The sequence below is a fragment of the Chenopodium album genome, chromosome 3 (genome assembly GCF_948465745.1).
Source record: "Chenopodium album chromosome 3, dcCheAlbu1.1, whole genome shotgun sequence".
NCBI classification, from domain to species: domain Eukaryota; kingdom Viridiplantae; phylum Streptophyta; class Magnoliopsida; order Caryophyllales; family Amaranthaceae; genus Chenopodium; species Chenopodium album.
In genome coordinates, this window is record NC_137836.1 from 62,468,027 (window position 1) to 62,540,115 (window position 72,089).

Sequence of the window (72,089 nt, forward strand, 5' to 3'; positions counted from 1 at the left end):
CAAGGCAAACAATTGTCCCTTCAAACTCAAGGTTGAGTATGTCAGAGTAGTAAATGGTTGGAAGCTTAGTTGCTTGAACGGAACTCACAATCATTCTTTGGTTGTTTATCCCGAGGGACATCGACAAATTAGTGGTCTTAGTATTGCTGCTAAGCAGGTAGTGCGTGACATGACTCAGGCACAGGTGCCACCTCGACATATCATGAGAACTCTTGTAGAAAAGTTTCCCGGAGACCATCCTAACATCAGGCATGTCTACAACTGCAGAAGTAAAATAAGAATGGAGCAATTTGAAGGAAGAGAAGTAGTTCACCAGGTGCTTCATTTGGCCAGACAGAGCAAATACCTCACTTGGGTTTTTACTGATTCCAACAATGTGTTGCAACATGCTTTCATGGCACACCCGATCATGACAAATTTGCTTCGCACATACCCGTACGTGATAGGTATGGATTCCACTTACAAGATGAATCGATACGGCATGCCATTCTTTGAGATTGTTGGGGTTACACCGACTAATCAAAACTTTCTTGTTGCATACGCATTCATGAGGTCAGAGTCTCAGGAAAGTTATCGGTGGGTGCTTGAGTGCTTGAGGTTGTTGATCGGTTATCATAGAGAGCCATCGGTACTACTGACAGATAGGGAGCTTGGCCTTTGTGCAGCGTTGAAGAGCGTGTTTCCAAACACAAGACACATGTTGTGTGTGTGGCATATTAACAAAGATGTTGAGGCGAAGGTTACTTCCATGTTTGAAAAAAAAAAGGAGATTGGTGCCAAGTTCAAAAATGGGAGGTGGAGGCTTGTGATTAATGCTACATCTGAAGAGGCATATAACAGAGAACTTGCAGTGCTGAAAACCAAGTGGAGTCGATGGCCGAAAGTGATTGAATATGTTATGGACACTTGGCTCGTACACAAGGAGAAGTTTGTATTGTTTTGGACAAACCAGGTACTACACTTTGGCAATGTTAACAACTGCAGGGTTAAGAGCCAGCATTCAGCATTGAAGTGTTGGATTGACAGTTCAACAGGCTCTTTGGACACGGTTTGGGCTCAAGTGCACTGCTTGATTGAGAACAAGATCATAGCCATTCGTAATGGATTCGAGGCATGTAGAACAAGTCATGGTCAGAAGTACAAGCATAAGCCTTTACATCAGCTGAACGGAAAGGTATCCCACTATTGTCTGTCTATTCTTCTCGGTGAGACAAACAGAATGCGAGGGTTGAGTACGGATATTCATCGACGCTGTGGGTGTGCTCTACGTACTACCCACGACTTACCTTGTGCGTGCCAAATATATGACTCGATTGCTGCAGGGAAGGGGTTGTATTCTAAGAATATTCATCCATTTTGGAGGACCCTTGTCATTGGAGATGGTGTCGACATTCCTAATATAGTTGATGAAAATGATGAGGATCGAGCTCATTTCCGCACCCTTGTTGATCAGGTTATTGCCAGTGATCCTGTGATGCTTAGGCACATGTCACGAGTTATTGAGGGTGAGATGGATCCTAACTACGATGACCTTCAGGAGCCTAGAGTCAACCCCCGTGTAAGGGGACGACCACCCGAGAATCGTAATAGGCGGGATCCTTCATTTTTTGAGCATGTTGAACGTAGTGGGCGAGAGAATCGATCTAGAAGTAGACCGCCCCCATCTAATACAGGTGATCATCGATTTAAATAATATGTTTATTCATCCTAAATTTTAATTTAACTATATGTCATATTATGTTTTTAATTTTGTAGGTACTGGGTTCGACATGCGCCAATGCAGATACAGCTACGCTATTCCCAACATCATTTGGCCTTACGTCGTAGGTGTTAAGGATGTAATTGGTGATGGGAACTGCGGATTTCGTTGCGTAGCAGATTTATTGTACGGAACTCAGGAGGAGTGGCGATTGGTTCGGCATCAAATGGCAAATGAGGTTGGTTCTCACCCTTGGCTGTACAGCATGATTTACTACGACATATGGGGCCAAGGGGTTGGTTCAGGACTGCAAAGGGAGATAGACCGGATTAGATGGGATGGTGGTGCGTGTGGAGAGGAGCACTGGATGGTAGCACAACAAGATTTTTTTGCTATTGCCACATTATGGAATGTGGTGGTGATTTGTTATGGAGTAGGAAATAGACCGTCGAGCTACTATCCATCTACTACTGTTTTGCCGTTGAACAATCGTGGACCTTTAGATAGGCCTTCTGGGGAGTTTGTGATTGGAACTGTTGGTGGATCGCATTTCATTCGGTTGCATATGGAACATGACCACCCACTACCTCCAATTTCACCAATGTGGTTTAACGCTCGACAGACAAGTGTAAACGGGTGGGAGAGAAGGTACGATAGAAGGCTTCAATTGTGGCAGACATTAATCAACTCTTGAGTACCGTTGAGTATTGTTGTGGATTTTGATTCAACTTTATTTTAACTTTATTAATAAACATGGTTATTTTTTTAATTTATTTTAAGCATTTCTTTTGTGAAGCAAGTACACAGTCTATTAGAAAATAAAAAATAAATAAAAAAAAACTCAAACATAAATGTCAACTTGATTATTTCCAACAAATGTGTAAAACTTAAATGGCCACTAACAACATCCAAAACATAGTCAACATCCAAAACATATTCTAATAAAAAAAATAAAGTCCAAGCTACAAATAAATATTACAACTAATCAGCAAGTCCATTTATTGCATTCCAATCAGAAATCACTTGCTCCAACATTGCTCTGGTGTCTCTCGATAGTGTAGGGTACTCACTAAGTGATCGCTGTGCTGTAACCATGAATCGTCCTACCCACTGCATAAACAATTATAATTATATTAATAATAATAGGAAAAATAAATTAAATAAAAAAAAACAAGTAATAAAAAACTTACGTAATCAACGTTGGTCCTCTCAGGAAGACCGTGATCATCCTCAATATTAGGAGTGACGATAGGATGACTAACTCTCCTAAACCATGATAGGTAGTCAGGTGCACAAGTATGTCCGCCAGGCGGAACTCTAGTATATCCACCAAGCAGAAGACTGAACGCAGCACCGGGAACAAAACCATTCCACATGCGAGTAGTCATCTGAGCTGAAAAACTGACCCTATAAGACTTAACACTAACTGGTCTATGAGCATCATCAGGCCTAATCATGTCACCGGGAACCTCCTGTATAAACCCCAACTGTCGAACAACTCGACCGGGCATATATGGCTCTATGATGCCTCGATATCAAATACATCCAGTAAACGCAGTCCTAGGCACCTGTAATGCAGGAAAAGCTCCGTACGGCAACCAGCATACCTACAAATTAATACAAGAGTAAATCAACTGTAAATTAAAGCATCGTAAAACAAATAGTATTACGTATCTATTTATACCTCATGGTCACCCAGCTGGTCAAGTCGAGTACGAAAGGACACGAGACGCTGTTGATGCTTCCGCGCCATACCAACATCCCATAACCCTGCACGTGCATATGGAACGTCTCGCGTCAACACACCCTGGTGAGGCCGAAAACATGGAAAGTACTCATATATCCAAGACTGGAGAAGAGTTACACAACCCGCGATAGAATCACATCCATTTCGGGTGGCATGCCCGAGCTGACGATACAAGTACGCTAGTGTGGCTGAACCCCAGGAGTATCTCGTCAACCTCTCCAGGTTATGCTCCACAAACAACTCAGTGAGAAAAGAAGGGTGGGTACGACAACCGCTTTTGTCAGTAAAGAGCGTGTTACCCAAAAGGACCCACATGTAACCAATGACCTGAACCTCCTCTGTAGTCTCTACAGTACGACACCTATCAAAAATCTGGTCAGTATGGACGCCACCATTCCTATATATGGCAGTCTGAGTCTTGACCTGTAGCTCCTCTGTAGTCAACTGTAACAACTCAGCTGCAAATGTCTTATACCGGTCACTAGATAGATCCTCGGCAACCATATCACCTTCAACCCGAATACCAAGTATGTGGTAAACGTCATGCAACATGATGGTCATCTCACCAAAAGGTAGGTGGAAGGTGTTTGTATCTGGCTGCCATCTCTCCACAAAAGCAGAAATCAGCGGAAAATCAAGGTGGTCGTGCATAATGCTCGGCAGGTGCGACAACCCAGTCTGTCGTATCCGCGTAGCAGTGTCTGCCGTAAATCCCTCCATCCATTCACTCAACAATCTACACACACTAGCTCTAGTATGACACCGCAAAAACCGTCGATCATGCCCGTCCCAAATATATCGAGCAACATGGGCCCCAAAACTAGAAATAACGGTCCCAACATCGGGTCCACCGTCCATCGGCCCCTGAACAAGCCAAGGCGCTACAGATCGAGGTGGTCGTGAACTCGTAAATCTCCCATCAGGACCTCTCGTCACGACAGTCGGCTGCTCCTCAGCATCAGCATCAGCATCATCGTCCTCAGGTCCATCATCATCGTATCTCGAACCTGAACCCGAAACCGAGCTAGTAGTCCTCAACAAAGGATTAGGACCGGCTCCCTCCCGCTCATCCAAATAAGTCCCAGAACTACCCACTTCTCTATCGCGCTCCGGTAAAGAACTACCTTCCCGTATACTAATCCCCGACCCCCTATCTCTCCTAACCGACGCGTTAATGCCGCGTGATCTAGCATGTCGTGGACCAGAACCCTCGACTACATTCTAAATTTAGAATAAAATGGCATTAATACTAACAAAATCAACCAACTAATATTTTTAATAACTAACAACTAAATATTCAAACTTTCAACCAAATAATAAACTAGTACACATATCATCCAATTAATTATAACAAAATCCAACAAATTTCTAATAATTAACAACTAAATATTCAAAATTTTAACCAAATAATAAACTAGTACACATATCATCCAATTATATATAACAAAATCCAACAAATTTCTAATAATTAACAACTAAATATTCAAACTTTTAACCAAATAATAAACTAGTACACATATCATCCAATTATTTATAACAAAATCCAACAAACAATATTTCTACATTATTCCTTAGTTAATCTTGCATTAGCCGACATAAAGTAATGATATAATACTAGTATCACCATCAACTATAAGAAATAAGAAATAATGACCGAAACCAAACTATCATTACACATTCACGTTAATTCGAGAAATCTAAGGAACTTGCACATAGACTAATCAAATTGCCGATTTTAAAATTTCTATCAGTAAAAAAAAGCTATCTTTCTAGTCAATTTTGGAGTAGGGTAAAGTCAAGACAATCTTGAAGTAACGGAGCAAGCAACATTTAAAATCTAATCAAAACCCATTTTCCTACTCACATCTTTATAGTAGATAAAAAAAAAAGGATCAACAAGTATAGGAATATAAAAATCAGCCAATAACCATTGCTTATAGTATGAAAATCTGAAAAATGAAAAAGAATCAAGAATGCTCAACAAGTATTTTCATATAGATGAATTCGAAATCATATTTAATCCTCATCAACTATATATCAACACAAACCACCCAAAATATCAACAAAACTTCAAACTAAACATCACGAAAATTCTCAAAAAAAACTTCCAAGAAATTCTATACGGGCATCGAGATAGATAGTAATGGTTGGAACATCTACGAGGCTAATATCTAAAACAATAATAACTCTTAATCAATCCAACAGCACTTAAAGAAAATCCATTATATACAGAGTACAAATATTGCCAACAACGTCATTTCTCAAACACAATACAACTAACTACTACATATTTATAATCCGATTGTAAAGTCATATTAAAATGTATAGGATGTGAATATATGAGCACAAAGCATAGATATCTCACTACTTTGTTACACGAGATGCTAAAACCATTTATGATTGAATTAAAATTAAAGCATTACAAAAATTAAATCTACACTAACAAATCCCAAAATCAACAACTAAAAACCAAGCAATTGAAGTCCTTCACTTTAGTTGATTAAAACCCAAAAATCTTGAACTTTAGTTGATTATTTAATTTCCAATTTCCAAACAGTTCTTAATAATAATAACAACAACGAATTTACAAATTCAAAGCCAAGCAATTAAAACCCAATACCAAAAAAAAAAAAAAAAAACGAATTTAAAAAAATAAAATAAAAACCCAGGCAAACGCCCAGTTTTTTCGAACAGCCATGGCTGAAACGCCTGGTTCGTGCGTACAACCGTGTGGTTGTACGAAAAAACTGGGCGTTTCACCTCAACCGCCCAGATTTTTCGTACAACCACACGGCTGTACGCACGAACTAGGCGTTTCAGCCATGGTTGTGCGAAAAAATCAGGCGTTTGCCTGGATTTCAGAAAATAAAAAAAATAAAAAAACACAAACCTCTTCTCCGCCGGCGATTGACTTGCCTTTGTCCTTCCGCGGCATTATCACGGTGTAGATCGGCGCTCAACCACTGCTCCGGCGCTTTTATCTGCGGTGATAGTGGTGGCGGCGGTGGATGTTGTGGTGGTGGAGGTGGATGTGGTGGTGGTGGTTTGTTTAGAGAGAGAATGAGAGTGAGTAAGGAATGAGGGTTTTGTTGGGGGAGGGAGGTAATTTTGTTTGAGGGTTATTTTTTTTTTTATAAAAAGGGTAAGAATGTAATTTTAATTTATTTTGCGGGCGTTAGTTAGATATTCGAGGGCGACGTTTAGCTTTCCACAAAAATAAAGAACGAAATATAACAAATCAAAAGCAAATAAAATACGAAAATAAACTAAAAACTACGAAAAGAATTAAAACACGACAAAATTACCAAAATAAACTAGAAACTTTATTAAAGAGAAAACAAGAGAAAGAAATGAAAATAAGATAAAATAAATACGAAAATGACTCTAAAACTACTCCCTAAGAGTGACATAAATGTCACTCATCACAGAGAGAACAGCGGTGCTAAGGAGTGCTATTCAGAACTTCGCTCAAGAGGCCGACGAAATGTTATATGAGGCTTGGGAGGGGTTCAAGGATCTACAGAGAGAGTGTCCTCATCACAATCTAGCACAATGGCAATTGATCCAAGCATTCTATAATGGACTTGGAAATTCTTTTAGATCAGTGCTAGATTCGGCAGCTAGTGGGAGGTTCATGAATTTAAATGTGGACGATGCAGGACAGGTTATCAAAGACATGGCAATACACAATTCCCAATATGGGAATCTGAGAGGGTTTGCAAATAAAGGAAAACATAATGTCGATTCCGTATCCTTTTTGCAAGCTCAATTAACGTCTATTTGTCAAAAATTAGATAATATCACTGCTGCTCCTAACTCTGTAGCTAATGTTTCTGCTGTTGCTAACAATGAAGCTTTTTGTGAAAATTGTGGAATTGTAGGTCATTGGGAGCAAGATTGTAGGAGCTCTATGGAACAAGTTAATGCCTTTCAAACCTATAGGCAGAATAACCCCTATTCCAATTCCTACAATGTCGGTTATAAAAATCATCCTTATCTTTCGTACTGGAGCACCAATGTACAAAACCCTCCACCTCCACAACAACCACAACAGCAAAAATATTATCATCCTAATTCCGGCCAGAAAAGCCAAGCATCACCCTCATCATCTTCCGACCCTGCCATGACAGAAATTAGAGCAATACTTGCCAATATGCAAAAGCACATGGAGAGTAGGGACGCTCAAATTGATTCTATCCTAGCCCATAATAAAATCATGGACAATCAAATTGCACAACTTTCATCTACCCTACAATCCCGTCAGTAGGGAGCTCTACCATCTCAACCTATCCATCCTACAGATCATGCCAATGCAATCACTCTAAGGAGTGGTTCACATTATGATGGACCTCCTATGCCAAAGGAAGATAGACCAGTTCCTGATCTAGATTCCTCTATACCAAACGCTAATCCTGCTAGCCCTGCAGGGCTACAAATAGATACTAACTCTACTAATGTTTCTGTGCAGGGTAAATCGCAAGATAAGTCCTATTTCTGACTCCAAATGGGTAAGTCCTGTGCAGGTAGTGCCAAAGAAAGGTGGGATGACTGTGATAACAAATGAAAAGAATGAATTAATTCCCACTAGAACTGTAACAGGGTGGCGTATGTGCATGGACTATAGTAGATTAAATATCGCCACTAAAAAGGACCACTTCCCTCTTCCCTTTATAGATCAAATGCTTGAGAGGTTAGCCAATCATAAATTCTTTTGCTATTTGGATGGGTATTCGGGATTTTTCCAAATTCCGATTCACCCTGAAGATCAGGAAAAGACTACTTTTACATGCCCTTATGGCACTTTTGCATATCGTAGAATGCCCTTTGGTTTATGTAATGCACCCGCTACCTTTCAACGTTGTATGATGAGAATTTTTTCTGATTTCATAGAGTCTATTATGGAGGTCTTTATGGATGATTTTAGCGTATATGGTTCTTCATTTGATTCATGTTTAATTAATCTCGCTAAAATTTTGAAAAGATGTGAAGAGTGCAACTTAGTTCTTAATTGGGAAAAATGTCACTTTATGGTGATAGAGGGAGTAGTCCTAGGTCATATTGTATCAGATAAGGGCATACAAGTAGACAAAGCTAAAATATCAGTGATTGAGCAATTACCTCCCCCAGTTAATGTTAAGGGAGTTAGAAGTTTTTTGGGTCATGCGGGGTTTTATCGCCGCTTTTTCAAAGATTTTTCTAAAATTGCTAAACCACTGACACAGGTTTTGCTCAAGGATGCCCCATTTATTTTTACTGACAAGTGTCTTGAGGCTTTCAACAGGATTAAGCAGGCTTTGATATCGGCACCCATCATATGTGCTCCCGATTGGAACCTTCCTTTCGAGATCATGTGTGATGCAAGTGACTTTGCGCTAGGAGCCGTGCTCGGACAGAGGAAGGACAAGGTTTTGCATGCTATTTATTATGCTAGCAAAACTTTGGATGAAGCCCAAGTCAACTATGCCACTACGAAGAAGGAGTTTCTTGCTGTTATTTATGCTTTAGAAAAATTTAGATCATATCTTGTTGGTTCTAAAGTTATTATTTTTACTGATCATGCAGCATTGAAATATTTGATAGCTAAGGCGGAATCAAAGCCAAGGCTACTCCGGTGGGTTCTCTTGCTCCAAGATTTCAACATAGAAATAAAAGATAAAAAGGGAGCAGAGAATGTAGTGGCAGACCACTTGTCACGTATCAGGTATGATAAGGGTAAGGATTCTCTACCTATAGATGATTCTTTCTCTGATGACAACCTTTATGCAGTTGTAGAGCAACACCCATGGTATGCGGATTTTGCTAATTATTTAGTGGGTGGTACTCTACCTCTTGACTTGTCCTACCAACAAAAAAGAAATTCCTTTCTGATGTTAACATTATTTTTGGGATGATCCTTTTTTGTTTCGTGAGTGTGCAGATGGATTATTTCGCAGGTGTGTTCCCGAATGGGAAGTCCACAGCGTGCTTACTAGTTGCCACACCTCACCATATGGAGGACATCATGGCCCCACTAAAACGGTGGCCAAGTGTAGGGAATAGATTTCAAGCTTTAATCCCACTAGCTTGAACCCCACTGTGATCATACACTAAAGTACGGTGGCGTCCAAAAGGGAAGAAGATAGAGCAAAAGAGTCGCCAACAAGTTTTAGGAACTTGTAAACCGTTCACAGGGTGAAGGTTACACCCCTTAACGATCCAAGAGATCGTCAACTCCATAAGGTTTAGAACCAAATAAGGGTTCGGGGATGAAGGTACAAATCAAACCTAAAAGAGATTGAACCTGCCCTAATAATAGGTCTCTACTTTATTCAGATCGTATTCATGTGCGTTTTTTAATTAACATGCAATCAATAGGATTAACCCTAAACCTGTTTAATCTATGTTGGTTGAATATTAATGCACAAATAAATCTATTATTGGCGATCACTTGAATTATAATCACATTAACCCTAAATAAGATTATTAATTATCTTATTAAGCGTGATTACAAGTACCAAAATTCCCTTTAAACATGCATAAAAGGCGTGATCAAGCAATAAATATAAATAATGTATCAAGCAACATAATAATAATAAATCATTAGAATAAACATGAATAATAATAATAATAATAATAATAATAATAATAATAATAATAATAATAATAATAATAATAATAATAATAATAATAATAATAATAATATGACATTGTTGGTCATGGTCGAGCTTTTGAAGACGCCTTGGGTTTGTTTAATGGCGTGGTGGAGTCTGATTTTTTAAGTAATCCTAGTGAGGTCGCTGCCCCAAAACTTATGAAGAAATTGGCAGATATATATTTCACGAAGGTTACCGAATCTGCAGAATCCACCTTTTCATTATCCCCTCGTCTATCAGCATTGTGGAAATCTCAGCAGGGAGATCACACGTCTGCTTGGCTTCGGGCCGTTCCTATTTCAGGATTGGGTCAGATTATGAATGCAAAGACTTATCGATGTGTATTATGCTACCGATTGGGTGTTCCGTTGTTCTCTGCCTCGACACCGTGCTCTGCTTGTTCAAGGGTTTTTCCAGGGGATATTTTTGGCGATCACGCGGTGTCGTGTGCTGGTATCGTGGGTATTAAACATAGACATAATGTTGTTCGGGATACCCTAGTTGATGTTTGCTATCGTTCTGGGATTTCAGCAAGGAAAGAGGTTGATATTGGGTTGTCTGGAGGGAACGGTGATGCCCTCAGACCTGCTGATGTGTTACTTTATTCTTGGGATCGTGGTCGCGATGTCTGTGTTGATTTGACAGGATCTTCTCCTTTGACACAGTCAAGGTTATCTGACTTTATTCCTGGACGGGTTGTGGCTGATGCAGCTCAGCGGAAGCGGGATAAGTATGAGGCTCGTTGTCAGGCGATTGGATATGGGTTCATTCCCTTCTCCTTTTCTTCGTTTGGTGAATTAGAGAAGGAGGCTATTGCGTTGCTTAAGCGAATTCAGAGGTTCTCGACGACGCAAGACATTGGAGCACGTGCTGCAGCTCATATTTTTACTAGGGTAGGCTTTGCTATAGCTAGAGGAGTGGGGGCCCAGATTGTATCTCGGCTTCCCACTAATTTATTGTAGGTTGTATGACTTTTTGTTTTTGAGATAATAATAATAATAATAATAATAATAATAATAATAATAATAATAATAATAATAATAATAATAATAATAATAATAATAATAATAATAATAATGTATTTCACAAAGATTACTGCTTCTGCAGAATCTGCTTATTCTTTAACTCCTCGACAATCAGCATTATGGAAATCACAGCAGGGTGATCATACCTCAGCTTGGCTTCGGGCGGTTCCTATTTCGGGGTTGGGTCAGACGATGAACGCTAAGACTTATCGATGTGTGTTGTCCTATCGGTTGGGTGTTCCTTTATTCTCTGTCTCGACGTCGTGCTCTGCTTGTTCGAGGGTTTTTGCTGGAGATATTTTCGGTGATCACGCGGTGTCTTGTGCTGGTATTGTGGGTATTAAACATCGGCATAATGTCGTTCGGGATACCCTTGTTGATGTTTGCTATCGTTCTGGGATTTCGGCGAGAAAGGAGGTTGACATTGGGTTGGCTGGAGGGAACGACGAGGCCCTCAGACCTGCGGATGTGTTACTTTATTCATGGGATCGTGGTCGCGATGTCTGTGTTGATTTGACAGGGTCTTCTCCTTTGACACAGTCGGGGCTATCTGACTTTATTCCTGGGCGCGTTGTGACTGATGCTGCTCATCGGAAGCGGGTTAAGTATGAAGCTCGATGTCAGGTGATTGGATATGGTTTCATTCCCTTCTCCTTTTCTTCGCTTGGGGAATTAGAGAAGGAGGCTGTTGCGTTACTGAAGCGGATTCAGAGGTTCTCGTCGACGCACGACATTGGGGCTCGTGCTGCAGCTCATATCTTCACTAGGGTAGGATTTGCTATAGCTAGAGGAGTGGGGGCCCAGATTGTATCTCGGCTTCCCACTAATTTATTGTAGGTTGTATGATTTTGTTTTTGAGATAATAATAATAATAATAATAATAATAATAATAATAATAATAATAATAATAATAATATTCATAAGTTAATATTAAAGCATAAAAATAATAGCAAGATCCTAGGCATGATACTAAAAAGATTAATAGCAAACCCTAGCATGTCACTAAACATTAAAAATCAAATCTTTAACCCTAACATGATACTAACAACCATAAATATTAGGAAGAACATAAAAGGCATCGTAACAATCATATTTAATATTAAAATTACCCTAGACATGATACTAGGAATATCATAATAACAATTTAAACATGATTTCTACATCATAATATCAATAAATCAATTAAAGCACTTACTTAGATGCTTCGTACCTCTTTCTAATAACAAAATACACACGTTAGTAACTTCAAGGAAAATAATAAAACAAACAATTAAATTAAATAATTGAAATAGAGATTTGGGACCAAACCCTCAGAAATTAAACCTTTCACGTCTAAGGCGAAGGCAACTTCGAATATGGCTAGGTGTTTCTAGATCTTGCGAATGCGGAATTTTGTATATGAAAACAAGGTTTAGAAGAAAAAGAAAAAGATGAATGATTTGAAAGATTAAAGAGTGCTAATAATTGTAGATGAGAACTTGTGAATGAGGAGAATTGGTGAAAATTGGTCAATGAAAACGAAGTTTTCAATACGATATTTATAGAGAAAATTAGCCAAAGAGATAAAATAAACAAAACAGAGTCTGACGCACAAAAAACAGAGTTGGCGCCAACCCTGGCTAACTGGCGCCAGGCACCAACACTAGCGCCAGGCCTGGTTCCAGGCGCCAAAGCCTGGGGTCAGGCGCCAAGCCTATTTTCAACGCGTTTTCGAGAATTAGATAAGTTTGCCGTACTGGAGGATAAAATCATATAATTCCCTCAAAAATGCTATTTGATTTTAATTAAAACTCTGAAAAGTCAAAAGTCAATTCATCAATGCTAATTGAATTAGGAATGAAAAGAACCTTCTAGAAGATTCTAGAAGACTAAAACCATTCCTAATTGCATTAGGAATGAGAAATCCGTATTAGGCCCTCCCCTAGATCATTGGGCCGTATATAAAGCTCAAATCGGGCCTAGTTTAGTAAATTGGCCATAACTTCCTTAATATTCATCGGAATTGGGCTTAAAATATATCGTTGGAAAGCTCTTGTCAAGCCCCATCCAACTACACTATTATTGGACCCATATCATGGACCAAACAAACTGGATTTTCTATTTTCTTAAAATAAGTTTTCAAAAACAGAGAGAAGAGAAAAGAAAACTTTCCGCAACACTAAACTTTCCACACTTTCGCTTTATTCGATTATGATTCGACATGAAAGGTACTCATCACTGGGTTTGGTTTTGGGGAGACACAAATGGGTGTCTACACCAAGATTAATTATTCAGGTTTTTATTGGCCTACGATTTTTAAGGATGCTAATATTTTTGTGCAGGCTTGTGACTCTTGCCAGAGGACTGGCAACATCTCGCGGAGGCATGAGATGCCCCAAACAGGAATTTTAGAAGTTGAAATTTTTGACGTTTGGGGTGTTGATTACATGGGACCATTCCCTTCTTCAAAAGGGAACCGTTATATTCTTGTCGCCGTAGATTATGTATCCAAGTGGGTCGAGGCCGTCGCCACTCCTACCAATGACGCCAAGGTCGTCCACAAGCTTTTCAAGAAGACCATCTTTCCAAGATTTGGTGTACCCAGAGCTATAATAAGTGACGGAGGATCTCACTTTCATGAACGAAAGTTGGACACCCTCCTCAAAAAGTATGGTATCTACCATAGGAAAGGTTTAGCCTACCACCCCCAAACTAGTGGCCAAGTTGAGGTTTCCAACCGTGAGATCAAGGCCATTCTAGAGAAGGTGGTGGCAAAGTCAAGGAAAGATTGGAGCGATGAGTTGGACGACACTCTTTGGGCATACAGAACTGCATTCAAGACCCCTATAGGTACTACTCCGTATAGACTCGTGTACAGAAAAGCATGTCATCTCCCGGTCGAATTGGAATATAAGGCATATTGGGCTATTAAGGAGCTCAATCTAGATGCCAAACTAGCGGGAGAAAAGAGGTTACTTCAACTTTATCAACTCGATGAGTTTAGGTTGACGGCCTATGATAGTGCTCGAGTCTACAAAGAGAAGACGAAGAAGTGGCACGACAAGATGATCCTTCCGAGAGAATTCAAGGAGGGTGATAAGGTGTTACTATTCAACTCACGACTTAAACTTTTCCCAGGAAAGTTAAGGTCAAGGTGGTCGGGTCCTTTTATCTTAAAAAAGGCCAACAAATTCGGTTCTGTGGAAGTTTTCGACGAACATGGTAACGAGTTCAAGGTTAATGGCCAAAGACTCAAGCTATATCATGAGGGGGCTACAATTGGTGCAGTTGATATACTCCACCTAAGTAGTTCCGATTCACTCTGAGTTTCACTGTGGTAAGAGGGTCGTGCGGGACCTAGATAAACCAGCGCTTTGCGGGAGGCAACCCGTATTTCTTGCTTTCTAGACTAGTTTTCCTTTTTCTTTATTTTTATTTTTTATTTTAGAGAGGCGAGGAGAGTGAAATTTTACCGTTTATAAGTGTTTTTGTAAAGGTATAGGTTTAAGAGGTCAAAAGACTTAGAAAAATTTGAAGACGAAGAAAAAGCTAAGGACATCTGACTGGGCACGGGCCCGATCGGGCGAAGCTCGCCTGATCAGGCGCGCAACCAAGGGAAAATTTCAGCTTTAATTTCGCCCGATCGGGCGCGCAAGGAGAGCTGGAAATCGAGCAAATTTTGCCCGATCGGGGCGAGCAAGTGAAGTGAAAAACTCGAGCAAATTTCGCCCGATCGAGCGCAAATCGAGTGTAGGAAAAGAAATGTCGGGTGAAGCTCGCCCGATTGGGAGAGTGAAAGGGCGAAAATTTTGTCCGTATTCGCGCCCGATCGGGCGGAGCTCGCCCGATCGGGCGCGCAACTAAGGTTCTGGAAATCAGCATAATTCGCCCAATCGGGCGCGCCTATTTGGTCGTCCTCTTTATTCTTTTCCTCTTCTTTCTTTCCTCACTTTCTTCTTCTTTCATCTTTCTCACCATTACTTTCTCTCTCTAAAACCTCCATTTTTTACACCTTCAAACTCACTTATTTTCAAGATCTTCTCCAATCCTTCCATCATAACTCAAAAATTTTTGCATATTTTTAATCTTTTCATCTTTCTCTACAATCTACATCCAATTTCTACCACTTTCTGTCAATTTTCTCTAAACCCTAAGAGAGAGAAACTCTTCAATTCCTATATTTTCTAATCACAATGGCTTTCAAGAGATCAAGAACTATAAGGGGGGAAAGCTCAAGGCAACAAGAGGCCAAAATTGACCCGGATTTGCAAGTTCCGGGATGGGAGAGGGTGGTCATCACCACCCAAGAGCAAAAACAAAGGATGATCAACCTCACTTCGAGGCAGGTAATTCCCACTCGTTTTATTCATCATCCTACCCTTATTAGATTAGGAATTGATAAGAATGTAGAAAAGTTGTTCAAGGGAGTTGGCATGATTGGTTTCTTTAACATGCATTATGATACTTATGATTACTTAACCTTAGAATTCGTTTCTAGTTTTAATGTCATAAAATCAAATGCTTTAATTTCTCATGTTCAATTTAGATTATTTAATAATGATATTAGATTGACATTGAAAGAATTTGGCAAACTTTTTGAGTTAAAATCGGATAGGCCAATAGAACCTCCCCAAGACAACATTTCCGTTGTCTATCAATCCCTTACGGGGGATCCTAATTTGAATCTCCAACATGCCAAGGGCACTTGGATACAACATCCCATGCCAAAGATTTGGCAACGGTTTGTTGGCCTTACCATTTTTGGAAGGCATGAACCAGCCAATGTTAGGCGGGATGAGCTTGAATTGCCAAGGTCATACATGATCCCTAGAAGTAAAAAGCTCAATATAGTCCACAAAATGGCCAACCACTTCCAACGGGTGGCCAATGCGGCCGAGGCGGGTAGGTCTAGGGTACCCATTTATTTTGGTGGCCTAGTTACACATATAGCGGTCAAACACCTTAGCTTTGTCCCTAACGATGACGGTAAGGTAGCCGGCCCAACTATTATGGACCTACCCTATTTAGGTGGCCTTAATTGGATTAATGTCATGGGAGGGGAGACTTGGTGGGTGATTCAACGGGAATCGGGTAGGAGGGATAATGCTTTCACTTTACCCAACCCCACCTTGACCAAATTTGAGAAGGGGAAGCCTTCTTACACTTTCGAGCTTAACGGTCAAGGTGAGGTTCAACCACCTCACCCTTCACCTCAACCCCACCAATCTCCCATAGACCACTCACCTCATCACCATTCACCACACTACCCACCACCTCCACCCTTTACATATGACATTCCCACTTCCTCAACCAACTACAACATTGACCCCAACGCCCCTTATGACTTCTCGGCTTTTAGGAGCCAATTAGATAGGATTGAGATGGGGCAAGGGAGAGTTGAGGGTATGGTTAGGGATTTGGACACTAGAGTAGGGTCTCTAGATAGAAGGGTGGGGTATGTGGAGAGGAACCTAGGGAGGGGTTTATACCCCATGTATGATGACTACGCCCGTCGGGGGGCTATTCCCCCCGATTCACTTGTCCCCGATTGGTTCCAATATCCACAAGGTGGATATATGAACCCAAGTGCCTTTGGTACCTACGTCGACTACTCATCGGTCCATGGTTATGGGACCGATGTACCTTTTGGTGGGCTTGGGGGGAATGTGGACCCTAACTACTTTGCAGGTGGTTCGGGTTATGGAGGTGGTGGCTCTAGCCATGGAGGAGCCGGTTCTAGCCACGGAGGGGGCTATTCGAGGATGGATGAGGATGAGGAGTAGACTACACTCCCAAGTCAATGAGGGCATTGCTTAATTTGGCTTGGGGGGTGTTCTTTCGCTTGGTAATTCTCTTCCTTTTCTCTTTTTATTTGCTTTCTAGTATAGTTGTTATTGCTTTCCTAGTGTAGTTTTTTATTTGATAATGAGCATTGTGGATTTGTTGGTCATGATTTGAAGTTTAATTGCTTGGATTCCTAAACATGAGTCAATTTTGCCCAACTACTTGTGAATATAGTGCTTGACTAGTTGATTTGGTTAGAAAATGTGTGATAGTTCCATAATTCCTGGTATGTCAATGAATTTGAGTATTGATTTGCAACTATAAGTAGTGTTTCATGACTTATTATTATGCACATGAGGAGGACGAAGGCGTTCATTCTTTTAGGTAGCCTTCAGAGTATTAGATACATTTGTTCCCTTCTTGTTACCCATGTTGTTGCTTGTGCCCTTTTATTGTTTATTTAGCCATATTACAAGCCTATATGAGCCCCATTGGTTACTAGTCCCAAGCTTGGCTTGGGGGAGCTATTAGTTGGTGAGGTGAGGGAGTTGTGGTGTGCACATTATTTGCACAATGTGGGAATAAAAGAAGAGTTATTGTTCTTTGATTTTTGATTGGAAAATATTGATATTGTGTTTCAAAATTGAAATTTCCAATATGAGTTAAAAAGAAAAAAAAAAGCAAAAGAAAAAAATTTAATGCTCAAATGTTCTATTTGAAGGTTGTTCAAAGAAAAAAAAGAGAGAGAAAAAATTCAAGTTGAAAAAGAAAGAAAAAGAATGAGTTCAAGTTTGTTTTTTCACTCAAAGTTCAACATTATCATATTTTTATGAGTGATTATTGTAAGTGTTGGGATTGTTTATGATGATTAGAGTTGTATTTGGTGGTTTTTGTTGGAATTAGTTATGTTGATGGAGATGTATGATCATCATTTATTTTGATCATGGGTTTATTAGGATTTGGCTCCCTTAATGCATAGCTTTTCTCTCACATAATCCCAAATTTATCCTACCCTTTACCCTAGCCTTACATTACAAGCTTTAAAGATCTTCCGACCTTGTGCATAGAAGTTATGTAAATGTGAAAGTGTTGTTTATCAATGCAAGTTATGACTTGGCATATTTCGAGTCGACTAGTAGGATTGAGCGTTCATTGTTTTTATACACACGAGAGTGTGAGTTGGGAGGGCATTGTTCACATTAAAGGGGTTGGTTGGAGAGCGATCGAGTACATCTTTTACTCGCCACATAAATGAGCGTTGAGTGTGTGAGCACTAGTCTTGAATTCTATATGCTCTTGTGATTTGCTCTACTTGACAATTGTTGGGGAGGAAGGGTGATTAGATGAATAAGATTAATTGATGTTGAAGCATGTTCATTAGATTTGCCTTGAATCATTGGTACTTGATTTGATTATTGGGGTGAAGTATGTTTTATATGTTCATTGATGAGCTCTTTGCTTAGGGACAAGCAAAGGTTTGGCTTGGGGGAGTTTGATGTATCCATTTTATATAGTAATTTACCCCCATCCCTTGGTCATAATTAGTAGTGTTTTTGGCTCTTTCGAGCCACTTTTATTACTAATTTGTGTTTTCTAGTGTTTTCGTAGTCTTTGTTGAGTTTTGTAGGAAATTGCACCTTTGGAGCATTTTCTCGGGTTTTTTCATGAAGCGACTACAGAAATTAGAAGTGCACGACCATCTTTGAAGCCCAAGGCCGGTTAGAGTCATCGAGCCGGTGATTAAGGGCTCGGTAATTGGGATCCCCAGGTATTTGGACCGAGTATTCAAGACCCGAAGAGGAAATCCGGATTGGGCCGAGAAATCAAGCCCAATCGAAGTCCGAGCCTCAAAATGAAGCAAGGGCCCGATCGGGCAACCTCTAGCACGATCGGGCGCGGCGCTGCTAGTGTTGTGCGTGGCTTATAGCGTGCCCGATCGTGCGAGCGTCTAGCACGATCGGGCGATGCTGCTGGGAAGGAACGCGAAGAAAAAGGCGGGCCCAATCAGGCGGCCCTTCGCCCGATCGGGCGCGCGTTTTTATAGAACCTAATTAGTTTAGTTTTAATTTTTGTTTTCGAAAACGTTTAAGTATGATTTTTGTACGGATTTGAGATTACCTTCTTTCTTAGACTTTCTCTCTCTACTTAGAATATTTCTCTCTCTTAATTCTTCTCTCAACTTTTGTTCTTAATTATTTCCATTAATTCCTGATTTTTTTTTGGTAACAATTTCTTCTCTTATAATTTCAGCTATTTTACTTACTTCTTTGATTATGCTTTTAATCATTTATTTGATTAGTTTAGTTATGATGATGCGTGAGTAGTTTTATTTCTAGGGTTTATGGGGATCTAATAAATGATATGAATGGGTAGTTTTGTGATTGTTAATTATCAATGCTTGGTTGATTTCCTATTGATTGATTTAATGTTATGCAATTAGGTTTGGCCAGATTTAATTGTATGAGTTTAGCAATATTAATTCGAGATTCGACAGATGAGAATTGATGTTTAGGCTTAGTTTCAATAGGCGGATTAATTTATAAATGGTTAAGTCGAGATTCGACAGATGAGATTTAATACCGGTAAATTAACTCTGTGATTATCATACGTAGCGAAAGCCCTTTATAATCTGATTAACCAATGCTTGATGATTGCTTATTATGATTTGCCCTGAAATATTGTTTATTAGTGAACCTATGCCCTAGGCCTGTTAATATTTGATTTTCTCCCTACTTTATTTCTTTCGACCTTATTCTCTGTAGTTTAGATTTTATTCACAAAAATATTGGTTACTTAGATAATTTAGACTATATTAATTAATTAGGAATAGAAAGACCTGCTTCCCTGTGGAGTTCGACCCTACTTCCCTATCTACTTTAGTTAGAGGACTTAGGTAATTATTTTTGATTAGGGGATATGACTTTATCCTGTCACCTGGTGCTATTCTGGTCACCATATGGAGCATATGTATATATAGAAATGAGATCATATTTAGGGGAAGGACTAGCTCGCCTACCAGACTGATGGAAATGCATGTGTAGTGAGGCATTTGCTAAAACTTGCAGAGATTAGAAGAAAGGAAAGGGTGTTAAACAAGAGCAGAGTTCTATTTGTCACATAAGAGGAGCTTAACTACTGGAAGAGAGGAACCCATGATTCGCAACTAGTAGCAATAGTAACTGTGGATGGGACGTGGAAAAGAACGAAAGGGAAATTAGACGCGGCAGCTGTTGGATATGGGTGATCGATAAGGATGGAATCCTGATCAAGAGAGTCATAGGATCTTCAGCACTGCAATGCGGGCTTTTGGCCATAAGGGAAGGGATCACACAACCATGTACAAGTGTTACCTAGCCGGAGGTCGGGACAGATAGCAAGCTGGGAGTTATAGCCATTAAATGCCCGCAACAAGCACGGAAGAACCTGAAAAACCTGATCCTAGATGTCCTTTCTTCGGGTACTTCACTTTCATATTTTGTTGTTGTTATGTACCTAGGAGTATGGTTTAGCGATGAAAGCCATGAGTGGGGTGTAGAGGTCACTTTTGAGTATTTATTTTGTTTACCAGCTGTAAAAAAAAAATAAAATAAAATAAAATAAAAGTGGGGTGAAGTTGTCCCCCTTGTCCTCTGCTGGTTCCGCCAGCTGCAGACTAGATATGCCATAACAATCTTAAAATTCAAGTTTCAAATTCTGAACTAGTAAAAGAAAAAATGTCATGAGAACATCGCCAAATCTATCAAGATAGATTAGATCATTAGATATCAGATTGGATGTAAACAACTTAACATCATGTTATTTATATTAAACCATTGACTTTTCCTTAGTGTATACGTTGGATGGTATCATGTTGACATCAATTTATTGATGAGGTTGGAAAAGATAAACAAAAATATGCAATTTTACACATGATTATATATGATCATGAACCCTTATTGTTATTGAAATAAACAAGTAATAAAATATGTAAACATAAGTTATATCATTATGATTATGATAATTAAAAATGTACTTTAATTAGTTAACCAAACTGCAGTGCTTCCTAATTTGGCCTTGATTTCCTGTAAGCACACCAATAGCTCCCATTTTCTCCATAGACTTAGCAAACTCATCAAAGAATTTTTTCGGGTTAATAAGTTTTAAGGCAAATTTTCGAGCATCATAATTGGTGAGGAGAGCAGCATCGGATACAAAAAGACCCTTACGATCCTTTAAGATCTTAAAGTAATGGTTGTCAAATGAGAGCGAGCTTCCGGGATCCATCTCAACAGTGGTTATGCGATCAGTTGAGTTTTTACATTGAGTCCTTAAGAAATCTGCATAATCTGGGTCTAATGATAGGTCTTGATCTCCTTTTCCAGTGAAGTTGAATAATCTTCTGCTAAAAAAGTTGCAATGACCAACTCCGATGGTATGTGCACCTTCATTAATAAATAACGTATAAAATGTAAGGAACTAAGAAAATAATGTACTTGAAAGAATTAAAGTAAATAAACTCTTTTCTTTTTTTTTTTTTTTTTTTTTTTGGAGATTAGAAGTTTTTTTTTTTTTTTTGAATCATTGGAGATTAGAAGTTAATAAACTATAGGCGCAACAAAATTAAATTCAATTTTATCAAACGTTCCCTAATATTTTTATTATTGTTGATTTTTCGTTGGAAAATTCCAATATAATAAAAGAAAAGTGGAACATTTCATAATGTCTCAATTGATATTATAATTATTAAAATTAAGTACGTATTGATCAGTGTGAAATGAGAATTGAGGCATGGGGCAAATAATTACGGACAAAGATAATAATAAATTTTTATGATCCAGTGTCCATGAGCACTTAGTAATGTAACAACAATCCTTTGAATATGAATACCAAGAGGTTTTTATATACACTCGAGTATATTGTACACCCATAAATATTAAAAACAATTATCAAGTAAAAACTAACTTTAGGTTAGTTGGTTGCATATATGGCCGGTATACCTGAATGTATATAACAAATTCTAATGAATACCTGATAAAGCGACGAGATCATGAACCGAGAGACTTTTATTGGCGAAGATGTTTGAGAGGACAGTGAAGTTAGAGGCACCAGAAGGTATATTAGTTGTAGTCTCTGAAGCCAATGATATTGTTCCATCCCTTCTTCCGGTTGGCACCTTCCACAATGGCCTCCCATACTAATAGCAAAAATTAGTATACTTATGTTATATATCAACCAATCATCTATTATCCATTTTATTTTTATGAGTAGTTGTATTACTTTCTTCGTTTCTAAATAATTAACATAGTCAAACTTAACACACATGTCAATGTACTAAAAAAAAAACACTTTGTACCAAAAGTTGATATACTGTGAAACTTTATATTAAATGTATGTCTAACAATATATTTAAAGATAAAATGGTCAAAGCTACTATATAAATAGTGAAAAAGTCAAATGTGTGAATTATTTAGAAATGGAGGGAACAATTTAAGTTTTAAGCATGTGTAGCGATCTAATATCAAGTATGGGATGGTATTTTCAATTCGTAACTACTAATAAATTGAAAGTAACTTACTTGGAGAGAAACAGCGTCCCGAGTGGCTAGAGCCAAAATATCGGCACAAGACACAGTTCCTTGGCACTCTTTCTCGACTTCTGCTTTAATATTGTCAATAACATCAAATCCAGCTAAGTTTCGATTGGCATTTGCATCTTTTTCCGCTTGGGTATTACCCGTCGAGTTTAATAACACTGAAGCATCACACCCCTACATACAACATATAAATTTTTTTTTACCGCATAAGGTAGCCTATTTAGCCAAAAGGAGAAAAAATAATCCAAAATTGTAATCCAACTTTTATATACTCAGTTTATATGTGCATGAAATTTATAATATACTCCATACGTCTTTTATTTTAAAATTTAGATGATCTCCGAGCATTTTTTTTAAGCAATAAGTCGTGTGTAAGGCGGGTGTATGTACATAAATTTTATTATAAAACGATCAGTTTAAGGGTAACTTTAAGTGCTTTTATATCAACTTTAACCCTTTAAAGAGTAACTACTTTTAATTTGTCGTTGGTTTGAATTTTATTTTAATGTGCAATTTCTTATACATTTATAATCATATACTATACTAAAAGAGAAGCGGATCAATGTGGAGCTGCCAAATGTTTGTCTCTGATTTGCTTCTCTTAAAATAGTAAAACAATAAAAAAAATATATATGAAGCACAAAAGATAAAGTAACTAAATTCAATTATGGTAAATAATTGAAAATAAAAATATTACTCTATTTATATCTGTATTTTGTATATGACTTAATGCATATCATCTATTCATATTTCAGAGTATTATTAATGTATGATATTCTTCTTAATTCTTTACTAAGTAGTTGCGTTAAACGACTGTTTAAGGAATCGAGCTGAGTGTTTTTTTTTTTCCTCCAAACATTATGAGATAAATAATGATCGATTAAATATATGACTTTGGATATTTTGAGATTATATGATAAATAAATGCTAAATACTTATTAATCATTTTGCAAAGAAGAAAAGTTAATTGTTAGCAAAAATTGTGCCAAAAAATTATGACAAGCGAATCAATGTGGATCTTAGAGGTGTCAATTTTGAGTGTTTGAGTCGCATTCGGCAAGGTCGGGTAATTTTGAGTGTTCGATTTATATCTTATATTTGTAGTACTATATACGAAGTATTAAATAAGAAAAATTTATGCAAAAATTTATGACAAGTGGATCAATGAGAGCTAACAAATGTCATTTTATGTCTCGCTTATCTTATATCTGTAATATGATATGTAAAATTTTCATAATATATTACATAATATTTTTGGTTAGTTTTTAATATATAAATTTTATAGATTTAAAAATAAATTTGATTGAATTTGATTGATTCTAAATATTGAAAATGAATTCCAAATATTTATGCATACATGATAACTATTAAATATTCCATACAATTCTATAATTAATAATTAAATATTACTCCGTATCTAATATATGAAGATTATTCTCATTTTTGTAATCATTGAATTTTCATCATATTTTAAATTTATATAATTTATTCATACCTATATGCTATAATTTTTTTATTCATTCATATTTATAAGAATACAGGTCATAAAAAAATACATTACCAACATGATTGATTAGTTGATGATGAATTATGTCTTTCATTCATATAAATCTTACAAGTAATAAATACTCCGTATCTTTTATTCAAATGTTAGTTTTCAATATTGATCTACATCTATATATTTATGTTGTATATTCAATCAATTGGTTATCGTACGACTACTATGTAAAAGTTTTTGGCACAATGCTTAGGAAAGTATATATGTAGGTAAGATATAAGGTTCTTATTGTGTCAATAAAGGTTTAGTATTCTTCAAAAAAAAAAAAAAAGATTTAGTAAATATGATGGGTAAAATAGATATTAGGTTGTACAGCTATCAGGGTCTGTTTTGTTCACTTTATTTTCACTTATTTCAAGCGTAATAAGTTGAATTAAGTTCAGATAAATTCAATTTAGTTTTAATAAGTTTTAATAAAGGTTACCCAAGTACAAATTACAACTAGAATAAGTTTTGATAAGATGTTAAGGTCTAATAATTAAAAGAGAAAAGTTCAAATTAGGTGAATAAAACACACCCTAAATCGGTTAATATGACAAGAAAATTTTAGTTTTAATTCCCTCCACAGGAGATAGAAAAAAACTTTTCTTTGATAGAACATAATAATTTATTCGATTTTTCTTTTCACAAGTTATTGGTTTTTCAATTAATTAAATAACAATATAATAAATAAAAAAGAAGTAAAATATAAGAAATACAAATGACAAAGTACTATTCATATCACATTCCTTAATATTTGTATTAGCCATTATTGTTAGTGAATACTTTAATAATTAATTTGTTAATGTAAATAAGTCCATTATTACTATAGCAATTTTTGGTGCAACAAGCCACACCATGCGGTAGGAGTTTCTCGAGTTTTTTTGTTTTTTTTTTGTTTTAGGGGTTACTTAAGTTTTTCAGTCAGGGTTACTCGATCAGGGGTTACTTGAGTTTTTAAGTCAAGGGTTACTTGAGTTACTCGGTTAGGACTTACTTGAGTTTTTCAGTTAGGAGTTACTCGAGTTACTCGGTCAGAGGTTACTTGAGTTACTCGATTAGTAATGACTTGAGAGGTTCGGACAAGGGTTACTCGAGGGATTTTCTCAGTTAAAGTTTACTCAGTCAGGGGTTACACAAGTTTCTCAATCAGGGCTTACTCGAGTTTCTCGGTCAGGCCACATTCAAAAAATTGTGACTCAAGTAACCCCTGACCGAGAAACTCGAGTAACCCCTGACCAAGAAACTCAAGTAACCCCGAAAACTTAAGTAACCCCTAACCGAGAAACTCAAGTAACCCCTGTCGCATGGTATTACAGGCCGCATATAAAAAATTGTGTTATTACTAGCTAATTCATATATTATTTATCAATATCGATCTATACATACATATTTGTGTTGTATATTCACTCAGTTTTAGGTTGTGCGACTGTTATGTGATTTTTTTAGCACAATGCTTAGACAAAATATGTACAGGTAGATAAGATATAAGGGTACTTAGCTTGTATACTGCATAATGATAAAATTATGTCTATAGATTTGGTGATTATAATGGGTAAATAGATATTATATTGCATAACTATTGAACCGATTAATATGACGATAAAATTTTAGTTTTGAATCCCTCTATAGACTACGGGTAACAGGAAACGACTTTCCTTAGCTTGTGTAGTGCATATTTTATCATTTTTAATCAATAAAATAACAATATAAAAAATGAAAAGAAATAAAATAACAGCAATAAAATATTTTCATATCACATTCCGTAAAAAATATATTGACCATTATTGTGGTGATTCGTGAATAGAATTTTAATAATTAATTTGTTAATGTAAATATGTCGATTTTTACTAATTGAATTATATTTGTTTCGTTTTTATGAAATTAAAATTTTGATTTTTAAACCGTGCATCGCACGGGAACTATACTAGTTACATACTATAAAGGCTAATAGGATAAATCTAAAACAATATAAGTTTTGTTTGTTTTTTAATAAAATTTATTATTAGAAAAATAATAACTTTAATAATATAAAGGGTAACTTTAAATATTTTAAAGATAACTTTACCCCGTGTCACTATAAATTAACGTACACCCGTATTTATGGAAAATATGTTTTCTAAGTTATTATATGCAAATAAAGAAATTTTGGTATATTTTACTTGAGATAATTGATTGTGGTAAAAGTTTACTTAGATAATCAAAGATAATTTGGTATAGTTTTACTAAAACAAAACAAAAAAAAAAAATAATTAATGTTATAAAATACATTGACAAGCGAGAAGTATTAAATGTTACTGCTACAAAAGAACATAATAGGTACATAAAAAATTAAATACATACCCGAACAAAACAATCGTGGAAGAGCACCCTTATGAGCTTTGCAGGCAAGTTTGGGTTACTAGAGACATGTCTTTCTGTAACACTTTGCACAATCTCTTCGGCTCGAGGGCAGCTCTTATGGTAAAAATCATCCTTAAGACCACCATTGTCATATTTTGGCTCATAAGAATCATAACCACCACCATTTTTCCAACCTTCTTTGTGTTTGTTATGAAAATTCTTCTTCGAACCACCTGCATTACAAATCACAAAAGTGCTACAAATTGCTAAGATTAGCAACATAAACAAAACCTTACTAGCCATTTTTTTTGATAACACGCTTTTGCTTAATTATTAGTTTATTAATCGTAATTATTTATATTATTAAGGTTTGTTAATAACCTCGGATGACAAAGTTGGATCTTGTGTTTTGCCTTATATAACAATTGGATGACATTTTCCTCAATAAAAAATTTGCATTAAAAAATTGTATTTCTATCAATATCAAAATTAATCATGTCTTGATGCACGCATCCACCACAAACTTCATTCTTTACAACTTGTAACTTGAACATGAATTATGCAAGATTAATCCAGAATGTTAGTTGACTTTTAGCCTTTTGAAACTTATTAAAACAATGATAATCAAAATAAAAAAAAAAAAAAATAATAATGTTTGTGCATATTATTTTTATTCTTTGATTGATATGATTTTAATTATTTAGGTCAATGCATGCTGTTTCATCGTTACCCCCTCTAGCTAGTTTCGTTTATAATTTCACATGGCCTTAAGTTTGCAACTCGTACAATAACTAATTTTATTTTTATTTTAAAAATTATGGATAATTGATGAGAATTATTGTTAAACGATTGATTTCTAAGAGCCTACCCAATATTATGGGGAATTCATTAATTTATTTTCCTTATCCCTTAGCTTAGCTTGTTAACTTATTTTTGTTTGTATGAATTGCCGGAAAAAACTTGTGTGGACCTAATATTATTATAGACTCGGGCTTATTATACACAAGCAAATGACATTATATTGAAACTAGTGATTCTAATTTTAACATAATAACCATATTTTTAACATAGTAAGCTATATTAAAAGTTGTGTGACCTTTTATTGTGACCTAAAATACGACGTTATATTGAACATATTGACCTTAATTTTAACATAGTGACTTTTATTATTCATATTGACCTGTATATAAAAAATGTAATTTAAAAAAACTTAACCTCTTATAGCCTTTATAATACTAAAACGACTTTTATTTCAACATAAAAAGCTTTATTTTAATATAGTGACCTTTTTTTATTAATAAAACAACCATACTGTCTCTAATACTAGTGGTCTACGATAAATTAATGTGAACCAAGTATATTTAAAAGTTTAGGAAAATTTGCAAATTGCAGCCATTTAAAGTTCATATTTTGCAAATTGCAGTCCAATTAAACTTTTACATCGATTTACATGTCGAAAAATTTTCGGTTAAGGTTTTAGGGGCCATTTTAGTCCTTAAGACTCCAAATTGAGCTCGAAATTAGCAAAAAAATAACATGAGTGCCTCGTTTTGCGTAACAAAACTATATTGATTTGTGGGGAACTGTAAAAATGAGAAACTTACATTTTTTTTTGCTAATTCCGAGCTCAATTCGGCTCCTTAAGCACTAAAATGGCCCCTAAAACCTTAAACGAAGATTTTTTGACATGTTAACCGATGAAAAAGTTGAATTGTGCTGCAATTTACAATTTATATGAACTTTTGGGCTTCAATTTGCCAAAAAAAAATAAAATAAAAATTAAATGACTGCAATTTGCAAAATACAAACTTTAAATATCTGTAATTTGTAAATTTTCCAAAACTTTATATGAATTGAGAAAATGCTGGGCATAATCACCAACCTTTTGGGGCTGGGTAATGTATTGCCAACCTTTTGAGGGTTCAGGCCCAAATAATATCCCCTATTCTGGGCTAGCACTATAGATTGTAACAATTACTCCATGAAAGATTCAAGCCCATTACCATTAATCAAGGGTATTTTTGTTTTGAATAAATCATTTGGCTTATTTAGGTGCTTTTTTAAAAAAATGTTTCACTTTTATGTTTGGTGATTTTATACTGAAATATTTTAATCTTTCTCTCTTTTCCTAAAACTCTATCGGGATTAATTTATCATATCTTTCTCTTTTTATGATTTTCATAGGGGGTTGTTAAATATCGCCCTGGAATATCTAATTAACACCCGCAAAATAAATTAAAATTATGTATTTATCCTTATAATAACGAATATAAAAATAATTAATTTACCTCAATTTAACACTTTTATAGTACACAAAATTTTTTACCGTTCTCTCTAGTGGTCAACGGCCACTAACGCTCATTGAACAACCACTCGAACCACCGTGAGTTTCAAAATCAAAAAAAAAATTTAAATTTTGCAAAATCAAATTTGGTAGATCTTATGGACAACGAAGAAATGCCAAAAAACAACCTTAGACGCTCGGCAAAGGCTCGTCGAACCGTACGGAATCGATACGTCGCAATAATTTTTTTAAAAAAATTTGAAACCCAAGAAACGCCTAGAATTTTCGAATACCCTAGAATCCTTTCACGTGTAGCCTTCGAATTACCTCGAATCCCTAAGCTAAAGCCCCCGCTTTGCAATAGGTAGCGGGCTGAAACGCCTAGTTTTTTCAAATAGCCTAGGATGCTTCGAAAAAACTAGGCGTAGTTTCAGCCTAGGGTATTATAAAAAACTAGGCGTTTCACCTCAAACGCCCAGATTTTTCATACAACCACACGGTTGTTCGCACGAACTAGGCGTTTGAGCCTAGGACGTGCGAAAAATCTAGGCGTTTGTCGCGAATTCAAAAAATTAAAAAAAAAACAAACATTTTCTCCGCCGGTGACCGACCCGACTACCCTTTGTCCTTAATTACTCGTCATTACCGCGGCTGTGTAGATCGTGAAACCAAAGGTAAGGAGTTGGTGGTTAAAAGAGGAGGAGGAGGTGGTGGTGGTGGCGGTGGTGGTGGTGGTGGTAGTGGTGGTGAGTATGAAGAGGTGGTAGTGGTGGCTAGTATGAATAGGGGGTAAATTAAGGGGGTAATTTTTTTATTAAAAAAGGGTAAATTTGTAATTTTAGTTTATTTTGCGAGTATTAGTTAGTTATTCGAGGGCGACGTTTAGCTTTTCACTTTCCATTTAAGTGATTTTAAAAAACTATTTTCACTTATATTATTATATATCAATCTCTATCATGTTTCACATTGTAATTTTATAGTTTTATCAGTATAAATTAATCATACACTTGTTTAATTACACATTTAATTTTAGGGCAAATAACTCTCTTGAAACTATATATACAAGTGATGCATTTGAAAAAAATAAAAATAAAGGGATTACAATATTTCCTTTTCATCTTCTTTTTATTACCTTTTTTATTACATTCTTCAGTTTAAACAACAACAAAAACAATAGGAAAAAAAAAATAGTTGTGGACTTCACAATAATATTATTGTGGACATGTGGTCCACGTGTGTCAGTTGATGTTATATATGTCGAATATAGTCACTCTATTATTTTAATATAACAATCTTTATTGAATTTTGTGTGGACTTAGTTCAGAATAACATTATTTTAGAATGTGATAAACACATACCAGCTGCGCTGCCGTTATATTTAACATAGTAACCTTATTTTTAACATAAAACCTTTAATTAATTATTATTCATACTAAATTACTAACTAGTATAATGATATTAAAACTCTCATTACAAAATATATTAATCGCTTATGACCTTTTTTACAATACAATGACAATTTAATATTAACATAATAACCTTTATTTGAACCTAGTGGTGACCTTGGTATAAATATATCAACTTTTATTTTAAAATAGCAATATTTAAACTGTTAAACACAGCGACCTTAATATTAAGGATTAAATGTGACAAGTTCAATTTAAGAATTTAGCTAAGCTACAGTTGGAGGGATAAAGGGGATTAACGAACTCTTTTACCCCACAAATAATCCATGTTATTCTTTCAAAACTAACCATGGGATAAGGGATGGTTATTACTTACACCCCTTATCCCTCATACCCGAAAAGGCCTGGCGCTAATGCTTGGCGTCTGGCGCTAGCCTTAGTGCCTGACGCTAAGTTGTTTTATTCTTTTCGAAACTCTGATTCGTTTTTCTATCCATCCGGCTGATTTTCTCTATAAATAGCCTCTTAAAACCTCCATTTTCCATCAACAATTATCATCAACAACTATTAATTTTCTTATTCTCTCACTACTACAAAAAGCGTGTTTTCTGGACGCTTTTTAGGCCTTTTTTCGACGCTAAAAAGCGTCGAAAAATTATTTCTCGACGCTGCAAAAAAGCGTCGAAAATCCGTGAGTCAAAAATTTTTCAGGGACACAAAAAAACGTCGAGATTCTCGACGCTTTTTAGTGTCCAAACTAATATACGAAGCGTCGAAAATTACGTATTTCGCGCATTATCTCAAATGTGTGTAGTTTTTTAGCGACGCTTTTTCCTGTCCACATAATCAAATTTAGCGACGCTTTTTGTTGTCTTGCGTTTATTCGTGTCAGCCTATGGTATGGCGGGAAGCTCTTTGAAATTTGAAAATGTGCAAATATGTAGACATTAAAAAGCGTCTAGAATATTTTTTAAGCTTTTTTTTTTCCTTTTATTAAAATATTACCATCATATATACATTATAGTTATTTAAATATAATTTATCATAAATTAAATTTATAACATTAAAATTAAAATAAACAAATATTCTATATAACTAGATGAGATTAATAAAAAACAATAATTAATCAATAATAATAAGAGTGCATAGTTAATTACCAAATTTATAAAAGAAAACATCAACACAATTAATAAAAATAATAATAAAAAAGTCGCATATTATAGTAGCTTGTCCGATCCCTAAATAAATACATCACTAATATAAATAAGACTAAAAACCAAAATAGATAGATGACGGCGTTATAGACGATTTAGTCGCTTGTTTTGATGCTCAAGTGTCCCGGCCTATTCTCTTGTTGCACCTACATTGCCTTTTCCAATCTTAAAAAAAAAATACAAATTATAAATTAGTACATTACACAATATAGGTTTATACACACACACTCACACACACACACACACACACACACACACACACAAGCTCTAAATTTCACACACACGAGCATTTTTGAATTTCACACACAAGCATTACACAAACGTCTTTGAGAATGCCAACACTTACAACAGGAATCTTATAAACGTCAGGCTGGCAGTCTTGTAACAGCAATCTTACACACACACACACACACACACACACAAGCATTACCCAAACATCAGGCTGGCAGTCTAAGGGGGATGCCAAAGGATGGGGCCACTTCATAAAAGAATTGGGGATTATTTGATGCAAATGGGATGCCAGTCTATATCAGTATGGGTCTGTTTTGTCTAATAATACAACAAACCAGACTTATTGTAGTGCAAGAGATGGAGTTGACAAGAGGATTGTTCCCCTTTATTATTGTAGGCGAGCCTTGCTATGAGCCTGATAATGTATTTGCTCATGCTACTTATGCTTTCAACACTTATTATCAGAACACAGGAAAAGCACTCAACATTTTAAGTGAATTTCACATTTTTGCTTAGTAATTATACTAGTGCCTGAAGAAATATAAGAAGAGAATCCTAATCATCTATCGAGATAAGATATTATCAAATAACATGTGCACAAAGATGACCTTATAGGACTTGAAAATGCTAATCATTCATATCATAACAGTATAATCAATCATTAATTAAAAACCATATGTGTGTTTTATTTTTAAAAAATCAAACTGCCAAGAAAGAAACATCAATGATTTCCCCCTGAAGACAAGTTAGCTGACATGTTAGCTAAACAAAGGGAAACCAGATTGGAAGTTGACATGTTAGCTAGTAAGTGTTGAGAAAAAACAGGACAAAACCATTCTGTTGGATTCAGGTTCATTAGGTAAAGTATTCATTCTCCCTTAAAAACTCAAGAGCTATTTCTTATGTAGTAAATGAATCCCCAAATCTCATTATATTGCTAATCTATTCTACGAACATTAAATTATCAGAGTGGCTCACAATATCTAAAGCAACCTCAATCTTTACTCAACCTTAGCAAAGAAATCCCACACATTCATTATTATAGAACCACAGATAAAATAATATTCCATTCCATCATGCTTTATATCATGGTTTTAGGCTCAAATATAGCAGCATGATATAGCAGCAAAAGATGGAAGATAAGTCTAGACATCTCAGGCATTCAGCTTAGGTAGGGGAACGGACATCAAGCAACAGGGGAGAAGGACAGCAAGCAGCAGGGGAGCAGGGCAGACAAGCAGTATAAATGGATTCAGTTCTGAATTCAGTTCCGGATTCAGTTATGAATTTAGTTCTGAATTCAAACTTCCAAAAAATCAGGTCTGAATTCAGTTCTGAATTCAATTCTAGATTCAGTTCTGAATTCACAGTTCTGGATTCAGTTCTGAACTTCATATCTGAATTCAGTTCTGGATTTCAGCTCTGATTTTAGTTATAAAGAAAAATGTGACTTTGTTACCTAATGTTTTGCCTTTCCTAAGAATTCGGATGCTTTGTTTAAAAGACCCGGAGATGTATTCCCTTGGCGAACTACACCTACAATCTGAGAAAATTGTCCAACAAGCGCTTTAAGAAGAAGATTGTTGTGTCCGACCAATCATTGTTGTCCTAGGAATACTGACAACATCATCGGGAATAAAAAACAACAGCAACAACATTGCGCAGCAACAGTAGCAAGGTCGACAACAGTGTGGTCAACGTTCTGCTACAAGAACAACATCCATCATTTCAACTAATGAAAGAAATTGAATTAGTAATATATACGAATACCAATTATAATGATTTAAAAAGAAACCACACCTATGACTTTAAAAGGAATAACTAGAAACCACCCTTTTCTTTCAAATCCTCACCATTCATGAATCAACCCAAAAATTCAAATTTCATCGCAACAAAAGCAAAACACAACCCAAAATTAATAAAAGTTCACAATAATAGGAACATAGGGAGCGACAACAATGGACCAAGCAAGCACTCCAAATCAAAATCAATTATTACTCAATTATTACTGAAAGAATTGGAGTACAAAATCAATTGAAACAATAATAATGTAACACTTACCCAAAATCCTAGGATACCTTGATCCCTTAAAAAAAAGGAATACCTTGATCCATGCACTATCAAAGCAACCCTGCTAAAAAAACTCAGTCATGCAATCTAGCATCAGATTTCTCTCTCCATTACCCTTTTCTTTGTCTTCACAATTAACAAGTCACTAAAAAAATTCCGCAAACACCACAATGAAAGGCTCATCAACAACTATTCTTCAAAATCCCAAAATACTTTGACTGATTAATATGGTAATATGATTATCAGATAGAAATTAAAAGCTTCATGGCTCACATGGAAACTCTGGTTTTCGCATTCTTAGATGCCTAGGCTCAAAATCTGTCTTCAGCAAGTAATGTTATATTGCTATGTAACTCTCATAGCTATGAATATGGATTTGCAGTTCTGTATTTATTCCATAATGACAGGATCCTGTTACATAATAACTTGAACACTAAATCAGGTTTCTATCTACATGGAACTTTAAAGAATGTTACAGCTCCTCTGAGTGGTACATAATCTCTTTGTAAGATATAATAAAGCTCATGGAATTATTCAAAGAGACAGTATTCTATACAATCATTAGGATTCTATAACTTTATTAATTAAGTAATTTTTTTTTTTTTTTTTTTTTTTTTTTTTTTTTTGCAAAGTGAGCAGAGAGCTAGAGGGTACAAATAAGACAACAAATTACTAACTCGTAATTTTATGCTACAATTTAGTTGAAGAAAAATATATTACAATTCAGTTAAAGAGAGTCGATTTTAACTGAAGTTCATCTTTTGCCAACTCATAATTTCAGAGTATAATTTCTATAATTAAATTATTACTCTCTTATATTAATAAGATATACAAACATGGACAAAACTTTACCAAAAAAAGGATAAATATGTATACAAAAACCTAGCACATAAAATGGCTCTTTCACCTATAAATAAGTATGAAAAAGTTCTTAAATAAATAAACATATCTCCATACAAGCTTGTGAATATCATTCTCTGTAGTTTTTGAAGCAATTGCTGACCTCCTTGGAAAAAAAATGTAAGCTTAGATTTATTAAACTTGAGTCCTAGAGTCCTATAGGTAAGTTATTAGTACACAAATAGTATTTCTTTTATTGATTTCAGTCAAAGTACATAACAAGATGGGACTACCCACAGGCAAGTGAGGTTGAGCCATAGGTGAGCTTAGCTTTGTCAAAGTAGAATCCTAGTAGTTTTATAAGCTCACAAAAATGATTTCTTTTATTGATTTAAGTCTGAATAACACAAGATAGGACACAATCACAACAACGAACACACACACACACACACACACACACACACGTACACACACACACATACACACACACACACAAGATAGGACATAAACACATCCATGAAGATAGCTGGGGCAGCATCTCAGTCAACAAAGAAAGGTAGTAGCGAGTTTGCAACAACACCTCAATGCGTGCATCAGCAACATCAAACAATAACAGCAGCAACATCAAACAAGACCAAAATCAGAACAACAATTAATAATAAAAGCAACAACCTGCAACACCCAACCTGTTGCCAAGCCACCAGTCATGACGCTGCCAATGTGGCTGCTATATTATGTCAGGAAGACAAGAGCATCAGGGAGATCAAGTGAAGAAAAAACTTCTTCAAAACCTCTTAATCACAGTCCCTAGTACGCCTTTAAAAAAAAGAATGGAAGAAAGCAAACCAAAAGAACTTTAACATTATATTTGATGCATAGATCTAGAGGAGGAATTAATTATTAAATTGTAAAATCATATTAAAACCAACAAAATTACAAGTAACATTTGCTAGGTAAAAGCAACAACCAAAGATGAATTGAATTTGATTAAAACTAACTAATAAAAAATATCTATCAAACATCCAATTAAAAGGAACAAGAAACTGTCATTCCGATTTGGTTCTCTTTGCTTCATTACTTATTACTTCTCAAAATCACAACTTTTCTTTAGGAATTTACTTCAAAATCTCCAATTCAATTGATTGTATATAAACGTCTTTTAAATTCGCACATGAAATCTACAATTCAATCGATTGAATATAAACTTCTTTTAAATCGCAAGCATATATTCAAAAATCAAACAACATCAGATCATAATTTTGTGATAATATTGAAAAAAAAAAAGTTGCTAAAAACAATTTAATAGACTTCAATCAAAAGAGAAATTCGAATTCGTTCTAAAATGAAAGATGTACCTTATAATCAACGGCGACATAGAGAGTGAATAAATCGATCACAGTTCAAAGTGAGTAGAGAAATTTCACCAAGCATAATTTGGGGAATTGCAAGAAGATCTAGATTTAGATCGAATTCATGAATCTCGTGAAGGAGGGAGGAATAATTAGGGTTGAGAACTGAGTAGTATGAGTTTTCTTTTTTTTTTTTTTGGTTTATTTTCCCCTTAAAATTGAAATGTGGGCTGAGTTGTGAGGTACTAACAATTCACGTGCGTGACATGTGCTTGTCTTCGACGCTTTTTAGCGACAAAAATTGCTTTCGTCACCTAAAAGAGTCGAAAAAACGCGGATACTAAATTTACCCACTGACACCCCTTACCCAGCGTCGAAAAAACACTCATTTTGTAGTAGTGTCTCTAGTTTTCAAAATATTCTCTCTCTAGCTTTTTGCATACAAAATTCCGCGTTCACAAGATCTAGAAACACCTAGCCAAATTCGAAATTGCATTCGCCCTAGACGTGAAAGGTTTTAATTTCTGAGGGCTTGGTCCCAAATCTCTCTTTCAATTATTTAATTTAATTCTTTGTTTTTATTATTTTCTTTGAAGTTACTAACGCGTGAATTTTGTTATTAGAAAGAGGTACGATGCATCCAAGTAAGTGCTTTAATTGATTTATTGATATTATGATATAGAAATCATGTCTAGGTTGTTATTATGATTCCTAGTATCATGTTAGGATGCTTGATGTTTTGAATGACAACAATGATTCCTAGTATCATGTTTAGGCTAATAACTATAATTTCTAATATCAAATATGACGATTGTGATTCCTGCGATGCTTCCTATTTTCTTCCTAATATTTTTGTTAGTATCATGTTAGGGCTAAATATTTAATAATCTTTGATGTTTAGTGACATGCTAGGGTTTGTTATTAATCTTGTTAGTATCATGCCTAGGATCTTGCTATTAATATTATGCTTTAATATGATTATGATTATTATTGTTATAATTGTTATGATTTATGATTATTATTATGTTGCTTGATATATATTTTTATTTGTTATTGCTTAATCATGCCTTTTATGCATGTTTAAAGAAATTGGTAGTTGTAATCATGCTTAATAAGATAATTAATAATCTTGTTTAGGGTTAATTTGATTATAATTCAAGTAATCGCCAATAATAATTTTGTTTGTGCATTAATATTCAACCAACATAGATTAAACAGGTTTTGGGTATTCCTATTGTTTGCATGTTAGTCAGAAAGCGCACATGAATACGATCAGAATAAAGTAGAGACCTATTTATTAGGGCAGGTTCAATCTCTTTTAGGTTTGATTTGTACCTTCATCCCCGAACTACCAGTCATGGTTCCAGACCTTTTGGAGTTGACGATCTCATGAATCGTTAAGGGGTGTAACCTTCACCTCGTGAACGGTTTACAAGTTCCTAAAACTTGTTGGCGACTCTTTTGCTCTATCTTCTTTTCCTTTGGACGCAACCGTACTTTAGTGTATGATCATAGTGGGGTTCAAGCTAGGGATAATGCTTGAAATATTCCCTACAAACACGAACATAGATATGCTCGTTCAGATAAGTTCATGAACAACTCGTTTATTTATATTCATGAATCATTGGTTTATTTACAATTGTTAATTTAATTAGTTATTAAATTTATAATTAAGATTCAATTTAAGTCCATTCATGAAAGACTCATTAAATAAACGTCACAAACCATTCTTGAACATATAGTGTACTAAATGAGCCGAGTTTGAACAGAAATTTGAGCTCGCTTGAAAGCTCGGGATCGTGCTCGAACTTGCCTAAATTAAATGAACTTGAACATGAACAAGGTAATACTCAGCTCGACTCGGCTCATTTACACCCCTAGTAGCGTAGTAGCAAGAAATTTTTTATAAATTGCAACACAAGTCCAAACCCTTAATAAATTCTGAAATCTGTTGCCGAACAACTTTATAAATGTTTGTCTTTTATAATATGTAATTGAAATTAGGAAAAATTATTGTTATTTGAAGATGTCCATGTAAAAATATGCATATAAAGCCAAAGAATAAAAATTTGAGGAGTAATACTTATCAATCACCTCTTATATCATACTTAGTTGCAAGTGAATATATATAGTTGGGAACTTGAGAATTGGGATACCCCTTGTTGATTCTTATGAAATTATATAATTGAAACATATTGCCTTATTATTGACAATCATTAGAATTTTTGGGCATACAACAAATTTGAAGACCCTTATTACTTGTCATAAAAATAATAAACAAGGAATGAAACATACATTCTTTGAAATGTCCATTCCCTTATTGAGCATGCATAGAAAACACTAAGCAATATTTTTTCATAATTACTTAGTTAGCCACACTACATTGTTTCCTAATCTGCCCTTTACCTCCGGTAAGCACATCAATGGCTCCCATCTTTTCCATAGACCTAGCAAACTCATCAAGGAAGCTTTCAGGACTAAGAAGTTCATCCACAATTTTTTCAGCTTTTTTATCGGTGAGGAGGGCAGCATCGGACACGAATAGACCCTTATGTTCTTTTAGGATCTGGAAGAAGTGGTTGTCGAAGGAGAGCGAGCTTTTAGGGTCGAGTTCAACCGTGGTTGTAGAATCACTTGGACCTTTGCATTGAGTCTTTAAGAAACTAGCATAAGTTGGGTCTAATGAAGGATCTTGGTCTCCTTTTCCGGTGAAGTTGAATAGCCTATGGTTGAAAAAGTTGCAGTGACCAACTCCAATTGTATGTGCACCTTTTATCCCACGAAAACATACAAGTTTTTAAACACACAATGGAAAATATAAAAGTTGATATTGTGAAAGTATTTTATGAGACGAATCCAACAAGATCCCACTAGACTATATTTTGCTTAACGTATAAATCATATTATATGGTCAAACAAGAGTGATGAATAGTGCAAAAAGTCTATTGTTGCAATATTAATAGAACGGAGGAAGTAGTACTTTTAATTGTTATCTGAAACTTTAGAATTTTTTTTTTTTTTTGTTTTTTTTTTTATTTCATTAATGATACCCTAAAGTTGCAGATAACAATTAACGGAAGTAATATTTTTTTTTTTTTTTTTTTTTTTTTTTTTTTTTGAAAAAGAGGCAGTGTTGTTTTTTATTTATTATTAGTTGAAATGGAATAAATATATGCTTATTCATAATATCCCTTTTATCTATATTTCTCTAAAGAGTAATAAAAATTCTTCATCTTATGTCAAACAATCAATGTCTAAATAGAAAGAACAACATTAAGAGACCGAGAGAGTATTATAACATTTTTAATCAGTCAAATATACGATGTTGTATTATTTACTTTATGAAAGGTATAGAGAAAGAATCAAAAATTATGTAGAGTTTTGACGTACGTACCTGATAAAACCACAAGATCACGAACAGAAAGGCCTTTTTTGGCAAAATTCTTTTTGAGAACAGGGAGGTTAGAGAAGGAAGAAGGGAGATTAGATTCAGCCTCCGAAGCCAAAGATATAGTTCCATCTCTTCTGCCTGTGAGTACATCCCACAAGGGCCTCCCGTACTAGAAAATCATACGTATAGAAAACAAAAGTACGATGAACAATTAGTTACAATGCTTAAATTAAACAAAAAATTGAAATATAAAACATTAGTAATGGTGGGAATAATAGATTAAACCAAAAACAGTATAATACTATGTTGTGGGGTATTATTTGTGAGATATAAAATATTTCAAAAGTTGCACGTAACATTTAAAGAAAGAAATGGGCATAGATCAGTAGTATTACGTCTTGATGTTTCATTAATTAACTTCTTATACGTATTAATCACTAATCGTAGTTAGAGTTGTTATATCATTTTTCTTTGTATACAAGTTACGATCGATTATTCTGCCTACATATTGTGACCTGTGACAAAGATATGTAGAACGTAACAGAGCATGATAATTCATTTATGGTTGAGATTGAAACTTACTTGGAGAGAAACAGCGTCCCTAGTAGCGAGAGCCAAGATATCAGCACAAGAAACAATTCCGGGGCACTCTTTCTCAACCGCTGCTTTAATATCATCAATAACTTCGAACCCTGCTAAGTTTTTATTGCCTGATGACTCTTTCTCTGACTTAGTATTTGCGACGGAGTTCAATAGTACTGAACCTTCACACCCCTGATGTATATTTGTTTTTTCAGCCAAAAAAAATCTATCATCTCATATGAAATTCCTAATAGTGTACTAATATTTATGTTTTTGTGTGTGCTTTTGTTGAGGTACCAAAAAGGAGGCAACGTTAAAATTTGTGATTTCACATATTAATTGATTATGGATTTAGTTGACTCATGCATACGAAACACGTACGTATGAAATGGGCTATAACATGCAAACATTGTCATTAGTAACATGTATATGTATCGTCTTTTGTTTCAAAAGCACAATAGCTTAATCATCGAATTTGTCAACACCCAACTAAGTTTGATCATCTATAAGAATAAACACAATACTATTATTTACATTCTTAAAAGTTCATATACTGTATTGGTTAAAAAAAATCCAAGTTAGTTAATAATGTCAAAGTCAAACTATTGCAATATCAATGAAACAATAATGGAATATATCTTGTTTATTTTTTTTTAAATAATCATGGTTATCATTCTTATTAACGTAATAAAATTATATATTGGGACAATATTGATGGTAAAAGACGCATACCCTAACGAAACAATCGTGGAAATGCAATCGCAAGAGCTTTGCAGGTAAATTTGGGTTAGTAGAGACATGACTCTCCGTAACCCTTTGCACAATCTCTTCAACACCAGGACAATCATCTTCATAAAAGTTTTCCATTAGGCCACCCTTTTTCTTGTCACCTTTATCCTTACCTGCATTCGAAATCACAAAATTGCTACAAATTGCTATAATAAGCAACAACAACAAAACCTTGTTAGCCATTTTTGTATATTCAAGTAGTTTAATTGTAGTTTTATTATTATGGTCTTAATAATAAACTACCTTGAATTTATTTAAGTTGCATGGTTCCATACTACCATTTGCCAACTTATATAGTACTCAGATGCATGGAATCTTTCTCAATTGAAAGTTACTATATTATAAAAAAGATGATTAGCTAGCTTTCTTCAATGTGAAATATATTTTAATTTTAATACACGCATCCACCAATAGCTTTATCACTTTACAATTTACACTTATACGTAAAATTAAGCAACATCGATGCCGAATGTTGGTTTGACTTTCATATTAATTAATTAAAAATTTGTGCTTATCAAACTTAAATTAATTCATTCCTTAGATAGTTAACTAGTTAAGATCTTAGTATTTTATATCTATTATTTCGGATGTTTTAATACCTTTTTTGAGTAAGAACTAATTATTGTTCTCTAGGTTTAGCTTAGCTTTCTCTAGTGATTATAAGAGACACTTTAGTAGGAAGTGGGCAACTAGGCAAGTGGCCTAGAATTCTAATTAAATCTGACAAAAGATGATACGACATAAACCAGACACTAAAAATCCTATTAAAATTAGGGGTTTACGACCTGTTTTACTAAACCGGTCAACACGGCATGATTCGTTCAATTTATCAACTGGATGGGTCAGTGTTTAATTAAAATCGACAACTACATGAAAGCAACATGGCTTAACCCATTTAAGAGCATAGATGAATAGCTTACATAATTTTGTTAAAAATTTTAAATAATGTGGCTAATACTTTTGCATATAACGCAATGCGAATTAGACACGAAAAAAGCAGGATAGCTATGATTTCTCACATGTTTTATAAACAAGTCTACACAACACGACATATTTATTAAATGGGTCGAGGTAGTGCTGAAGTTTTTAGACCTATTAACTTTGAACAAAAACATGATAACAACACGACATACATGACATGTTTGACAACTCTAATTTTAATCCCTTAGCGGATTACCTTTTTCAAACATTCAATTGTTTGGATAATTGTGACGAAAGAGTTATATATATTTTGAGATAAAAATAAATAAATAAATAAAAAGGGTTTGTTACTGTGTCAATCACTTACCCCCAAAAACAAAAAAAGTACTGCCCCTTTTTATAAGGGATAAGTAGAAGTTTATCTTTGTGAAGTTTATTAAAGGATATTGTAGTCATTTCCCAATTAAAAAGAGGGGCATTTTTGTCATTTTATAGAAAAACTCATTCAAGTAGCTTTAATGGAAAATAGAAATCTGTTGGAATTGAAGAAGCTCACAAGCTCTATCTATGGTAAATACCAATAGAAAGGGGGAAATCAAACAACCAAACGTAAACTCCTTCCCTTTAGGATTAACTATTTGATATGTCTATTTTATATAGTGTTTTACCCCCGTCCCTTGGTCATAATTGGTAGTGTTTTTGGCTCTTTAGAGCCACTTTTATTACTAATTGGTGTTTTCTAGTGTTTTCGTAGTTTTGGTTGAGTTTTGTAGGAAATTGCGCCTTTGGAGCATTTTCCCGGAATTATTGTTAAACGACTATGAGCATTGGAGGGCACGACCACTTGCATTATATTGGACACCAAGTATTCAAGACCCAAAGTGGAGATTTGAATTAGGCCAAGAATGAAGCCCAATCCCAAGTCTAGCCTATAGCCGGGCCCGATCGGGCGGCTGCCTAGGCTAAGAGATCGAAGAAAAAAGCGGGCCCGATCGGGCGCGTGCTTCTGAGAAGATTAGTTCAGCAATTTGCTTAGTTTTAATTAGGAGTAATTACGAATTTTGTATAAATACGTTTTAGTGTTTTTAGTTTTGATCACCTCTTCTCTTAGACTTTCTCTATCTACTTAGTCATTTTCTCTCTCTTAATTTCTCTCTACAAGTTCACTCTTGTTCTTGACTCAACTCTTTGTTTCCGTTAATTTTGGTAACGATTTCTTCTCTATTAATTTTAGCAATTTTATTTCTTTATTCTATTATAACTTCTTTTATTGATTTGTTTAGTTTAGATTTAATTATGTGTGTGTAGTTTAATTCTAGGGTTTTGGGGAATCCAAATGAAATGAAAATTTGGTTATGCACTGAAATGAAAATAATTGAATCCAATTACATATGCAAATGTTATAAATAGGTGCTGATCAGATTATATTTTAGAAGTGGTTCAACATACTACAAAATCAGGGTTCCTGCCCTAGTTAATATTGTTCATTCCAAATAGTTAAGTGCACAAAATGATGGACTTGCCACCCTTAGTTGTTCAAATACTTAAGCAAACTGATAAAAAAAAAAAACACTTGTCTGTCTACAGTAAACCAAATTTTAGGCAGTAAATTACATATCATGGCCAAGTTCCCACATATCATCCTTGTGCATGAACTGATGCTGATGTAAACCCTTTGATACTGATAACTTGTGCCTGGTATTCTGCTGTCTGGGAAGAGGCTGAGAGGCTGAGGTGTGGGAAGCTTCAGTAAGCTTTGTTCTGCTCCTAGTCATGGGCTGGCTTGCTGATGCTTCCATTGCAGAAGGCTGCACTTGCTCAGTTGGCTGAGATGCATTACAAGCAGAAGATGCCTCAGCTGCTTTTTCTTTTGCTAATTCTTGAGGAAACTTCTTGTTTCCAATGCTATTGGGTCCTGCAGTAGCTCCTAATGCTGCACTCTGTATACATACATTCATAATCAGTAAATAGGTACAGTACACATGACAATCTAAGTATCAAAAATAGTGTAAGTGAATTTACCTTTTTCATAGCTCTCAATTCACTCTTCCTCCTCTGTTCCTTCATCCAAGGGTTGTCCAATGCTGGCCTACCTCCTGATGGTGCTGTGTTCTGAACTTGAACTGGTGTAGGGGCAGGATCTAGAGAACAAGTTTTGGCATAATGGCCAAAACCCCCACAATTCTTGCATTGATTCCTTCTCTTCACTTTCTTGTTCTCTGAATTAGGTGCAGAACTCCCCTCCCCTTGTTCAAGCTTCCTCTTTTTAGCTTTTGGTCTCCCAGGTTGGACCTTAAAAGCTGGAGGCATAGGCTCTCTCATATGCACCTTATCCCAATGCTTGGCTCCAGGCATGGGCTGAATGGGAGTCTCATAGGCAGCCAGGTAAGTCTCTATGTGGTAGTATGGGTGGACATAAAGCTCTGGATCAACCCTTTTATCCAGCAAAGCAGCAAAAGCATGGACACAGGGCAATCCTGTCAAATCCCATCTGTAACAAGTACATGTCCTTACTTCAAGGTTAACAACACATGTATCATCCTTATACTCCACTTCATAAAGCTCACCCCTACCTGACTGGACAGTGCATGTCCTTGCATACTTTTCCAACCCATCAAACACCTTTTTCACATAAGGAACACACAACCCTTCCCATTCAGAGGCTGCCATCCATTTATCATTGGTCCTCTTCATCATGTATCTTCTAAGCCATTCCATTTGTGTTAAGATTAGCTTATCCCTAGCATCCCTTATAACAGCGTTAAAAGTCTCACACAAATTGTTTAACAACATGCTTGACTTACATGTTGGGGAGAATACATGTCTGGACCAATGTTGGGGGGGATATTTGCTAGGTAATCATAGGCTTCTTCAAATAAAAAGTTTATAGACTCCATAGCCACTTCAAAATCAGTCTGACCATATGCATTATAATACTAAATTAAGACACACACAGTAAAAATCAAATGGAACTAACCAAAACCAGAAACTCACAATCAACAAAACTAGGAGGATTTAACTATTATACCTAAGTGTAAGCCCTAGCTGCATTCCAAAATAGCTCTTTGAATAGAGATCCTTGGAATTGTTGTTTGAAGTTAGACCAGATGTGTCTAACACAGTACCTAGTCTCAGCCTTAGGTACAACATTCTCAAATGCTTCTAGCAGGCCCTGCATTTACACAAAAAAAGTTACACAATAATTAGTATGCTACACCTATCTCAAACTAAAAAAACATAATGGAGATTACAAACTGGAAATTTATCAACTTACTTTCTGCCTGTCAGACATAAAAGTCAACCCTTCACCTTCATCTTGACCTCCAATGCTGTCTACCAATGCCTCAAGGAACCATGACCATGTGTCCTTGTTCTCAATTTCCACAGTTGCCCATGCTAGTGGAAATATGTGGTTATTACCATCCTTAGCTACAGCAACTAAAATTTGGCCAGGGTAAGCACCCTTAAGATGGCAGCCATCTACTCCAATAATTGGTCTGCATCCACTAACAAAACCATCCCTTAATGGTGCAAGACACACAAACATTCTCAAAAAAAGAGGGGGTTCAGGCTGCTCTATCCCATCTACAACAACCACACAACCAGTCCCAGGGTTGTGCACCACTAATGCCTTAGCATAGTCCCATACCTTGGCATACTGCTCAGCTGAAGAGCCAAAAATAATTAGCTTTGCCCTACACCTAGCCAACCAAGCTTTAAAGTAGCTCACTTTAATTCCCAAATCAGTCAAAGCTCTCTCCTGTATTTGTCTAATCTTCCAAGTTGGATTGCTTATAAACTCCTCCAAGTATCTATCAGCTAAGAACTCAGCTGTAACTTTCTTATTCATCTTTGTTCTCATACAAAGATGCTTCAATCTCAGTGACTTGATTTGCCAAGTTTCTGACTTCACCAATCTTGCAGCATACACCTTAAATGGACATTTAACACTCTTCCTACACACACACTTAGGCAGCCTACAAGTTTTCTTGTTATACACACAGTTGCGCCTCCTCTTGCAATGTATAGTCAGCCTCTTGGTGTCATTATGAAGAAAATAGTACTCATACCTATTTTCTATAGCATGAACTCTCAAAGATTTCCTGAGTACATACACATTGCTGAACCTCAGCCCTTGCACAAGCTAAATAGGCTTTCCAAAATCAGTCTCCCCATTAAACCATGGGCCTGTGCACTCCTCAACATCAGAATCACTATGAACAATCCTAAGTTCATCAGAATCCTCTTCCTACTCCTGCTGGAAACTGATATCAATCTCCCTCAAATGCCTTTCAATCTCAGTTCCTGCACCAGCTTGTTTTTGTTACAAATCTTGTTTCTCTTCACTGAAACACCTAATCACTTCCCTGTTCACCAACTCTGTATTCTGTCTCACCCACTCATCATCATCAACAGCATCATAAAACTCTTCTTCTCCTTCACTCCAATCTACATCAGGGTCACTAAGCTCACTATCAGACAAATCTGAAAGATTATAGTCCCCTTCACCATCCTTAAACAACTCCCTACTTACTGTATTCCTCTCACTACCTTCCACCTCCTCTTCAACTAGTTTTCCCTTCCCCTTATCTGTAGCACTAAACCTCTTAGCTGCTGCATCATCAGCATCAACCTTATCCCTACCTTTAACAGATAATCTAGGGCTTCTCTTAAGTGGTTCTTCAGTAAGGGCCTTTATTGTTAGGCTGGAAGTAACTGGGTTGGGCTTTAATTTGGGCACAAATGGATCTTTACTCAACTTATTTCTTTCTTTTGCACTCAAAGAATTCCCATCATAAATATGAAAAGGTGTAATGGGAGTGGCCTGGATTGGTTCCCCACTTGTGACAAACACCTCAATAACTCCCTCCCTGTTCACTGTATCTAACAATCCTTTTATCTCTTCACTGTTCACCAACTCCCTTTTACCAGTTGTAAATGTCCTCCCCTTTTGTCTATACCAGCAACTAAACTTAGTAGGAACTTGTACATTAACAGACACAAACCCATGGACATCAGCTTCTCTTATAAAATGCACATCAATCTTGGAGGGATTCACATTTTTCTTCCAGTATACCCATCCCCCATCCCAGCTTAATAGCCTCTTTTTCTTTTCTTTTTTTCCAATTAAAGAAGGTATAAAAGCACCACCCAATGTCAGTTTAAGTTGGACTTTGTTCATTCTGCTACACACACAACACATAAACATAACATAACTCAATTTAGTCCCAAATAATTCATTAATTAATGTAACTGATACTTTACACAGTGTTCAATGCAAACAAGTCTTTAAACACTTAATTTATCAATCAGGTCAAAGATTGACCACAGACTCAATGGTAAATCCACATACCAACAATATATAACCCTCATTTTTAATTATACAGTAATCACAGCATAATGCATCCACACATGTCAAAGATTCGAATTTTAGGGTTAATCAACACAAAGTCCACAACACCCCATATTTAGCATATAAAATCAACAATTACACCACAATCACACACACTAACTACAGTTAAGATGCTAAAAGATGCTAAAAGTACCTTGCTTTGTCAGAATCTCGAATCTATGTCAGTAAAGTCCAACACTTTAGGTCCCCCCTTGTTGACAGTGACGAATTGAAGCTGAGTTGTAGGGTTTTCGTGGTGCCACCTCTTCGTTACTCCAACAGCAACATCAAAATTCAAATGGGAAAAAAAATTTAGGGTCAGAAGAGTGAGAAGAGGAGTGAAATTCAGAGTATTAAATGAGAGGAAGGTGAGAAAGTTAGAGGAATTAAATGAAGTTGGTTGGGGTTAATCAACAGAAGAAATAAATCGGGGTGGGTGTAAATAAAATTGGAGGGAAATTAAAAAGGGTGGGCCCCACAGCACTTTTCAGTCACCGGAATTGGGTAAATGTGGTAAAAAACAACTTTAATTTTTTTATTTGGTGGTAAAATAAAAGATTGAAAATAGTAGGTGGTAAAAAACAATTTGTTGAAATTTTTTGGTGGTAAAACTCAAAATTTCCTTGTTTTAATTCTTTACAATTAGATTATGAATCGAGCAGATGTGATTTGATTGTAAAAGTATAGCAATATTGAATTGATGAATCAAGCAGATGTTAATTTGATATTAAAGACTATTTTCAATAGGAACTTAGATCTAGTAAATTGCGAGAGCCTTTAGATCTATGTTGTTAATAAATTGCGAGAGCCTGTTAGATCATGTTTTGTGTGCAATGTTAATTATTGATTGTTATGTTTTATCCTGAATTATTAATTATTGGTGAACCTGTGACCCTAGGCTCCCTTATTATTGATTTTCTCCCTAATCTTGATCTCCGTAATATAATTCCTTTTTACAACAACAAACTGATTACTTGATAATTTAGACTACTCTTAATTAATTAGGAATAAATTGACTTGTTTCCCTATGGTTCGACCCTTCTTCTCTATATGCATAGTTACAGGACTTAAGAATTATTTTTGATTAGGTGATTACGACTTTAGCCTGTCACCATTCCCTTAATTTCTATATTTTTATTTAGGGTTTTCATTGGCGCCGCTGAAAATGGTGGTGTTGAGGTTTGGTGTCCGCCATTGATGGAGCTTGAAGAAGAAGATTAAGGTGTTAGTAGGGTCGGGAACAAAGGTACGAGGAAGGGAAATCATGGACTGTGCAATGACGAAGAAGATGATGTTGATTTTTTTTATTATTATTGTATTTTCCCAAAATGTAATATTATTTATAATTTTGTCACCGAGATAAACATATTCGTTTTTCAAGGAGATTAACCTGAGCTCCCTATTTTTTAAGCGTTACATTATGATGAATTAAGATAAAATAGATTTTCTAAATTTGATTGACACATAATTTTAGGCCCCAAATAAATTCTTTAATTATTTTAAATATAATAAGAGTAAGACCATGTTCACTTCACTTTATTTTTGTTTAACTTAAATTACTTTTACTGTTGAACTGAAATTATTTTTCAATACTAAAATTATTTATACTGATTCTATCTCCATTATATTTCTTCATTGAATTATTTACTGAACCGAATTATTTTTAATGAACTGAAATTATTTATGCTGAATTAAATTTATTTTTATTAAAATGATATTATTTAATCTCGAAAATATATATATATATTTAAGGTGAAGCGAACAGGGCCTAAGTGGGTATCATAAAAAAAAATTGCAAACGAAAGACATTAGGATTATAATTTAGGAAAAAGTAATGGATAAGAAAAGTATATAAAATAGTAGCAGTGGGTTTTGACTAAGAGCCATGAAAGGGAAGATATAATGTTAAACCGTAATTTATTGACATAAGTTGACCTCATGATTTTGATTATGACACATCCTAAATTATTTACAAACTAATAAGAGCTTGATTGTTTAATTGTGTGCAGATGCAATGACTAGGAGAATTGCTTGCGAAAATTCCATGAGAAACAAGATAGCCAAGTGTAAGGAGGGTGATCCCATCGTAAGGGGTACTCTCCTTAAATGCCCTTGGCCTTTTAAAAGCCTAGGACTTTACACTTTTTAGGGTGTAGTAGGATTTGAATTCCTGACTGTTTGGGAGACCTTGAATTAGAAATGATACTCTCATCACGCCTTTTTGTAAGAAACAATGCAAGTAGGAGTCGCCAATGAGTATTAAAACTCATAAACCTCGTTCATGCCTTTCTTCCATGTGGAGTTCATGGAATAATTAGCACGAATCATAAGTTTACCCATGCCCAAATTGGTCTACATAAACCAGAAATGAGTTTGGGAGCGAGGGTACTAAAATAACGTTCCTTTTAGGGAGGAATCGCTATTCTAGCCCTGGTACGGCCTCTACGTACTAGCTCTTCCTTTTTCACAATTTCATTACCAAACAATATATGCAACGTGATACCTAAACTATGTTAGTTGAGTTTATTTACAAGCATTAATCACGTAGGAATTACATTGCGAAAGTCGTTATTCTTATTTAATAATATTCGTGAAAGAACAATAAATAAACAAGATTCGCCTTGTTTTAAGTGATAAAACAACAATTAATTATTCAAATTCTAGTCTTGATTAACGAAAGAGTACTATGTGAATTAATTAATTAATAGTATATTTAAAGTGATCAAACAACACTAATTAATCAATTAAAGTTATTTAAACAATAAAAGAAAATTGATTTATCTAAGTGCTCAGGAAACTAACCGTTCTTCTTTCATGTTAAATCTCCGTTTTAATGTGTTTATGGACTTTCTTTCTTCTTCGTACCTCCAAGGACTTCAATGGAATCAATTAGGGTTTGAAAGTATTTGGGAAGAGAGAAGAAAAAGTAGTATGAGAAGTTGAGAGATTAGGGTTTTGAGAATACTAGGGTTTTAATTCTGATTTTTCCGGTCCTCGTAATGCTGAACGAAGACCCCTATTTATAGGCGTAGGGATCTAGGTTTAGGATTTAGAGTCGCGCAGTCAGGTGGCGCGCACAACTCTCTGAGTCGCGCTGGGTGCCGCGCGCATCTCAATGAGTTGCCCGGGCAAGGCGCGCGCAACTGATTGAGTTGCGCTGGTTTGCGGTTTGCCTTATACAAAAATGCGTTTTTAAAAATTCCATAACTTTTGATTGCAGAGTCGGATTAAGGCATGTGAGATATAAATGAAAATCTCTGAATGTATACTTTCCAATGCTGTTAGAATTAGGTTAAAATATGTTATGGATAAAAAGTTATGGCCGTTGGAGTGCAAGGGTGTCGGTTTTAGGGCCTAGTTTAGTGTTTTGATCATAACTTCTTCGTTTTGGCTCGGAATCAGGCTTATAATATACCGTTGGAAATCTCTTTGAAAGGGCTATCTATTTGTATAGGCCTTGCACGGGAATTTGATGGTTGGTTTATCTGTTTGGCTCGGTTTTCAACAATGTAGGTTCTATTGGATCCAATCATTCACTAGGTGAAAAAATGCATTTGGCAGCGGTTCAAACCCGGTCTAAGGCACCGGTTTGAACCGCTGCCTATGTGAGGGGTGCCAAAAACCAAGTTTTTGGCACCGGTTCAAAACCGGTGCCATAGGGTGGAATAGGCACCGGTTAACCGGTGCCAAAAAGGCCCACTAAATTTTTTTTCAAAGTTTTTGGCACCGGTTAACCAGTGCCAAAAAACCCCCAAAAATCAATTTTTTTTTTTTTGTTTTTTTTGCTTAAAAATTAAATACACTAAATTAAATAAAAACACAAAATATAAATCAAACATCACAATCAATATAAACGATTCTGTTTAACATATAATCAATAAAATTTTACAGCATAGATCAATAAAAGAAATTACATATAAATCAAAAAAAATTACACATATAAATAAAAAAAAAAACTACAATATAAATCAAAAAAAAAATATTACAACATCACAATCTAAAAATCCCCATATTCTTGATTCTTGATTCTTGATTCTTGATTCTTGGATTATGTATACCTGCGCAAATTAAAACATCAACAATAAATTGATTAAAATGAACAAGCTGCGAAAAAAATAAAAAAACCCAGAACAGTTAAAAAAAGAATTAAACCCACAAAATAAATAAAATTAAATTCGATATAAAAAAACCCAGAAAATAAATATAATTAAATTCGATTAAAAAAACCCCAAAAAATAAATCTAACAACATTCGAATAAACCCAGAAAAAAAATTAGAAATCGACAAAAAAATTAAAATCGAACAAAAACCCAGAAAACAAAAAAAATTGTAATCGAAAAAAAAATCAAAATTTGAAAAAAAAAAATCAAAATCGAAATTGATTAAAAATTTGATTAAAACAAACTTGAAAACAAAAATAAAATAAACCCAGAGATTGAAAAAATAATGAAAATCGAAAAAACCTTGAAATCACGAAAATAAAACCCCAAAACCGTATGCAACTTGAAAAACAAAATCAAAATCGAAATTGAAATTGAAATCGAAAAACAAAATCAAAATCGAAAACAACACAATCAAATTTGAAATTGAAAAACAAAACCCAGAAAATCACGAAAAACAAAACCCAGAAATTGAAAAAAAAAAATCCAGAAATTGAAAAACAAAACCCAGAAATTGAAAAAAAAAAATCGAAAAACAAAACCCAGAAATTGAAAAAAAAATCGACAAACGAAAATAAAACATCGAAATTACTTGAAAATCGAAAAAAAACCCTGAAAATCACGAAATCAAAACCCCAAAACCGCATGCAACTTGAAAAAAAAAATCTAAATCTAAATTGAAATTGAAATCGAAAAACATCAAAGTCGAAAACAACATCAAACCGCGGTTTTTTGTCTTCGATTTGTTGTTATCTTCCATTTCTTTTTCGTCTTCAAGTGATAGAAAGGAGGAGGAGTTTCAGAAATACATAGAAATGAAGAAGCAAGATCGATGGTGAATTGGCCTGAGCAAGAAGGAAAGAGGAGGAGAGGAGAGAGAAAGAGGCGGAGGAGAGGAGAGGAGAGGAGAGAGAGAATAGGGTCATTATTTAGGGTTTGGGGTATATAAATGGGCGGGTTTTTTTTTTTAATAAATAAAAACCGGTTCAGTTAGGCACCGGTTTGGTTAGGCACCGGTTCAACCCGGTGCCCTTTTTATTTTTGGCACCGGTTTGAGCTGAACCGGGGCCATTTCTCTTTGTTCAAAAACTTGCTCATTTTTAGGCCGGTTTTTGGCACCGGTTTGCCCTAAACCGGTTCCATTAGGGGGGTGCCTATTTGTATTTTTCTACTAGTGATTGCATTTGACGCATTTGGGTCCGTTATTAATCAAGTTTAAACATGTATGAACACGTTTTAGGCCTAATTACTAATCGGACTAGGCTCTAAGATAAATTGGTCTCAAATATAGGTTTTAACTTACTTCATAATTGTAGGGAATAAATTCAAGCGTTAACCCCTTGATTGAACCCCACTGTGATCATACACTTAAGTACGGTGGCGTCCTAAAGGGAAGAAGATAGAACAAAAGAGTCACCAACAAGTTTTAGGAACTTGTAAACCATTCACAGGGTGAAGGTTACACCCCTTAAAGATCCAAGAGATCGTCAACTCCATAAGGTCTAGAACCAAATAGGGGTTCGGGGATGAAGGTACAAATCCAACCTAAAAGAGACTGAACCTGCCCTAATAATATGCCTCTACTTTATTCAGATCGTATTCATGTGCGCTTTCTGACTAACATGCAATCAATAGGATTAACCCTAAACCTGTTTATCTATGTTGGTTGAATATTAATGCACAAATAAATCTATTATTGGCGATCACTTGAAATTATAATCAAATTAACCCTAACAAGATTATTAATTATCTTATTAAGCGTGATTACAAGTACAAATTCCCTTTAAACATGCATAAAAAGACGTGATCAAGCAATAACAATAAATATCAAACAACATAATAATCATAATAAATTATAATCATCATTATAATAGTCATAATAATAATCATAAATAATAATCATAATATCATCATAGATAAAATAATCATCATCAAAATAATAATAATAATAATAATAATAATAATAATAATAATAATAATAATAATAATAATAATAATAATAATAATAATATTCATAATCATCATGAATTATAACAATTATAATCATAATCATGTTCATGTTAATATTAAAGCATAATAATAGCAAGATCTAGGCATGATACTAACAAGATTAATAACAAATCCTAGCATGTCACTAAGCAATAAAAATCAAATCTTTAACCCTAACATGATACTAACAATCATAAATATTAGGAAGAACATAGGAAGCATCGCAGGAATCATATTTAATATTAAAATTACCCTAGACATGATACTAGGAATATCATAATAACAATACAAACATGATCTCTACATCATAACATCAAAAAAATCAATTAAAGTACTTACTTTGATGCCTCGTACCTCTTTCTAATAACAAAATACACACGTTAGTAACTTCAAGGAAAATAATAATCAAAACAATTAAATTAAATAATTGAAAGAGAGATTTGGGACCAAACCCTCAGAAATTAAACCTTTCATGTCTAGGGCGAAGGCAACTTCGAATATGGCTAGGTGTTTCTAGATCTTGCGAATGCGGAATTTTGTATGTAAAAGCAAGGTTAGAAAAAGAAGAGAGATGGATGAATGAATGATCAAGAAAACTTGATGAGAATTAGCGAATGATTAAAGAGAATGAGAGAGAATTGAAAACTGATTGTAGGTGAATATAGATGAATGTTGATGAGAATTGGTGAATGAAAACGGAGTTTTTACGACGTTATTTATAGAGAAATCAGCCAAAAAGATAAAATATCAAAACAGAGCACTTGGCGCACGTGAAACAAAGCTGGCGCCAACCCTGGCTAATTGGTGCCAGGTGCCAACACTAGCGCCAGGCGCCAGGCCTTTTTCCAGGCGCCAATATCTGGTGTTAGGCGCCAGGCCTGTTTTTGACGCGTTTTCAAAAATATCGTATCTTTTCCTCGAAAATGCTTTTTTATTTTAATTAAAACTCTGAAAAGTCAACAAAAGTCAATTTATCAATGCTAATTGAATTAGGAATGAAAATAACCTTCTAGAAGAATCTAGAAGACTAAAACCATTCCTAATTTCATTAGGAACGATAAATCATATTAGGCCCTCCCCAAGATCATTGGGCCGCATATAAAGCTCAAACCGGACCCAGTTTAGTAAATTGGCCATAACTTCCTCAATATTCATCGGAATTTGGCTTATAATATATCGTTGGAAAGGTCTTTGCAAGCCCCATCCAAATACACTACTATTGGACCCATATCATGGACCAACCAAACTGGATTGGCTGTTTTCTTAAAATAAGTTTTCAAAAACAGAGAGAAGAGAAAAGAAATTAAAACTATCCGTAACACTAGACTTTCCACACTTTTGCTTCATTCGATTATGATTCGACGCGAAAGGTACTCATCACTGGGTTTGGTTTTTGGGGAGACACAAATGGGTGTCTACAATAATGCTTTTCATAGTCCATAAACATTTCAACTTTGATCTAACATGAAGAACAGATTTTTGTAACATCATCGCACTTCCTTTCGGGACAAGAGGCCAAAAGTAGGTGTCTACAGTTAGCCCCCACTTTGATCGAGTCTAGAATTGACGATGGTCAAAGTAGTCAAGGAAATAAATCCGAGACTCATTCTTTGAAGTTCCCTAAGAATAGAGAATTCAGAAATATTAAGGATGTCGAAACGATCCTTGGTTCACTAAGTGTGTGAAACAAGTAGCTATTAAGGCTAGAAAATTTTTTCCTAGTCTTAACGCGCTAAAGAATCTAGATTGATCCTTTGCAATTGTAGGAGGCTTTTACAAGTAAAGGTGTTCTGGGTGATGTCAAGTCATGAGAAGAGATCGATTTTAAAAGGATAAAAGGGGAAGATTTCCTCACAATCGTGTCATCGTTGGTCTAAAGTCCCTCGATATGTCATTGAAACTTTAGCCCGACTTTAACAAAGTAAAAGATGAAAAAGGATTTTCGGTATTAGAGCCAAAATGGTCCGGTATTTGAGCCGAAAGTCCACAAGATAAAAATACATGTCTTAGGACTGGAGGCATATATCCAAATTCAGTGAGAGGGAAGAAGTTAGCAACTCTCTCATCTGTTTTGTCCACAAGATGTGTACACGTGTCTCAGGACTGGGGGCACGTGACTACATAGGCGCGACATCGTCTCGTCGCTTCTTTATACAGGGGATGAATTCGACACCCTAACTGTCTGGTAAGTTAGTAAGCGCACTAACTACCGTATTTGCTCCCATTCAAAAAGTGCTTGTTCCTGAAGGTTCGGCGCGCCTGTCGACTCGTGAGCTAACGCCTACAGTAATTCTCTACCTTTTAGTCCCGAGAGGTAGATCTCGCAAAGCTTGGGCTGAATGAAATTTTACGCAACACCTACGTCGTACAATTTTGCGCCGTACGATACGCCATTTGCATTTTTACGCTGCATGAAACGCCTTCCTTTTTGCTTCGGACGTGAAAAAAGAAGAAAACCCGAACATTTGTAACGTCAGTACAGTAAAATAACAAACATGTCTATGGGTGCTTTTACGTAAAGTACCACCACGGAACGTCTTAAGGCACTCTTAAGAAAAACGTTCAAAACGTATGCTTAGGGAAGGCACAAAGTACGGTGTGTATGCAAGATGATGCAAAAAACTAACAAAGAAGAAAACAAACTACAAAATGCAAAGCAATTTAAAAGATTTTGATAATTTGCGCGCCATTACTTCTAATAACGAGCAAAAACCGTTGAAAAAAGATCAAACGGATCAAAATCTGGATACCGGTCATTTTAGTGACCAGTATCCGCGCGCAACTCAGTAGGTCACGCGGGCCAGGCGCGCGCATTGTTCTGAGTTGCGCTGGTCTTTCACGCGCAACTAATTCAGTTGCGCGCGACATTTATGTCAGCAAAAAGAGAATCGTTGAGCGCAATTTTTCATTTCGCTTTCTCTCTCCTTCCTTCACGATTTTCGCTTCTTTCTCTCTCTAAAGAGCTCGGATTTTCTTGTTTTTCGAAACTAAAGGAAATAGATCTCGTCCCTTATTCATATTTTCCTTAATTCGTTCATTCTTTGATGAATTTAGGCGATTTTCGAACCGTTAAACCCCAAATTTTGAATTTGGGGGGTTTTTTATTCGACTTGTTTTCATGAATTTGTTTGTTTGTCGTTGTGATATGTTTAAGCAATACATTACAACAAATTTCATGTAAAGTGACAAAGTATTGATCCTGTATGAGCATGCCAAGAATATATATATTTTTTGTTCTAATTTTAACTTTGTGCTTGAACTTTATTGCTCGCATAGACTATACTTGTTAATTTTAATGTAAATTGAAGTGTTTAGAACAACAATTATGCATTAGAATTATCAATGAAATTTTGAACTTTTATAATAGCATGAATTTGTTCTTCTGACTCATGTTTATTATTATATATATTTTTTCATGCGTAAGTTGCAAAATTGGTTTTATCAATGATAAAAATAACTGATGGTTATTATTATTCACTTATAAAACTATGATTTCAAGATTTGCACAAAACTAGTTAGTTTAGGAAATTCTTGAAGGGATCATCAAACTGGTGTAGCTTGGTTATATTTCGGGTTCATAAGCCCCCATTTTGCATTTTCGAATGTTGTAGCCCCCAGTGTTGGGTGACTGCGATGATTTGCTTGTTGTCAATAATTAGACCCTTTCATGTTGCTTGAAATGGGTCTACAAATCCCGTGTTTCATCTTATTATGATAACAACTAGGATCATGGAAACGATTAAACCAGTGTGTTTAAACCGTTTTTTTACCATTGATAGTTTTAACAAAGAAATTTGCTAATTCTAGTAATATTGGTCATTCATTAGAACAAGTAAGGGAAAAATGAAATGTTGTTCAAATTTTTCGTCTATTCTTGCTACATTTGAATTCTTTCTTTTAAGTTCAAATTTTGTCACTTTTTTGAATCTCGAGAAAGTAGATGTTATCCTCCTTGCGAAATTCCAATGTGTGCAACAATGGAGAATAATTTTAAATGAAGACTCCTTAATTTAGAATTTAGGAGTCTTTTATTTACATTCTAACTCATGAAATTGTTTGTTTTATGTTAATAAAGTGTCTTGATACAATTTTCATGATGAATGATTGAGTACTAAACTTTCATATGAGCAAGTATGTATCATGATTTTGTTTCTTTTGCTCTATACTAGTCATACTCTCTAAGCTCTAGAGTAAATTGAAGTATTGAAACAACAATTATATATGCACTAAGATTAGTTTTTGAAGTTGAACTTGAAAATGGCTGGAGTCAGGCGCCAGGCCTGTTTTTGACGCGTTTTCGAAAATTAGATAAGTTTGCCGTACTGGAGGATAAAATCGTATCTTTTCTTCGAAAATGCTTTTTGATTTTAATTAAAACTCTGAAAAGTCAACAAAAGTCAATTTATCAATGCTAATTGAATTAGGAATGAAAAGAACCTTCTAAAAGAATCTAGAAGACTAAAAGCATTCCTAATTTCATTATGAATGATAAATCATATTAGGCCCTCCCCTAGATCATTGGGCCGTATATAAGGCTCAAACCGGGCCCAGTTTGGTAAATTGGCCATAACTTCCTCAATATTCATCGGAATTGGGCTTATAATATATCGTTGGAAAACTCTTGTCAAGCCCCATACAACTACACTGCTATTGAACCCATATCATGGACCAACCAAACTGGATTGGCTGTTTTATTAAAATAAGTTTTCAAAAACAGAGTGAAAAGAAAAGAAATTAAAATTATCCGCAACACTAGACTTTCCACACTTTCGCTTCATTTGATTATGATTCGATGTGAAAGATACTCATCACTGGGTTTGGTTTTGGGGAGACACAAATGGGTGTCTACAGATAGTAAGAGAAGTTGAGAGATTAGGGTTTTGAGAATACTAGGGTTTTAATTCTGATCTTTCCGGTCCCCGTAATGCTGAACAAAGACCCCTATTTATAGGCGTAGGGATCTAGGTTTAGGGTTTTAGAGCCGCACCGTCAGGTGGCGTGCACAACTCTCTGAGTCGCGCTGGGTGCCGCGCGTATCTCAATGAGTTGCGCGCAACTGATTGAGTTGCGCTGGTTTGCGGTTTGCCTTATACGAACACGCGTTTTTAAAACTTCTATAACTTTTGATTGCAGAGTCGGATTAAGGCGTGTGAGATATCAATGGAAAGCTATGAATGTCTAATTTCCAATGCCTTTATTATTAGGTTAAAATATGTTATGGATCAAAAGTTATGGCCGTTGGAGTGCAAGGGTGTCGGTTTTAGGGCCTGGTTTAGTGTTTTGATCATAACTTCTTCGTTTTGGCTCGGAATTGGGCTTATAATATACCGTTGGAAATCTCTTTGAAAGGGATATCTATTTTTATAGGCCTTGCACGGGAATTTGATGGTTGGTTTATCTGTTTGGCTCGGTTTTCAACAATGTAGGTTCCATTGGATCCAATCATTGCATTTGACGCATTTGGGTCCGTTATTAATCAAGTTTAAACATGTATGAACACGTTTTAGGCCTAATTAGTAATCGGACAAGGGTCTAAGATAAATTTTTCTCAAATATGGGTTTTAACTTACTTCATAATGCTTTTCACAGTCCATAAACATTTCAACTTTGATCTAACATGAAGAACGGATTTTTGTAACATCATCGCACTTCCTTTCGGGACAAGAGGCCAAAATTAGGTGTGTACACCAAGGAACCCTCACAAGAACTGGTGCTTCAGAGATGGATCCTTGTGAATAGAAGTTTCTTAGGAGGAACAGAAGCATCGGAGTATATGCTTCACCAAAGAAGAGAAGTTCCTTGGTAGGAAAAGAAGCCTTGGAGTAGAGCTTCATTAGAGAATCATGAAGACTAAAATATTTTATGTTTTAGGATTTATGTAAGTCTAAGAAATAGGTTTACACTTTAACTTAGCTATGTAGAATTGGTCTAAAAGATTTAATTTTGAGAACACAATTGGCTTCAAAATCTTATCTTTTTAATTTATAAAAAGAATTTTATTTTTCTTAATTTCAAAATATCATTTAAATGAATAAAATCTGTTTTTTGTTTTCCAAAACTTGTGGACTACTCTCCATGACTTTTTCTATATCATGGTCTTGCATATTGATCAATTTGTGTCCTTAATTTTAGGGCATGTTCTGCTTAGTCGGTATAGAGTAGTGGTGACATGAATAAGCAGCACAAAGAAGTTTTTCCAAAGCAGATTTGGTATATAAATAGTCAGTTGATTTCAGTTAGAAAAATTCACCCTTGCTCAAATAGATTTCATCGTTTGTTTTCCTAAATCGAGTCAAGAGTCCTATTCCACATTAGTGAATAAGAATATTCTATGTTCATATACTAGAGTTTATTCTTTTGAGTTGTATTTTGGGGAATAGAGAAGTTTGAGTAAACTTCTATTTAGCTTTGAGTAAAGCTGGGAGAAAGAGAAGGGAAAGAGAAAAGAGAAGAGAATATTAACAAGTTGGGTGACTTGTTGTTGGGGCTTTGAGTTCGTTGTGGAACTTGAAGTTAAAATCTTTAGGTTGTAGTAGGTCTTTGCCCTATTCCAGTGAAGATTCTTTTCCTAAACTCCCTTATGTTCGTGGTTTTTCTCTTTGTTTAGGGCCAAGGAGTTTTCCACAAAAAAATCTCTCTTGCATTTTATGTTCCTTAAGCTTACTTGTTTTTATTTTCGCAAAAAGTTTGACAAATATGTCATACTACAATTCAACCCCCCATCTTTTAGTATTCATTGAAACAACACTGTATAAGGACGTATAATAGGGGTATTATTTGTCTCATTTTAGTCATTCCTTAACTCTCATCCTACTAGCTTTCTCCTTCACAATAGACACATGAAAGAGCCAGCCGCATTCCCATGGTGTTCTAGCTCCCCAGAGACCTTACATCATCTATTCTTTAGATGCCCTGTTGTTCAAGACAAATTGTCCATTGATTAAATTGGTTCTAAACGGCTTTGAAAAAAAATTAGGCGTTCCTCAACTTTTAAGTGTGGTGCTTTAGTCCCTCTTCCACCACTCTCAAGAGTAATTCAAGCACCATTTACAAGGATAGTTAGATAACTAGGAAAATTTTAAGAACCTTAGTGCTGACGTGTCATATTATTTTCTATCAAACATTAGAGGAACTACAAATGATTAATAGTCAGCTACAAAAGTTTTGTCTCACAAGGACAATTTAGAAATTTGGCTATACATAAAGTACCTCTATAAATCATTTTACTACCGTTATAACTTTTAGTGGAAGACCTAAAACATAACCTGATTTTTCCTAAATAAATAAAGAAACTTAACAAGAATAATCCAACCTTTACCTCATTCTCCCAAAATAGCCCAACCTTTCTATTTACCCTAAATAATCCTAAGTTTACTACTTATTTTCTCCCAACAACCCTAGCAGGTCGCATTACCTATTACAACAGGTTACCATCCATGTGGCACTTCCTAATTGGTCAATTTTTTATAAAAAAAAATTAATTCTAATTTTTTTAAAAAAAAAAATTATCTTCTTCTCCTACTTGTTAGTTTCTCTCCCCTCTCCCTTCCTCCATTATCACCCACCAACACCACTCAACACATCATCCATGGGACCACCACCAACACACCATCCATGGAGGCTGATTGCGAGAGGATGACACTTGGCTGGCTGGCTGATAGGGAGAAGAGGGGGTAGTGGGGCGAGCTAGTTGATGGGAAAATGGGTAATGTTGACTGTGAGGTGAGGTGGCGCACGGTGGCGGGAAGGTTGAGACATTGGTAGCGCCGTGATGGAGCCATTATTAATGGCATGTTTTTGAAGAGGAGAGAAGGAAGAAGGAGGGAAAAAATTTAAGAAAATAAAATTTAAAAGAAAAAATAAAGTTGCCTAAAGTTTAGGTAAACGGTCAAATAGGCTCGATATAAGGCTAATCAAAAAGTTGGTTTGTTATGGAAGAACGAAGTAAAGGTTGGATTATTCCTATTAAATTTTCCAATCAATAATTTCTTTATTAATAGTTGTAATTTCTATTTATACTCTTAATTTGTGTTGCCGCGTCGATTTGGAAGGAATCCCGATTTTATGTAACAAAAGTTGCACACGCCCAAGATAATTACCAAGGAGAAGGAAGGCTTAACTATGACACCCTTACACTATTTAGGATACTACATAAAGTATAAAAACGATATGGGTATGGGACAAATTTTATCAGAAAGTAGACCTGACAACTTTCCAACGATATGTCATAAACCCAATACCGACTTTGCAATTAAAAGTTACGGGTTTTGAATAATCAGACTTTTTGAAGGATTAGAATTGTTAGAATCGATGTAGAATCATAGAATCGATCCGATTCCGATCCATCTATTCTAACTGATTCTACAGACACTATGGTTCTACCGAAGAGCGATTCTATCAACGATTTAAATCATTTAGGTGGATTGGGATAAGATTAGATGGTGCAAGAGATAGACACAAATTTTTAATTTAGATCAACGTATGGAAAAAGAGCAATGAGTAGTGTACTCAACTAAACAGTAACTAAAGGGACTTCTGAAAATTTCTTAAGTTTTATTAACATAGCTTTTATGATTGTGTAGAATATTGGTATGAAGGCATGAATGAAGAAATTAAAACTACTTTAATTAAGAGCTAGTGAATCCTCTACTAGAATGTTTAGATAGTTATATCAATACATCGAGTTAGAATTCATTAGTCCAAGAGCTAATCCTAATGAAAATCAAAAGGAAAATCAAATGAAATTAAGCAATATGTTTATTTGTAATATTATACTTCCTCCGTTTCTATTTACTTGACCTATAGCCCTTTGGCATGCAATTTTGAGACATGTTATTATAAAATTGTTGAAAATAAACCAAACCTTGGAATGGTCTGTGATAAATTACCAAGTCCTTTTAATGAAGAAATAGATGAAAGTAAAATATGAAAAATGTTGAGAGCTAGAAATACAAAGCTAGGGATGCCCTAGGCGTAACAGAATTGCTTTCCTAAGAAAATGGATTGAAAAGAAATGTAAAGAGGTTACAGTAACTCAACAAAAAATTATCATAAGAGTCAATTTCTCATTTTTTGGGATTTTCCAAACAACTATGGATGTGAAAAAACAAAGCTAAAACAAGGAATTGGGTTTCTATATGGCTTATAAGGTTTCTAGGATGATTAGCCTATGCTTCCTATTTCAAAAAATCTTGGTTTGTTAAGAAAACCACTATAGCAAAAATTCAAGAAAGAAATAACTTGAATTGGAAGAAAAATGATTCTAAATTTATTCAAAAATTAAAAATCATGTGTAAAGATCTTCCTGCAATCACATTTCTTACTAGTGCGGACGATTTAGTCCTTGAAACAAAAGCTTGTAATGAACACTAAACTGCTAGGTTAAAAATTAAAGAAGGAGAAAGACTTTGCGGATACAGGAGTGGAAGTTTTAATACAGGTGAGTTTAATTATCCTATGATTAAATTCAATCCTGCAGCCATTAAGAATCGTGAATTTCTTAATCTTCTTAGCCACTAAAAACTTCTTAATTAAATAAGAACGGATTGCAAAGGCATACTTTGTTTTATTAAAAAGATATATGCAATTGTAAGGGAGACTCTTGCGTTTGCAATTATGGCTTTAACAAATTCTCATTTACTACTGAACATATATGGATTGAAGAATTCTTTAGCAAATAGTCTCACTCGAGAACTGGCCGATGGCAAGAATATCAAAGAAACCTCAAATACCTTCTACACACTAATTGCAAAAGATGATCAAAGAGGATGACTCTTATTGAAGAAACTAAGAAAACAAGGGACCAGTGTCGTTCCTAATATTTTGTTGGCCTATGGGCAAAAATATTAATTGGGCCCCTAATCTAGCAAATAAATTAGAAATTTTAAAATTGCGATAATTTTTTTTTCTTCGAAATTGTACTTTAATTTTATTATTGAGCATAATGACTAAAAACATCAAATTTCATACAAAATAAAAAAAAAATAAAAAAACAGATGTAAAACTTAAAATGTATACTATAGAATAAAACAAATTTCATAAAAATGTTCTTCTATTACATGGCGTTCTATTCTATTTAATGTTTATCATTCCATATCATCAACTTATATTAAAAAAAAAAATAGAGTCTCATTTCAAGTCATCAACCTATATTAAAAATTTATATTGTGGTTCATAAAAATATTCAACCATGCAAATTCAATTTCTAACACTAGATATTAAACTTTATACAAAAGAAAATTGTTAACAAATAAATTGTATGAGTAGTACGAAATTTTTAGCAATCATTTTTATTTTCCCAGAAAAATCAAAGAAATTAGAATGATAGAGTCATTATAATAAAAGAATTAAATAAATAAAAATTAAATGGACATGGTCCACATGGAAATTTAAGTATTAATTTCGGTGCAAAAAACTAGAGAAAGATTAAACGTAGGCTTTGAAAATGCTGACATTAACTTTATTCTTACAATTGATGGTAGTATTAATTAGCTTTTTATTTTTATACTCTGTAAGTAAACCTGAAATTGGGCCTCCGTCTCTTGGGTCCCGGGCAGCAGCCCCTTATGCATTGCCCCAGGGACGGGTCTGCAAGGGAATAGGTTTCACCCTCCAATTGGGCCTTGATGGGGGTTTATACGTCAAATGAAGCACACCTACTTAAGTATGTTGTGAATATGCTTGACAATCATAGGAAGTAGGATTTGACATTATACGATTAGGGACAAAAAAGGTAGGGAGCCGCCAACAATTTTTTTAGAAACTTGTAAACCGTTCATGGATCATTCAAGGCAACTGCGAAAGTGACTAAACCAAAAGGCAACATCAATTTGATCCATGAAGGTTACACCCCATTCGTAATCCATGAGATTAATAACTCCATATGATTATGAACCACATATGAAAGTTTTGGGATGATGGTGCGAAGTTGAGTAATGCAAATTCTATTTCGACCAAAATGGCCTCTACTTGATTCTTATTGTGAAAACAATTGAATCGATTCAAAAGGAATACAAACAATGTTCAATTTGCTCCAAACTAATGTAACTAGGTTCGATATTTAATGCACATCAAATTCAAAATATGATGATCACTAATTAAGTCAACGAGATTAAAATGGAACCTAATCCGATTGTTCAAATTATCTCATTCAGTGTGATTTTCAATTACTTATTCCCAATTAAACATGCACAAGGGTGATCAAAATAAATAAAAAATAGTGCAACAAAAATAATTGAAGCAACATTATAATATTAATAAGCACAAATTAGGTTATGAGCATGAAAATAATAAATAATAATAATTCTATCATGATACTAGAAAATTCAATAGCGTAAGTAATTAAATAAATTAACAAATTACATAGAGCACATTCCTTTAAATTGCTTTTATGCCTAGATTCATGAGTAGAACTCCAAGTATTGCAAAGGGACTTCAAATTTCTTGCAAAAGATGATTACAAGTATGTATAACAATGATCAAAGGCTCAAATTATAATGTTTTCGCTCGTATGTAGTGGTCTTCTCGAAAACCTATATATAGGCTAGAAAGCTCAAAAATAAATTGATTTCCCTAAAAATTGCTTAAAGGTAAATTTATTCCCTATATGCATCGATTTATAAACTTATTCCCACGATGTTGTCCATGTAGGATTGGATAGAGCTTCGTAATTTTTTTTGTTTTAACGTAGAACCACTAACGGTGATAGCGATTCTATACATTAAAACCGCTAACACCGTTAGCGGTTCTAATAGACAAACGGAAGTGGAAAAGAAATTAAATTGTGATGTTATTTAATTATTAGAACCTCTAACGGTGTTAGCGGCTTTAATCTATAGCACCGCTATCATCGTTAGTGGTTCTATGTTGAACTAGAAATTAAAAAATAAAAATAAAAATTATGAAGCTCTAACTAATCCTACGTGGACAACATTGTGGGAATAAGTTTTTAAACCGATACATGTAGGGAATAAATTTATGTTTAAGCAATTTTTGGGGAAATCGTTCAAAAAAAAATAGATATCTTGTAAAAAAAAATAAGTGCACTGCGAAAAAAATCGTACACGGTACAAAGTGCCGTGACAAAGTGCGTTGTGCCATGACACAATGTAATGTGCCATGGCATGACACTTTTACTAGATTAAACGCGATTTTAGAGCTTCCATTTTTTTTGGTTTGAAATTAACTAAAAATAAGGTATAAATAATATGATTGGAAGATCATTAACTCTACTTTTCAACCCAATTATAATTGGGTCAAAAGGTTTGGTAGATTTTATGAAATGGCCGTTTAAGTACAAGGATATTGGTTTTAGGCCAACTTTTAGTGATTTGCTCATATCTTCTTTGTTTTAAATCGAAATTGGGCTTATGATAAATCTTTGGAAGACTCATTTCAAGGTCAATTCAAATTCAACTAAATCAGATTTGAATTAAACTTATGGGTCACAAATCTTAATTTTGCTCGATTTTAAACCATGGACCAGTCACGAAAAGAGAAAATTGGCTATTGTCTGTGGATTTGGGCTAGAAAAGGGTTTAAATGGATGTTAAGGCTAGAAATGGATTGAATAAGGTGGGTTAAAATAAAAATAAGTTAGGAGTTCAAGAAACTTTCAATTTCGATGTGCAACCTGACAAATTAGCAGTAAAAGGGCATTCATCACTGAGCTTTGATCGAGTCTGGGAAACTAAAGGCAACGCTACTAAACCCCTGTCAGTTAAGTTCCACTTGCATATATATGTTTTCATAATACACATCACACACATGTATAGGCAGAGTTCCAAATATTCATTAAAAAACAAAACATAATCCTGCTTATCCGATTACAAAACCAAAATATTTTCAAAGTAACACAAAAAAACCAGAACAAGTTCATGACTAAAAGAGCGGAAAAGAAAATTAAGGCTAGGCTAGGCTAAGTTAAATGATAGGCTGGTGAGATAAAAGCTGGTCAACTCTTGAGGAACTTTAGTATCTTCTTGTTGTCTTCATTTTGATGCTCAATACTGGATTCTAGTTTATCTTCCAATTCCTAAATAGTCTTCTATAACTCTACCTTATGTTCCCTAAGACTCTTTTTCAGTCCCTGTACTCATCTCTCCAGCTTTTGAATTTTTCCCATAGCTTCTTTGAGCTGTTTCTCTGCAACCTCATCTCTATCAGTCAATTCAGAAACCTGTCCTTTAAGCACATTGTCTTCAACATCTAACTCCAAAGGTTCTGCCATGCTGGTTTTAGGAAGTGTGCTTGCAAAAATCCTCCTGCTTTTCCTTACCTGCTCTACAGAAGCAAGTCCAACCTTTCTCTTCTCACTAGTCGTTGCCTTCTTTTCTTTATTTTCTTCTACCTTCTGAAACTTACCACCTACAACTTCTAGGCTAAGACCCAACAGGGTTTCCTCAGCTCATTAATCACATTCTCTGGCTTTTCATCCAGAGCTCCATAATTTCCCTTCAAAATTACTCTGAGAGCTTCAAAAAAAATAGACATAATATCTCCATAACCCACTTTGATCTTGCTAGGAACACAGTGAGCCAAATGTTGATACATGAGAGATGGAAAGTTTATTTGAATCTTCCTACTTAAATAGAATATGACAGCCATGTCCATTAAGCAAGCTTCACCCTTCTTCTAAGTCCTAGGCAGAATGGTTTTCTTTACTAAATTGAACAACAATTTGTTTAGGGGAGTCAAATCATTGTGACTCATGATATTCTTCCCCCTTTTTTTCTCCCAGAAATTCAACGATGTCAGCGCCCAGAAAGTTCCCAATCTTCACTATTGATTTTCCCTTGACATAAGTCTCATACCCCTCTGTGGGTACTTTTAAAATTTTGCCTAGGGTTTCTACATCAAATTCAATTTTTATATCATTTACTTTGCTTGATATAACCCCTTGTTTTACTTTAAAATTTTGACAAATTTCTGTCATAGCTATAGGGTACATGCAATTATTTGAATCCCTAGAAAGTAAAAAATCCCACCCCTGGAACTTGATCAAATCCTGAAATTCCGGAAACCTAGCTTTTCTACACCAAGATAAATCAATTATATGGCCAACTACATACCTTCCAGCTTGAGCCTAATGTGGATATGTTTGACCTTTGAATGTTGAACTGGATCTTTAAAAATACAGATAGCACTTGTATTATCACAATAGATAGGAACACATTTAAAAATAATACCAAGATCTCCAACCTGTTGCTTTATCCATTGCATTTGAGAACAACAAGCTGCTGCTGCTGCTACATATTCAGCTTCAGCTGTAGATAAGGCAACTGTGTTTTGCTTCTTTGAACCCCAAGAAACTAAAAAAGGTCTTAAAAATTGTGCCATACCTGAGGTGCTTTTTCTATTGACCAAATCACCTGCATAATCAGCGTCAATATTACCATTTAAATCAAATGAGTCACTTCTAGAATAGAAGAGACCCAAATCATAAGTTCCTTTCAAGTAACGAAGGATTCTTTTTACAAATTTTAGGTGAGACTCCTTAGGATTAGCTTGGAACTTGGCAAATAAACCTACACTAAAAGATATGTCAGGTCTACTAGCAGTTAAGTAAAGTAGAGAGCCAATCATACCTCAATACATAGTTTGATATATGCAAGTTCCAGATAAATCTTCATCTAGTCTGGTAGCTATTCCCATAGGAGTTTTATTTAGCTTTGCATTATAAAGATTGTATTTCTTTACCAGTTCCTTAATGAACTTCTGCTGACGGATCATAATGCCTTCCTCAGTTTTCTTAATTTGCAACCCAAGAAATAAGTTCAAAACTCCCATCATGCTCATTTCAAACTCTCCACTCATAAGGTCAGCAAAGTACTTGCACAAATATTCATTAGTTGCACCAAAAATTATATCATTAACATAAATTTGTACACTAAGATATCCATTCCATTTGATTTTAAAAACAAAGTTTTATCAATTTTTCCTCGTTTAAAACCATTTTCTAGAAGGAACTTAGATAATCTTTCATACCATGCTCTAGGAGCTTTCTTAAGTCCATAAAGGGTTTTGTCAAGCTTGTAAACATGGTTTGGAAACTCTGGATTTTTAAATCCAGGAGGTTGCTCCACATAGACGTCTTCTTTTAATAAACCGTTTAAAAATGCACATTTCACGTCCATTTGGTACAACCTAAATTTCATATAAGCAGCAAAAGCAATAAGTAAGCCAATAGTCTATCCTCATAATGGCAAGCCCCCTAATCGGATGCGGTTCAAAACCGCTTGCCATTAGGGGGTTTGAACCGCTTGCCATTACGTTTATTCTACTAGTGTGTGTTCATTGCTTCTGCCCAGAAGTTTCTAGGCAATCCACTTCAGATCAACATAGTTCTAGCCATGTCTTCAAGACTTCTATTCTTGCGTTCCACCACACCATTTTATTGTGGAGTTCTTGGGGCAGAGAAATTGTGATTAATTCCATGCTCAGAGCAAAATTCATCAAACTTGGAATTTTCAAATTCTGTTCCATGGTCTGATCTTAGATGTATCAATTGATTACCTGTTTTTCTCTATTCTTTCTTCACAAATGCAACAAACTCATCAAAATTTTCATCTTTACTTACAAGAAAGTATACCCAAGTATATCTTGAATAATCATCAACAATAACCATGACATATTTCTTACCACTTCTACTTTGGATTCTCATTGTACCATAGGGATCCATATGTATGAGTTCCAAAGGTCTTTTGATGCTTACCATCTTTTTAGAATTGAAGGAAATTCGAGTCTGTTTTCCTCTAACACAAGCATCGCAAAATTTATCATATAGGAACTTAATGCAGGGAAGTCCTTCCACTAATTCCTTGGATCTAAGCTTATTAAGCAAAGTAAAACTTGCATGACCAAATCTCTTATGTCATAGCAAAGGATCATCTTCAATAACACTAAAACATGTTAAACTACTCTTAGGAACTTCGTTGAGATCCACAATATATGTGTTCCCTTTGTGAGTTCCTTCTAGAATTATGTTCCCAATGTTATTGTGGATGATTTTACATTTATTAGAAGTAAAGCTAACAGGGTTACCTTTGTCACAAAATTGTGAAATACTTAACAAGTTGTGTTTAAGACCCTCAACTAAAAATACATTATCAATAGCATGGGAACTTGACCTTCCTACCTTACCAATAACAACAATGTCACCTTTCATATTATCACCAAAGGTCACAATTCCACCATAGTAGGCATCCACTAAGAGAAATCGAGATTTATCTCCAGCCATGTGCTTAGAACAACCACTATCGAGGTACAAAGTGTTGTTCCCCCTCACTAGAACCTGCATGAAGAATCCAACGATAGTGTCAGGACCATAGGTTTCCTTGGGTTCCTGTGTGACAGATATTGAATCATATTTCCTAACCCATATCTGTTTAACATGATTTTCATTTTTTAAAGTGTTCTTTTCTTTCTTGGGAAAATTAACTTTCTTATGTCCAGTTTTACCACAAAAATAACAAATAATACTACTCAGTAGGTTCACATACTTCTTTTCTTTGTAGAATTTCTTCTTATATCCTAATCCTTCAGTTCTTTTAGTTTAAGCATTCACAATCCAGTCAGGCACGTTGTACTCAATGGGTTGTTTACCTTTTCTAACTCTTTCAAGTTCCCCCTCAAGATTATCCTTATCCAATTTTAGTTCTTCTAATTCAGATTTTTAACTTTTCAAAATTATGATACTGATCACGAAGAGGAACTTCAGAGTTGGGTACTGCTTCACCAATTTTAAGTAAAGAAATTTCCACATTCAAAAGAGTATTATCATGTTTTAGTCTTTCAAGGTTTTCTTTTAAGTTAACATTGTCATCGAAAAGACTAAAGAACCTATTTTGAATATCAAATTTCATATTGTCCATCCATTCATTGTGTTCTTTGTAAGTTTCAAGTGCCTTGTCAATTTGTGCTTTAGCTTTGTGGAGTTCCTTTAAATCTTCCTGGATGTCTAAAACAATATGTATCAAATTCTCTTTAGAGAAATGTCTCAGATCTTTAGGAGAAAACTATACCTTATCCTTGTATTCTTGTAATTTGGCCTTTTCATCAATCTAAGCCATAAGACATAGATGAGTCGTTTCTTCTGAGGGTTGATCTTCTTCTTCATCTGAATCTGAGTCTCTCATGCAGCCATCATTGCTTTCTTTACATTCTCCTTGGTAAAGTAGGGCTTGTAGATTTTGGACTCCTTGGCTTATTCCTTTCCTTTGAACTTACCTTTATCATTCTCCTTTAGAGGACAGTCCCTTATATAGTGATCTTTGGAGCCACACTTGAAATATGTAGTGTCTTTGGAACTCGCTGACCTCTTGTTCCTATCAAACTTCTTGTTAATTGCGTTGTTCATCATCTTTTTAAACCTTCTGACTAGCATTGCCATCTCTTCCTCATCAAATTTAGATTCATCTGAGTCTTGTACTTTAAGCGCAAGGCTCTTGTTCTTGGAACTCTCTGCATTGGAACTCAAATGAAGTTCATGAGTCATCAATGAACTAGCCAGCTGTTCCATGTTGAACTTTGTAAAATCCTTGGATTCCTGCATAGCAGTAACCTTGGATCTCATCGTTCATCTTGTGGTAGACTCCTCAAGATCTTTCTAGCCTGTTCATCTATAGGAATGTGCCTACCTAGGGAACTCATTTCATTAACTATATCATTAAACCTAGTGAACATTTCCTCTATGGTTTCCTTGGATTGCATTTCAAACCTCTCATACCTAGACATTAATAAATCAATTTTGGAACATTTTACCTCATTTGTACCTTCATGAGTAACTTCCAGTAGATCCCAAATCTGTTTGGTAGTCTTCCATCCCATGATTTGGTTATATTCATGGGGTCCAAGACCACAGTGCAAATACTTGATAGATAAAGCATTAAACCCAAGATTCTGATAGTCTTCTTTATCAAAATCAGTAATAAGTTTAGGAACTACCTCATTTTTGTCATTGGTTGTGGTTACCTCAAAGTCACCAAATAATAACACGCCAAACCTGGTAATTTTCAGCCTTGATGAATATTTCCATCCTGTTCTTCCAGTAGGTATAAAAATTACCATTGAACAAGGGTGGACGTTAGGTTGAATAACCTTCTTCAAGTTCCTCTTTGTAGTTCATCTCTCCTCAGGAACTTACTCGGTAAAGTTATCTGCTTACACATGAGAACCTTACTGTAGACACCCATTTGTGTCTCCCCAAAACCAAACCCAGTGATGAGTACCTTTCACGTCGAATCATTATCTAATGAAGTGAAAGTGTGGAAAGTCTAGTGTTGCGGTTAGTTTTAAGTCTTTTCTTTCTCTTTGTTTTTGAAAACCTATTTTATGAAAATAGCCAATCCAGTTTAGTTTGGTCCATGAAAAGGGTCCAATAATAGTGTAGTTGGATCGGGTTCAAAAAGAGCTTTCCAATGATATATTATAAGCCCAATTCCGATGAATAATGAGGAAGTTATGGCCAAATTACTAAACTGGGCCCGGTTTGATTTTTATATGCGGCCCAATGATCTAGGGGAGGGCCTATTATGATTTATCATTCCTAATGCAATTAAGATTGATTATGGTCTTCTAGGATCTTCTAAAAGGTTCTTTTGAATCCTAATTTGATTAGCATTGATAGTTGAGTTTTAAGAGTTTTATTTAGAATAAAAGAAGTGTTTTTAAGGAAATTACAGTTTTACCCCTCGTACGCTAAAATTTTATCAAAATATGAAAACGCGTGGAAAAACTGATTGTAGCGCCGCAACTATAGTATGTCGCCTGGCGATAGGCCTGGCGTCGCGGCGACATGTCTGTCGCTTGGGGTGTGTTTGGCGACAGCGTCGTGTTTTATTCTTTTCGAAACTCTGATTCTTTTTTTATCATATCCGACTTATTTTTAATCACCAGCTCTCATCAAGAAATTCTTGATTTACTCTCTCTCTCTTTTTTCTAAACTAGCCTTCTCACATACAAAATTCTGCATTCACAAGATCTAGACACACCTAGCCAAGTTCAAAGTTGCCTTCGCCCTAGACGTGAAAGAAAGAGATACGAGGCATCCAAGTAAGTACTTTAATGGTTTAATTGATATTATGATATAGAAATCATGTTTAGGTTGTTATTTTGATTCCTAGTATCATGTTTAGGGTAATTTCTAATATCAAGT

At 35.1% G+C, this 72,089-nt stretch overlaps 2 protein-coding genes and 1 long non-coding RNA gene across 3 annotated transcripts; all 3 read right to left on the bottom strand.

Annotated features, from left to right (window-relative positions):
* Window positions 1-20,715: 20,715 nt before the first annotated feature.
* On the bottom strand, window positions 20,716-26,687 carry LOC145624023 (peroxidase 39-like). Its single transcript, XM_081676949.1, has 4 exons — window positions 26,319-26,687; window positions 22,421-22,612; window positions 21,874-22,039; window positions 20,716-21,287 (listed from the first exon to the last, which is right to left on the bottom strand). The coding sequence occupies exons 1-4, from the start codon at window positions 26,619-26,621 to the stop codon at window positions 20,884-20,886; spliced, it is 1,065 nt and encodes a 354-aa protein (XP_081533075.1). The 5' UTR covers window positions 26,622-26,687; the 3' UTR covers window positions 20,716-20,883.
* Window positions 26,688-31,051: 4,364 nt separating this feature from the next.
* Window positions 31,052-36,043, bottom strand: LOC145624024 (uncharacterized). The gene is made up of 4 exons (XR_014110360.1): window positions 35,719-36,043; window positions 35,036-35,179; window positions 32,913-33,185; window positions 31,052-31,387 (listed from the first exon to the last, which is right to left on the bottom strand). It is a non-coding gene; the product is annotated as an uncharacterized LOC145624024 (long non-coding RNA).
* Window positions 36,044-37,829: 1,786 nt separating this feature from the next.
* On the bottom strand, window positions 37,830-40,708 carry LOC145624022 (peroxidase 24-like). Its single transcript, XM_081676948.1, has 4 exons — window positions 40,418-40,708; window positions 39,686-39,877; window positions 39,107-39,272; window positions 37,830-38,481 (listed from the first exon to the last, which is right to left on the bottom strand). Exons 1-4 carry the CDS (start codon window positions 40,655-40,657, stop codon window positions 38,078-38,080), a joined length of 1,002 nt encoding a protein of 333 aa, XP_081533074.1. The 5' UTR covers window positions 40,658-40,708; the 3' UTR covers window positions 37,830-38,077.
* Window positions 40,709-72,089: the final 31,381 nt, after the last annotated feature.

Excerpts from the sequence above, each read along its gene's own strand:
- LOC145624022 (XM_081676948.1), bottom strand. The coding sequence starts at position 40,657 with ATGGCTAACAAGGTTTTGTTGTTGTTGCTTATTATAGCAATTTGTAGC. Across the intron at positions 39,273-39,685 it reads GGGACGCTGTTTCTCTCCAA|TACGGGAGGCCCTTGTGGGA; the intron begins GTAAGTTTCAAT and ends ATGATTTTCTAG. Across the intron at positions 38,482-39,106 it reads TGATCTTGTGGTTTTATCAG|GTGCACATACAATTGGAGTT; the intron begins GTACGTACGTCA and ends GTGGGATAAAAG.
- LOC145624023 (XM_081676949.1), bottom strand. The coding sequence starts at position 26,621 with ATGGCTAGTAAGGTTTTGTTTATGTTGCTAATCTTAGCAATTTGTAGC. Across the intron at positions 22,613-26,318 it reads TCCACGATTGTTTTGTTCGG|GGGTGTGATGCTTCAGTGTT; the intron begins GTATGTATTTAA and ends TGTTGTATGTAG. Across the intron at positions 21,288-21,873 it reads TGATCTCGTCGCTTTATCAG|GTGCACATACCATCGGAGTT; the intron begins GTATTCATTAGA and ends TTATTAATGAAG.